The 72089-nt window shown below is 43.9% G+C and overlaps 1 protein-coding gene across 1 annotated transcript; it reads left to right on the top strand.

Moving 5' to 3' along the window:
• Positions 1-20669: 20669 nt before the first annotated feature.
• PPTC7 (protein phosphatase targeting COQ7) lies at positions 20670-68301 on the top strand. Its single transcript, XM_040416083.1, has 6 exons — positions 20670-21080; positions 54631-54810; positions 58036-58234; positions 60869-60992; positions 65904-66033; positions 67336-68301. The coding sequence occupies exons 1-6, from the start codon at positions 20879-20881 to the stop codon at positions 67392-67394; spliced, it is 894 nt and encodes a 297-aa protein (XP_040272017.1). The 5' UTR covers positions 20670-20878; the 3' UTR covers positions 67395-68301.
• Positions 68302-72089: the final 3788 nt, after the last annotated feature.

The raw sequence follows: 72089 nt of genomic DNA, 5'->3' as shown, positions 1-72089 counted from the left end.
TTAATGTTACAGGATATAATGAGGAGATGTCAACAACGGCTCAGCTAATGAAAGAAAGAGGAAAAGTTTCAGTTAGAAAGTTGAAAGCATTTTGTGATACTGTGTAAGAGTCCCCCCTAGAGGCTGCATATAGAAACTGCATAAGAAGGAAACTGCATAAGAAGGAAAGTGCAGTAGGAGGTAGATTAAATAAAAGTTTGTGGCTAAGTGTATTGAAGGAAAAGGAAAGTTGATTAAAGGGTAATAGGCTGGTGCAAGCTGAGTTATGGTGAAAAAATGTATATGAAAGTGATTGATGGAAGTTGATTTAAATTGGAGAAATTATCAGCATTTCTATTGCAAGATGGAGGATTTTGAATCCTATAGAGAACAAAGAAGTTGCCATGTGGCATCCCATCCCCCTTTCTCAAATCTGCTGTAACCCACACTGGTTATTCTGTATCTTTTAGTTCTACAATAACTTTTCCTGTTTTTTTTTTTTTCCTGGAATCTGCACCTCCAGAGGGAACCTCTCCCATCGCGTATTCTGCTGCTTTCCTTTCCATTCCCCTATTATGCTCTAGTGAAGTACCCCCCAGGAATTCAACCCCTCTTATGGTGGGGGCTGGTAACTGGTAATGCATCTGCAGACTGTGAAGATACTAACATGTGTGTTATCTATAGATCTTCCAGACAGGGTTCCATTCATGTGATAGGTCCCAGTATTGGATTAGATCCAATGATGTCTGCAAATAACCTTTCCTAATTGTATGTTCCACTAGTTTAAAATGTGCCTGCAGAGATTATTCCTATGATGCCAATTGGAAGTGTCCCTGACCAATCCAGTCAATCTAAGTTTGCACCCATTCTAAGTCCTTATTCAGATGTGTGAATTTCAGTCACAGGAAAATGTGAGATTTCTATTTTACCTGATGAGTAGAATTCCCAATTCAGAGGACTTACCTATGCTGTTTTGTAGAGAATTAGTTAAAAAAAAAAAAAAAGAGTTTTCTCATGTTGTTAGTGAGATTTAGAAGGTTTAGACCAATGTACAGTCGTGGCCAAAAGTTTTGAGAACGACACAAATATTAGTTTTCACAAAGTTTGCTGCTAAACTGCTTTTAGATCTTTTGTTTCAGTTGTTTCTGTGATGTAGTGAAATATAATTACACGCACTTCATACGTTTTAAAGGCTTTTATCGACAATTACATGACATTTATGCAAAGAGTCAGTATTTGCAGTGTTGGCCCTTCTTTTTCAGGACCACTGCAATTCGACTGGGCATGTTCTCAATCAACTTCTGGGCCAATTCCTGACTGATAGCAACCCATTCTTTCATAATCACTTCTTGGAGTTTGTCAGAATTAGTGGGTTTTTGTTTGTCCACCCGCCTCTTGAGGATTGACCACAAGTTCTCAATGGGATTAAGATCTGGGGAGTTTCCGGGCCATGGACCCAAAATGTCAATGTTTTGGTCCCCGAGCCACTTAGTTATCACTTTTGCCTTATGGCACGGTGCTCCATCATGCTGGAAAATGCATTGTTCTTCACCAAACTGTTGTTGGATTGTTGGAAGAAGTTGCTGTTGGAGGGTGTTTTGGTACCATTCTTTATTCATGGCTCTGTTTTTGGGCAAAATTGTGAGTGAGCCCACTCCCTTGGATGAGAAGCAACCCCACACATGAATGGTTTCAGGATGCTTAACTGTTGGCATGACACAGGACTGATGGTAGCGCTCACCTTTTCTTCTCCGGACAAGCCTTTTTCCAGATGCCCCAAACAATCGGAAAGAGGCTTCATTGGAGAATATGACTTTGCCCCAGTCCTCAGCAGTCCATTCACCATACTTTCTGCAGAAGATCAATCTGTCCCTGATGTTTTTTTTGGAGAGAAGTGGCTTCTTTGCTGGCCTTCTTGACACTAGGCCATCTTCCAAAAGTCTTCGCCTCACTGTGCGTGCAGATGCGCTCACACCTGCCTGCTGCCATTCCTGAGCAAGCTCTGCACTGGTGGCTCTCCGATCCCGCAGCTAAATCCTCTTTAGGAGACTATCCTGGCGCTTGCTGGACTTTCTTGGACGCCCTGAAGCCTTCTTAACAAGAATTGAACCGCTTTCCTTGAAGTTCTTGATGATCCTATAAATTGTTGATTGAGGTGCAATCTTAGTAGCCACAATATCCTTGCCTGTGAAGCCATTTTTATGCAACGCAATGATGGCTGCACGCGTTTCTTTGCAGGTCACCATGGTTAACAATGGAAGAACAATGATTTCAAGCATCACCCTCCTCTTTAACATGTCAAGTCTGCCATTTTAACCCAATCAGCCTGACATAATGATCTCCAGCCTTGTGCTCGTCAACATTCTCACCTGAGTTAACAAGACGATTACTGAAATGATCTCAGCAGGTCCTTTAATGACAGCAATGAAATGCAGTGGAAAGGTTTTTTTGGGATTAAGTTAATTTTCATGGCAAAGAAGGACTATGCAATTCATCTGATCACTCTTCATAACATTCTGGAGTATATGCAAATTGCTATTATAAAAACTTAAGCAGCAACTTTTCCAATTTCCAATATTTATCTAATTCTCAAAACTTTTGGCCACGACTGTAGAGCTGGGGATTCTTTCTCTCAAGGTTGTAGCTTCAACAGTGGGTGGGGGAGGAAGCATTTAGGTGATTATCCTGTCACATTGTCTGAAGATGCATCAGGACAGGGCAGAGAGTGTGGAGAAAGTTTTCACTGGACTCCAGAAAAGTTGGGTGGATTTGGCTTTCAGCGTACCTTAGATATGCATGAGAAAATCTTAAGTGCTGCCTTTGTAGATGGTCTTAAGGATCATCTGGAAAGGTCTAGTATTAGCTAGGCCTGAGTGAAGTTCACTATAGCCCTCCATTTTGTTGAAGTTGAATTGAACAAAAGCCTAAGGCAGCCACACCTGCCTTATCAGTCCCCCCCACAAGAAGGGGGAAGGAAGACTTTGTATGTACTTGCCCACTTCCTCGCCCGTGGAAGGAGCTACAAATGTTCAGCCCTTCAAGTGCAACGCCCATATGGAATTAACAATCCAGAATCAAATGCTGGATCCCTATTATCTATACTATCTTTAGGATCTGTTTCCATTGCCTTATAGCAAACATGTTCCATGATTTCTCATGGCTAAGGGTAGTATCACATGTGTAGGAATAGATAGTAATGCAGTTCCTACTCCTCTCACCAACTGTTTACCGCTTTAAAAGGTGCACAAATTTAGATCAGACTACTCTGCTGCTTCTGGAGGGGGGAGGGAGTAGTAGTGCCTTCCCACCTCTAAAAATAAAAATTCAAATTCACATGACTGTCTCCAAATAATAACCAAATTTTGAGTTTCTCGTAGATAATTTCAGGTTCTTGGAAGATGGATCATCTCGGACAGTATATGCTGTTCCTACTTAATCTGATGTTGTCAAGAAGGAACCACTCCCTCCAGCAATGTTAGTGCAGGAGACAGAGCTGAAGACACTCGCTGAGGTTTGTAAGATGGCTGAGGGTAAGACTGCCAGGTATGCCTTCGGTATCACTCATTATTATGGTCTAATCTGGTGAAGCAGAGATTTTGTTTGATCAATAATGAATGCTGAGTTTATTTTTTTTATAATCTTTATTATATATTTTCTTGCATCATACAAAACATCGTAACAACTTAAAAATTACAATTTCATGTATAACACCCCCCCCCCCCCATTTTTCTTTATTTGCTGCCTGAAAAATAAAAGTGTAATAGTACCTCCCTGCATTCTCTCCCTCCCCACCCCCCGGGGCCCCAGCGCACCGGAGAATAAAGTAACCAAAAACATCCAAGGAATATCTTCCATAGTTTTGCAAATCTATTTTTCTTTTGAATATTTACCAAATGGAATTCTTCTCTAGTTAGTGCATTTTTAGTGAGCCTCTCCCATTCTTTAATCGAGGGGGAAGCCCTACCTCCCCAATGTACCATAATACATTTCCTTGCCTGAAAGAGGAGTTTGGATGCAATTTCTTGATGTTGCATACTGTTTAGTATATAAAATTGGGTGATCCTATATGAAAAATTCTTTGAGACCCAATTTTTTTGCTGTATTGCTGTTACCCAAAACTCTTCTTGCTGGGGATTTATAACCTCTCTCCATTTATACATTAGGCTGGAAGTTGCTCTTCCCTTAGTCTTTTGATGTAGCAAACATTCATATATTTCCCCCCTGCCGTTAATCTAGATATATTAAGCAGCGGCTGCGGAAGGGTCTCTATTTGTGTAGTTTTTCCTACCAACCTTCGTACTGCACATTTTAACTGTAAGTAGAAGAATCCCACTTCTAAATTAACCAGTTTGTACTCCTTTTTAAGATCTTCGTATGTTATTATGTTGCCTCGCTTCCATATCTGGCCCAGTTTGTAGACTCCATGTTTCCACCACACTGCTCGATCAGCATCAGATCAGTAAGATGGATATTACCCCACAGTATGGTGTCCGCATGGAGTCCCATCTGGTTCCACAGTTTCCTTGCCTGTCTCCAAACCATATCCATCAGCTCAAAGAGCGGTATCTTGTTACTACTCTGTCTCAAAATCCCAGCTACAATTAATTGAAAGATATTACATTTCTCTAGTCTTTTATTTATTCCTACGATCATAAATTTATATCTTTGCGTATTACTCCACATTATTATGTTTTTTATTTGGCCGGAAATAAAATAGAGTTCCACATCTGGAACTGATAATCTGCCCTCCCTCTCGTGAGTACACAATATTTGTGCTTTTATCTTTCAGGGGACTACCTCTTGACGCTCATCAAGAGAATGCCAAGAGTGTGCAAAGCAGTAATCAAAGCAAAAGGTGGCTACTTTGAAGAACCTAGAATGACATATTTTCAGTTGTTTCACACTTGTTTGTTATGTATATAATTCCACATGTGTTAATTCATAGTTTTGATGCCTTCATAGTCATGAAAATAAAGAAATCTCTTTGAATGAGAAGGTGTGTCCAAACTTTTGGTCTGTACTGTATATTATCAGAATATTCTCAGTTCAATATCACTTTTGATGAAATTTCCGTATATAGCAGATTTACTCAGGATATAAAATTATCTCCGAGTCCCATCTTCTTCAATGTTGCCATCAAAAAAGGCCATTCTACAGTGTCAAACGCCTTTGAGGCATCCAATGTAACAATCAGTTGTTTACCGCTATTATCGGGCTCAAGCTGGGTGTTCACAAAATAGCGCATGACATTATCCGTTGTGGTTTTACCTGACATGAAGCCCGTCTGATCCTCATGTACCAGTCCCGATACCACACTTCTAAGCCTACTTGCCAAAATCTTTGCCAATATTTTATTGTCAGTGTTAATTAGTGAAATGGGACGATATGAGTCCGGAAGGGTTGGATCTTTCCCCGGTTTTAGAATCAATGTAATTAATGCCTCTCTCAATGAGTCTGGCAGTTTCCCTATCTTTCTCGAGTCGTCCCATATTGTCAATAGTTTTTCGAGATTAAAATTTCTTTATATTGAGCATAGACTTCAAACGGGATACCGTCTATGCCTGGGGATTTATTTTTCGTGATACTAGATAATATTTTGTCCACTTCCAGGGCATTCAAGGGGGCCTCCAATTTCTCACTTTGCTCTGATGTTAACGTAGAGATAGTTATTGTCTCCAGAAACTGTTGAATTTGTACCGGATTCTTATTTATCTTAGTATTGTATATGTCTTTAAAGTATTCTTGAAGCAATTCTATTTTCGCTGCGTGTTCAGTGATTTTATTTCCTGTTTCATCTAATAGGCAATGTATATAATTTATTTTTTTGGTCTGAGTCGCTGCTAGGGCCGCTAACTTTTGCGCGTAGATATAATTGTCCCTCACATAATTTTTCTTTCTGTTGCTCTGCCATTAAGAGTCGCTCATTTCCAGTTTTAAAGCTTTCTCTGTCCAGGCCTCATAATTTCTTTTTATAGGATTTTTGATATAATTATCCTCATACTTGTCCACCTCTTGTTGCAAATTGGTTATTTTCTCCCTTATCCCTTTCTTATATATTACCGTGTACTTTATAAAAATCCCTCTCAGATAGGCATTCACAGCCTCCCAAACTATATTAACTGCTGCTGAATCATCATTCATCACGAAAAACTCCCCTATCTCCTTTAACCCCTTAAGGACCGGGCTCATTTTCACCTTAAGGACCAGGCCATTTTTTGGAAATCTGACCAGTGTCACTTTAAGTGCTAATAACTTTAAAACGCTTTGACTTATCCAGGCCATTCTGAGATTGTTTTTTCGTCACATATTGTACTTCATGACACTGGTAAAATGAAGTCAAAAAAATTATTTTTTTTGCACAAAAAAAATACCTAATTTACCAAAAATTTGGAAAAATTTGCAAATTTCAAAGTTTCAGTTTCTCTACTTCTGTAATACATAGTAATACCCCAAAAAATTGTGATGACTTTACATTCCCCATATGTCTACTTCATGTGTGAATTGTTTTGGGAATGATATTTTATTTTTTGGGGATGTTATAAGGCTTAGAAGTTTAGAAGCAAATCTTGAAATTTTTCAGAAATTTACAAAAACTAAATTTTTAGGGACCAGTTCAGGTCTGAAGTCAATTTGCGAGGCTTACATAATAGAAACCACCCAAAAATGACCCCATCTAAGAAACTACACCCCTCAAGGTATTCAAAACTGATTTTGCATACATTATTAACCCTTTAGGTGTTGCACAAGAGTTATTGGCAAATGGGGAGGAAATTTGAGAATTTTATTTTTTGTCAAATTTTTCATTTTAACCCATTTTTTCCACTAACAAAGCAAGGGTTAACAGCCGAACAAGATTGTATCTTTATTGCCCTGACTCTGCCGTTTACAGAAACACCCAATATGTGGCCGTAAACTACTGTACGGCCACACAGCGGGGCGTAGAGGGAAAGGTGCGCCGTATGGTTTTTGGAAGGCTGATTTTTATGGACTGGTTTTTTGACACCATGTCCCATTTGAAGCCCCCTGATGCACCCCTAGAGGAGAAACTCCCTAAAAGTGACCCCATCTAAGAAACTACACCCCTCAAGGTATTCAAAACTGATTTTACATACGTCGTTAACCCTTTAGGTGTTGCACAAGAGTTATTGGCAAATGGGGATGAAATTTGAGAATTTCATTTTTTTGCCTAATTTTCAATTTTAACCCATTTTTTCCACTAACAAAGCAAGGGTTAACAGCCAAACAAGACTGTATCTTTATTGCCCTGACTCTGCTGTTTACAGAAACACCCCATATGTGGCCGTAAACTACTGTACAGGCACACAGTAGGGCGTAGAGGGAAAGGTGCGCCGTTTGGTTTTTGGAAGGCTGATTTTGCTGGACTGTTTTTTTGACACCATGTCCCATTTGAAGCCCCCCTGATGCACCCCTAGAGTAGAAACTCCATAAAAGTGACCCCATCTAAGAAACTACACCCTTCAAGGTATTCAAAACTGATTTTACAAACGTTGTTAACCCTTTAGGTGTTGCACAAGATTTAATGGAAAATAGAGACACAATTTCAAAATTTCAAATTTTTGGCAGATTTTCCATTTTAATATTTTTTTTCCAGCTACAAAGCAAGGGTTAACAGCCAAACAAAACTCATTATTTATGGCCCTGATTCTGTAGTTTACAGAAACACCCCATATGTGGTCGTAAACAGCTGTACAGGCACACGGCAGGGCGCAGAAGGAAAGGAATGCCATACGGTTTTTGGAAGGCAGATTTTGCTGGACTGGTTTTTTTGACACCATGTCCCATTTGAAGCCCCCCTGATGCACCCCTAGAGTGGAAACTCCAAAAAAGTGACTCCATTTTAGAAACTACGGGATAGGGTGGCAGTTTTGTTGGTACTAGTTTAGGGTACATATGATTTTTGGTTGCTCTATATTACACTTTTTGTGCAGCAAGGTAACAAGAAATAGCTTTTTTGGCACGTTTTTTTTTTTGTTATTTACAACATTCATCTGACAGGTTAGATCATGGGGTAATTTTATAGAGCAGGTTGTCACGGACGCGGCGATACCTAATATGTATACATTTTTTTTTATTTATGCAAGTTTTATACAATAACTTTATTTTTAAAACCAAAAAAATGTTTTAGTGTCTCCATAGTCTAAGAGCCATAGTTTTTTCAGTTTTTGGGCGATTATCTTGAGTAGGGTCTCATTTTTTGCGGGATGAGATGACTGTTTGATTGGCACTATTTTGGGGTGCATATGACTTTTTGATCGCTTGCTATTACACTTTTTGTGAAGTAAGATGGCAAAAAATGGCTTTTTTTACACTGTTTTTATTTTTATTTTTTTACGGTGGTCATCTGAGGGGTTAGGTCATGTGATATTTTTATAGAGCCGGTCGATACGGACGCGGCGATACCTAATATGTATACTTTTTTTTTTATTTATGTAAGTTTTACACAATGATTTCATTTTTGAAACAAAAAAAATCATGTTTTAGTGTTTCCATAGTCTAAGAGCCATAGTTTTTTCAGCTTTTGGGCGATTATCTCGAGTAGGGTCTCATTTTTTGCGGGATGAGATGACGGTTTGATTGGTACTATTTTGGCGTACATGCGACTTTTTTGATCACTTTTATTACCTTTTTTGGGAAGTAAGGTGGGCAAAATTTCAATTTTCTCATAGTTTTTATTTTTTTATTTTTATGGCGTTCACCGTGCAGGGAAAGTAACATGACTATTTTATAGATCAGGTCGTTACGGACGCGGCGATACCTAATATGTGTAGTTTATTTTATTTTTTTAATTTTTATTCAGTGATAAATGTTTTTTTTTTATCTTAACTTTTTTCACTTTTTTTTACATTTTTTTGACCCAGACCCGCTTGGTTCTTGAAGATCCAGTGGGTCTGATGTCTGTATAATACAGTACAGTACAATATATATTGTTCTGTACTGTATTTTACTTATACTGAACAGATCTATGCTTTCAGCATAGATCTGTTCAGCACCATGGACAGCAGGACGCCTGAGCAGACGTCCTGTTGCCATGGGAACCCTCCCCGTCTGCTCAGAACTTCGCAGACGGGGAAGGGTAAGCACGGGGCTGAGGGGGGCTCTCTCCCTCTCCATCGGGGGGCTGCAAAGGCACAGCAGCCCCCCGATGGAGAGGGAGGGAGCTCCCTGACTGATGACAGTTAACTTTTTCCATACAGCAGTCCGTACGGACCGCGGTATGGAAAGGGTTAAACGGCTGACATCTGCACAGATGTCAGCCGTTTATACCAGGGTGCCAGCAATGTGCTGGCACCCTGGTATAAACTCTAGAAGCCAACGATCATTCATGGGGAGGCGGGCGGGGGATCGCGATCCCGCCTGCCGCACCGCCTCCCGCAACGCCCCCACCGCATGCGACACCCCCCCCCGCATCAAATCATGCAGGGGTGCAGGGGGGGGGTGAAAAATATAGATTTTAGCCACTCTAAAGTTTCTGATCCCCGCGGTCAGGGACCGCGGGCATCAGAAACTGCAAAAAGCGCAGCAAACCGCAGGTCTGAATTGACCTGCGGTTTGCTGCGATCGCCGACACGGGGGGGGTCACATCACCCCCCCTGGCGTTGTCGCAGGATGCCGGCTGAAGGATTTCAGCCGAAATCCCGTTCCGTTTAACCCCTCGGGCGCCGGAATCCCGATTTAAAAGTTAGGACGTACCGGTACGTCCTTGGTCCTTAAGGACTCGGGAAATAGGGCGTACCGGTACGTCCTATGTCCTTAAGGGTTAAGATCTTATCATGTATCCCCATTATATTTATCCACCCTATATTTATGTGCATCCTTAATTTTTTTTTTGTGTTTTTTATATTTATAATAATTGGGTTATGGTCCGAGATCCCTCATTGACCATATTTAACCCCTTCACTATCCAACACGCCTGTGTTATTTGTGAAGACTAAGTCAATCCGTGATTAATTCTTTTGTGTCTTTGAAAAACATGAATATTTTTTTAGTTTGGGGTGTAGCACCCTCCAGATATCGATCCAGCCCATTTCCTCCATGATATTTTTTCATTTAGAACCCGTGCAGGCATTTTGAACCTTACCAACCCTACATCTATTTTACTATCCATAATATTATTAAAATCCCCCATAACTAAAAGTGGTTTATCCCCTACCTTGAGCACAAAATCATAAATTTTTAAAAGGACATCTATTTTGAAGGGTCGTAGTATATATACTTTAGCTATTTTTGCACGATCTTCCTTCCAACAAACAATCAATCAGAACATATCGGCCCTCCTGATCTTTTACTATTTCCCTTATTTTAATATCAATATCACGATGTATCAAGATACTTACACCCCTTGCATATGATGAATAAACTGAGTGAAAAGAGTGCTGCATCCATGGTCTAGACAACCCCTTTATCGTTTCACTTTTACATGCGTCTCTTGTAAGCAAATTATAGCAGGTAGAAATCTATGTATTGCATTGAAAACCGCCACCCTCTTTACTCCCATGCTCAACCCCCAAACATTCCAAGAGATTATTCTCATATAAACCTATATAGTTGTCCACCCAATCTTCCAACGTGCTTGATTCCCCAAAGGAAGGAAGGAGAGAAGGCAGGGAGAGCAAAAAAAAATAAAAAATATCCCACAGACAGCAAAATAACTACCTTGCCCACCCCTATCCCCTCTGAATGAGCCAGGTTAACTTCCCCATGGTTCGCTTTCCTAGCATTTCCACCTCCCCGCCAACCCCCAGCCCGATTTGCCCCTCAGCTCCTTATATTTTCTTTAATCCATCTTTGTACCGCATCTACTTTATTAAAAACCCAGTTTTTACTTTCCCATTCGATCCTCAATATAGCTGGGAACATCATTGAATATTTGACATTATTTGAGCGCAAAAATTTTTTCACTTCAAAAAAGCAACTTCTTTCCTTCATCGTCTCTTTTGCATAGTCCAAAAATAGCATTACTATTGCGCCCAAATATTCTAGTTTCCCTTTTTTTCTTGATCTGCGCAATATCTCATCCTTATCCCTGATTGATAACATAGTAAAAACTATGGGTCTCCGTCTCATTCCGGGTGCCGGTGGCTTAAATGGATTCCTATAGGCACCCTTCACAAAATTTGTATAATCTGAGATGCCCTGGCCCAGCTGTTCCATAAGCCATGATTGTAAAAAGGCGCAAATGTCGTCAGGGATTCCTAGACATCTCAGATTAGACCTTCTAGTCCTGTTTTCCAATTCAAATACCCTACTTTTTAATTCCCTGTTTTTCTCCTTTAGGGAGTTTTTTTCTTTAACCATTATCTGCAGGAGATCCTCAGAGTCAGATGCTCTTTTCTCAATTTCTATCAACCTTTCTTTATATTTATATTTTTGAACATCCACCCTGAGGAGCCCCACAGACTCCCTGATGTTTCCAGTCTGGAGAGAGAGATCCTGTATTGCCAAATTACATTTTTTTATTTCTTGAAATATATCTTGCAGGCTGGGAACCTGCATCTCCGTTATTGCACCCATTTCTTCAGTCGCTCCCTGTTTAATGACACTCTCCCCAGACTGGAAACTCACCTCTGACATTTTCAATCCAAAATTTCCCTCTATACTAGCCTCGCCCTCCTGTACTAGGGACTCATCTTCTTTCTTCTTTTTTGACGGACTGATTTGTCCCCGCATACTGGTCAGGAGTAGCTGCTTTGATTGTTCTGATTTTTTAATCGATGGGGAGGTTGAGGTGTTAAGTTCCACCTGTACCCTACCCTTTTTCCCAACCCCGTCTAGCTATCTCTGCTTTCTCACTGCCTACCCCTTGCGCACCAGGCTGCTCAATTATATACCAGCAGCCAATCAGATAGTAGCCTTAGTTATTAAACGTTAGTTAGCAGTTAGTTCATAACATCCGTGACGACCAGTAATTGATTAATCTTGTTAACCAGTATGTTAGTACCAGTCTGTATCCGGGGGGGGGGGGGGGGGGGGGAGGAAGAACAAACAAACAAAAAGAAACAGTAGCAGACCCTTAAATAGTAGGCATTGGTTAGCAGATTAGTTCATAACCTCCATGATGTCTGTAACTGGTTAATTCAATTAGTAAAGGTAGTTCATAGTATGACACAGTATCAGTCCTTGTTCCGCTTCAGGGTATAGGATAACGGGCTCCCAAACTGTTACCACCTCATATGTCTCCCGCTGGTCTCAATTTGTTATTAATATTTTGTTTTTCAGGGAAAGTTTTTTTCCTTTTTTTTCTCTTCCTTTTCTTCCCTCCCTCCTTCCACTTTCTTTCTTTTATCTTCTTTATTCCTTCCCAGTTTTTTTCCACCTTTCCACTTTTACACAGTCAGATAAACAGTCAGACAGGCAGTAACACTGTATTTGCGCTGTATTTTAGGCCATACGCCTCAGTGTCACATATTTCTCACTATTCTGCCACCCCCAGGCTAGCAGAGCTTGGTTTTTCATAAACTCTGACTTTCTACCTAACAGACAGTGTCTAAGGGACGCCTTCTCCTCTTTGCTGGAGAACTTTTTCTTAGCTTTCTGGCTTGCTCTTTTTCCAGATTTCTTCTTAGGTCCACGACCTCTAACTTCCGCAATCTTTACACCAGTGTTTTCCATGAGGAGCTCCCGCCTCCTCCTTTTGTTGGACATCCGGCTGGTCACTTTTATACCACCCTTTAGCCGCTCTGGTGTCACCTGGTGTTCACACTCGCTTTGTTTCTTTCTTCTATCAACAGATAACACTTCTCTTTTTTCTTTACTCCCGACAGGGTTTAGCTCAGGTTTGGCTTCAGTTTCAGAGTCCTCTGCTTCTTCAGTAGCTCTGCCCACTTCGGCAGACTCTTCTTCAGCCTTATCTTTGGTCTCTGGTACATCTGAGAATTTTTCCCACTCCAACTCATCGGCCTTAGCTTCTTCAGCCTTTGAGTCTCTTTTGGAGTCTTCATTCCCCTTGTTGGCCTTCTCATCTTTCTCGGACACGGCATATACTTGCATTCTTAACCCCTCCTCCTCTTTCTCATCAAGGTTGGAGGTACTGGAGACACCAGGGTCCTCATTAAACTCTTCATCTTCTGGCATTCCCTCCAGAGGGTCACCCAGGATACTGTTCTCTTTTTGGGCAGGCTCTAGGAGAGCCAACTCACAGTAGTAGACAACATCTGTATGCTGGCCGTCTGTCTCCTCATATTTCTTCCCCAGCAGACAGCTGGCTTTCTGGAAGGCATTGACGGCAGAGTGGACATCTTTCATGACCCGGTCCTGGATACTCACTGCCATGAGTGTCTTGACTTCTGCCTCCACATCAGCTTCATCAACTTGTTCAGAAGAAACTTCTTCCATCTTCTCTGCCTCACCAGGCAGTGCAGTACCACCATCTTTAGGCCCATTCCTAACAGGCTCTGACTTTTTGGCATCTTTCAGAGGATTCTCCTCTTTAGGTTTCTCATTTTTCTTTGATTGAGCCAACCTATCATCTCAAGAAGCTCTTGCCTCTAACTCTTCAAGCTTAGTCTTCTCCAACTTATAGACGTTCTTCCCGACGTCATACTTTGAGCTCATGAGATCCTCCATCTCTGCTCTGAGTTGCTTGTTCAGCCTCTCACATTCACCTCGCTCCTCAAGCGCTTCTTCAAGGGCTCTAACCAAGGAGAGGGCCTTGGTCTCCTTCTCCCGAGCATCAGCCTCAGCTCGGTCACGTTCTTCGGCATATCGGGTGAAGCCGTATTTCTCTATATGAGACCTAATTTGCCTCTGGTGGTCCAGGTCCACCATCAGATCATCCAATTCTCGCTGAAGTTTGTTTTTGGTTTTGCGCACAAATGTGATGGAAGTGCCCCGCTCTTTGGCCTCCTGTTCCAGCTGCTCGCCGCTTTGCTCTGCTGCAGCAGCAGATGTAGGAGTACCACCATTCTCTTTTGGACACCCTGTGGGGGTTCTACTCAGTCTCTTTAAGCACATTGTCCGTGTCTACCGCAGTTTTCTGTGCTTCTTTGGAGCCTTTACTCTTCACCTGGATATCAGGCAGTAGATCCTTCAGCGTACTCATCTCTTCCTGATTGCAGCTGTACTGACACGTCTGGTCATCTACCACTGCCTGGGTATAGGTCTCAGTCACTAGGCTGAGACCTATACCTATACCCGTCTCCCCACTTAACTCTCATCACGTCAGGTATAACTGTTGTCTGGTCGCTACTAGCAACTATTTTAATTTCGCAAGACCTTGACCTGGTAGCTTCTTTCTCTGAGTTGCTATCGGTCACAGCACATACATCATATATATACTGCTCGGGTCATTATCAATCCTGACCTCTAGGGGCACCGATGAGCCTACCCCCACCTGGGACACTTCCTTAGTAACCAAAAAAACTCTGTGGAGACTGCATATCCACCTCTGGTACGTGCGGAACACCCTCTAGCCCTATCATATTCTCTTGCACATTCAAACACTGAGTTGGAGCTGTGCTTTGCTCCACACTACTTATATGCATTTCTTCAAATCTTTTGATCAAGTCATATAGATCTTCCTGAAAAATAGCAGATGCAGAAGATAAAGCTTCATTAACATTTACATTTTTACCACCAGGGGGCGCTTCTCCCCTGACCACAACCTGCAACGGAAAAGGTATATCACTGTCACCACATATTTCATATGACATCATATTTTCAGTATGCATTTCCGCACTCTTGTCACCATCACTTTGCACTTTACCCGCACTATTGTTTTCAATGGTCAATATTCTTTCCCCATGGAGGTCAAAGTTCAGCTCCCTTAGATCTTCCCTTAAAGGGACAGGTACAGGTTCTGCAGGAGTTGTCACTATCTGCAGTAGTGTCTCCATTACTCCACAACTCCCAAAACAAGGGGAAATCACGGCCCAAAACTACATCATGCGCAAGCTTGTTTGCAACCCCAAACCCCCAACCCCACACTCAGTGAGAGCCACCAGATAGTCCTTACTATCCACATGATTGTTTCGCACATAGTCCCCAGCTACCAAGCTGGCATGTACCAGGCTCACCTGGCACCTTGCGTCCAACAACGCCTGGACTGAACTGCCATTCACCACAATGTTGCACATTTTCGGCGCAGTCTCTAGTCCCAGTGTCTCAACACCTCCTGGCCCAGCATATTGCAACTGCCGCCGGCTCACACCACAGTTCACAGTCTCTGAGGTACCAGGGCCCCGGTCAGTCACATGCCCAACCTCCAGAGCCGTGCTCACTGTCACGTGGTCTGCTACACCAGCAATTACAGGAACGATCTTACCCATTGTCGCCTCGGGTTCGTCCCTCTCACGTGCGATACGTCTATCTCCACAGTAGACATCATCCTTTTCCAGGATGTTGGGAACCTCCCATCTTTGATTCCTGGTCATAGGACAACCAGGTGCACACCTTCCCACTTGGCGAAATCTCCAGCAGCACTCTCTCTGTTGCAGGAAAGCTGCATGCTGTTGAGGTTGGTTGCTCTTAGCAACAGCATCTTCGCACATCCTCTCTAGGACTCTGTACACCTTGGCAGAAAACACTTGAACTCTTGAGAGCCGCACTGCTCTCCATCTCACTCTCTTCCCGTCGGTTGCCCTTGGCAATGGCATACCTCACCTTCTCTGGAACTCCAGGTAGATCACCGACATCTTGGACATTTTCAAAGTGTCCACTCTGCATTGAAGACTTTCTCTCTAGGGCTAACTGCCCTTGCGCCCTCAAAGTTTCCCCCTTTGCATCCAACCGCATCCTGAGAACCTGCAGTTCTTGGCTCCTGGTCACGAGGTCACTGCCCAGTTCCTCCGCACAGCGGTTACCATGGGAAACGCCTTGGGTTAGGACGTCTCTTTGTTTGTCTAACCTGCACATGAGCTTTTCCTGCTCCTGTTGCCACATCATTTGCCTTTGGCTAGCCTTCAGATTGGCCCGCATAAGCTGCTTGGTGAAATCCTCCATCCACCCTATAGCAACAGATAGTCCTCTATCAACACAGCAAAAGGGGGAAAAATATATATCTTTCTGGGCTTCTAGCCCTTTTAAGTCTCTGCACCACAGCAAAAAAAAGTCCACAATAGAACGAGCAGCCCCTGCTCCACCGAACAAACAGGCTTCCGGCCCTTTAAACTCCAGCACAGCAGGATTCAGCAGCATCTGCTCTTTCTTGTCATTGCCCCTAGCAACCGACCGTTGCCCTTCTCTCATGGACAACTTGCCCGCATCCGACACCATATGTAAGGGATAGTCTCTCTTTCAGAGGGTCACACTCACAGACATCTTCACAGACACCAGGATTTAAGAGCCAAAACTGTGTTTTATTGCGGCACATCCGCATAAACATAAACAGTTGTACAAAATAAACTCCTGCCCGTCTGGGCTCTACCTAAACACATAGGTTTCCCTGACTCACCTCTAAGTACCGCTTAGTGTCAGGGTCTCAGGCTCCAAGCCTTAGCAGGTTCCACTGATTAAATATCAGTCCACACAGGGGAGAGATCAGGCTTCGCATAGCCTTGTGGCCCCTCAGTCCTCCTGACTGAGACCACACACAGAGCCTCTGCTCCAGTATCACAGACACTTCTCCCTCCTCAGACTGACCTACTCTCAGGCACTTTATGCCAGCCTGATTATAGCAGGCTTCACCTGTGATCACCTCAGGTAGAAAGGAAAACCCGTACTGGAAGGGTGTGGACTAGCAACTCACTCTACCAAGCCTAGCCACCAGTCCAAGTAAAATCCAGTTCAGAAAATGTATACAAAAATGTCTCAGCAAACTATGCTTTGCTGAGACTACTGCCACTCTCTGGATTTTATCTGTCTCACCCATCTGAGGTACCTGAAGTGGGACAACACACCTTCCAGCACTGTTCACATTACCACAATAGTAATAACTCCAAAAATAGTTATTACTTTTCATTCCCCATATGTCTACTTCATGTTTGGATAATTTTGGGAATGATATTTTATTTTTTGGGGATGTTACAAGGCTTAGAAGTTTAGAAGCAAATCTTGAAATTTTTCAGAAATTTTCAAAAACCCAATTTTTAGGGACCAGTTCAGGTCTGAAGTCACTTTGCGAGGCTTACATAATAGAAACCACCCAAAAATGACCCCATTCTGTAAACTACACCCCTCAAGGTATTCAAAACTGATTTTACAAACTTTGTTAACCCTTTAGGTGTTCCACAAGAATTAATGTAAAATAGAGATACAATTTCAAAATTTCACATTTTTGGCAGATTTTCCATTTTAATAATTTTTTTCCAGTTACAAAGCAAGGGTTAACAGCCAAACCAAAGTCAATATTTATGGCCCTGATTCTGTAGTTTACAGAAACACCCCATATGTGGTCGTAAACCGCTGTGCGGGCACACGGCGGGGCGCAGAAGGAAAGGAATGCCATACGGTTTTTGGAAGGCAGGTTTTGCTGGACTGGTTTTTTTGACACCATGTCCCATTTGAAGCCCCCCTGATGCACCCCAAGAGTAGAAACTCTATAAAAGTGACCCCATCTAAGAAACTACATCCCTCAAGGTATTCAAAACAGATTTTACAAACGTCGTTAACCCTTTAGGTGTTCCACAAGAGTTATTGGCAAATGGAGATGAAATTTCTGAATTTCAATTTTTGGGCAAATTTTCCATTTTAATCCATTTTTCCCAGTAACAAAGCAAGGGTTAACAGCCAAACAAAACTCAATATTTATGGCCCTGATTCTGTAGTTTACGGCAGGGCGCAGAAGGAAAGGAATGCCATACGGTTTTTGAAAGGCAGATTTTGCTGGACTGTTTTTTTTTTACACCATGTCCCATTTGAAGCCCCCCTGATGCAACCCTAGAGTAGAAACTCCAAAAAAGTGACCCCATTTTAGAAACTACGGGATAGGGTGGCAGTATTGTTGGTACTAGTTTAGGGTACATATGATTTTTGGTTGCTCTATATTACACTTTTATGTGAGGCAAGGTAACAAGAAATAGCTGTTTTGGCACAGTTTTTATTTGTTATTTACAACATTCATCTGACAGGTTAGATAATGTGATATTTTTATAGACCAGGTTGTCACGGATGCGGCGATACCTAATATGTATACTTTTTTTTTATTTATGTAAGTTTTACACAATGATTTCTTTTTTGAAACAAAAAAAATCATGTTTTAGTGTTTCCATAGTCTGAGAGCCATAATTTTTTTCAGTTTTTGGGCAATTACCTTGGGTAGGGTATGATTTTTGCGGGATGAGATGACGGTTTTATTGGCAATATTTTGGGGTGCGTGTGACTTTTTGATCGCTTGCTATTACACTTTTTGTGATGTAAGGTGACAAAAAAATTATTATTGGCATTTAGCCAAGGTGCCTGCTCAACGAATTGAGCAGGCACCGGGTTCTGATCACCGCCCGCCGGGCGGCGGTGATCGGAAATACACATGACGTACCCATACGCCCTGTGTCACTAAGTACCAGGACATCAAGGCGTACCGGTACACCCTGTGTTCTGAAGAGGTTAATACATTCATGCCCACACTATGTATATGTGCTGTGCCTCTGTCAAAGATTATTCCAGCCTAAAGTAAGTAAATTAAAAAAAAAAACCTTGTTGATGGTTGCGGGGTAAATAGGACAAGGTGAAGGCAAACCCGAAAGGGAGTTGAGGGGACCTGGTGAAGCAATAAGGAAAGTCCAGCTCTTCGCTGTTTATGGCGTTGGGAGAGTACCTCACTTTGCCTGTTCACCTTTGGTCTATTTCCCGCAAAAGGAGGGATTTATGAGAGATAGGTTTTTATATATATTGTGAACATCCTATAGTATATATTTTTGTCCACAAGGTGGCAGCTAACCAGCTGTGTGAGCCTCTGTATATTTCTTTGTTTCTAAGACAACTGTAGGGAGAAGGTTGAATGTGATTTGCATTTTTAAAATCTACCTATCTACAAGTGCGGGGTGAATCCTTTCCCCAGGTGCTACACCTCTGCCCCCTAGCCCCCCTCTCTGCCGCTGGCCGGGTACATAATGAGCTCTCAGCAGTAATTACTCATGTACCCGGCCAGTGACCGCACATGTCCTCCTTCACCTGCTGTGGACGCATTTCCCCTCCTAAGTTCCCTGATCCCTATCCTAATAAGAGCCCACAGGAGGTACAGGAAATGGTCACCACATTGTGCTGCACTGTGGTATATGGTCCTGCTAGGACGGTTGTTTTCCCCATATTATTGCTATCTGGTATCTGCAGGGGGCCTTATTCATTTCAGTGGGTGCCATGTTTACATCGTTCCACCAGCAGTGTATCACAGCCAATCTGGATAAGGGTGCAATCCCACAACCGTATAAATGAATCCGCATTCATTTCAATGGTGCATAGTTGGTTTGGGCCTATCCCTATATATAGCCCTCTACTCAATGACCCTGCCTATAAACGGAATAGCCGCCCTGATAAGGGCGATCCCGTATTCTGGAACCTCCTGATAGGCCCTAGGCTGACCCTATGATGTTGGTAAGTCCCTAGGTGGTGGCCTAATCCAGGTACACAGAAAAAAAAAATATATATTTACAGTATAGAGAGCAATAAACCACTAGACCGTGGATACCATATCTGTAAGTGGAAAATTGCTCAGGATGTTTTTCGTCATAAGCAGTACAGGAATAACCACGTGCGTGATTATCTTTATATATATATATATATATATATATATATATATATATATATATATATAATCTCATGGAAATATCTATGTATAGTATTTTCACACCAAGATGCCAGACACATTTGTAAATGCAGATGTGTTCTCAAAATATACACGTTTGGCGCCAAAGATTGCCTCCTAGGTTGGTGGCCCACAGTCGGGCGCCAAAGTCCCTACGCGTTTCACCCTTATTGATAGCCGGGTTCCTCAGGGGACATTTAATTTAATGCTGGATTTGGCATCAATACTCAATAATTATGATGACATAGTTTAGCTACTTGTAGTCTGATAGATCCAATATATAAAAATAGCTTGTCGTCAGACATAAGGACCGCATACGGCACCAATGTATTAGTCACTCGCCATTGGGAGTACAGTGCATGGGAATACGACCGTAAATGGTCAGACTCGCGGACAAATTCCAAGGCACATGCAAATAAGTAGTCCCAATATATGCTGCTGAAGTGGGGACCTCTAGAGAAGATTACATATGTAATATTATACAAGTAACAAGATACTACTTGCGTATCCGGACCCAGCTTGGACGATCCCAAACTGTCCAAAGGATTTGCAGTGTTGCCCCTGCTCATCCATCAGTGGCCCGTGTGCAATAGTTAATGGTGCCTCACTGGTCCTGTGTGTGAGGTCAGGCATTATGCACTTTTATCACACAAAACGTGCAGTTGATGCCCTTATTATTTTCAGAATTCAGACTTTGAATTCATATTTGGAAAGTAGAATTGTTTGGAGACTGGTGGTGCTGGTCTTTTCCACCTTTCCCAGGATACAAGCTCACGAGTGCTCAGTTTGCCGCTCTCTCATGTGACATCCGTGTAGAAATAGCATATACTCTATAGAAACGTGACACGGATGGAGCGGCTCTGCAGACCCTTCTGACGTCGGCAGCAGCAGCACGCTGGACCTTCTGCGGGGAATCCTGGTGACGTACGACGACGTCACACAGTCACGTGTCTTACTGCAGTTGCCTCCCATCTCCGGCCTCCTGAGTGTCAGTGCGGTCCAAGATGGCGGCAAAGGTCGACTGGACTCTTGAAGACCGGCAGTGAGTGCGTCCTGCCACACACCGGCAGAGCCACCGGAGCGGGGAGAAGAGGTCGCGGTTGGAGGGTTGTGCCCAGCAGGGAAAGCACAGAGGAGCCGGGAAGAGAGAAGCCGGTGTGTCCTTGAGGAAGGAGCGGGCTGCACGGGGGACCGTCCGGGGCCATGTTCTCCGTTTTGTCGTACGGCAGGTTGGTGGCCAGAGCCGTACTAGGCGGTCTTTCGCAGACGGACTCCCGGGACTATAGCTTGGTGACTGCCAGTTGCGGATTTGGCAAAGATGCCAGGAAGGGCATTCTCAAGAAGGGAATGTGCTACGGGGACGACGCGTGCTTCATCGCCCGGCACCGGACGGCGGATGTCCTGGGTGAGTGAGGGGTGACGGACGGTGTCTCCGCTTTGTGTACTGACGTCATCTATAAGATGTTGATATACGTCCTGGCCAGTATGGGAGTCACGTGACCTGCTGCCCTAGCCGCTGTAACCTGATTCCGGTCTTAAAGGGACAGCGCATACTAGATGCTGTTATGGATCCTTGCTTCTGACGAGTTGTGCAGTGCTACAGTATTGGGGTCGAACACGCAGCATCCCCGCCATTCAACTGTTATCAAGTGCTGCTTCCACTTCAAGGTGACCTGTGCGCCCTCTCACGTGTAGAGGCGGTGCAGTGTAATTACAACTGCTGGTCCCATTCAAGTGAATAGAACAAGTATCTGGAAGGCGACGGCGCGTCTGACATTTTGAAGTGGAAGCAGCGCTTGCACGAGCTCCGTTACCTCTTCCAACAGCTCATCGGGAGTCGGACCCCCTCTAATCTCATATTGATCTACCCTGAGGATAAGTCATCAGTATTGTAGCACTTAACCACCCCTTTTAAAGGCCTTATCCGAGACTAAAAAATGTCCCCCGTATGCCCGGGCCCCTCACACTGAATCTACTTACCTGGCTCCCCGCACCGCAGCAGCTGCTTCTCCCTATGCGCGGATGAAACCATCCGGTGTCGGGGGGTGCAGCCGATGGAAGGCGGGGACGAGCCTCCCTAGTGACACTGCTGCCGATCAGAATCATGACTTACTAGTTTATAATGGGAGAGTCTGAAGAGCTTGTGGATCAGATCAGACCCTTCCATATACCCTAATAGGTCACCTTTTAGGGCCAATCTGCAGCTGTCGCACAACTACAGCTCCCAGCATGCCCTGATGGCTGTAGGCTGTCTGGGCATGTTGGAGGGCCGCAGGTCGGGCGTCCCTGCCTGCCGCTGTGTGTCTGTAATGCACCTGCTGCTAGACGTCCTTGAAATGTGCGCCACTAATTCTTGTCACCCGGCCGGATGACATTGACAGCCATATCCAGAGGACAAGTGCTTGTACTGACCTCTTCCTGCCAAGAAACCCAACCCATACCTTCTGGTGTAAACTGATCAGAACAGGATCTGGGCCTTTGCCTGTTTCTATAGTCAGTGCTCAGCTTTCTTATTGCTTCGCCTAGATTAGGCAGAGTGCAGCCTCTCCTTAAAGGGTTTATGTCGCCTGAAAAATTGGTAAAGCCTTTATTGAGAAAAACTAACTTTTGTAATATGCTAATTAGCCTCTAGGAGCAGGAAGGGGGGGGGGGGGGGGGGGGGGGGGGAAATTACACCAGAAGGTAAGGGTTGGGTTTTTTACCAGGAACCTGCTCCTAGAGGTTCTGTTTCCCCACCTCTTTTGACGCCCTTCTCTTGATTGACAGGGCCAGGGCAGCGCTGCTCTCCTCCCGCCGGCTGTGTCTACTAAGAAAATCTCAGCGCAGGCGCAGTGAGGGAAGGACGCTCGGCGGCTGCTGACTACCTCACTGCGCCCAATACTGGCGCGAGATTTTCTTTGTAGACACGGCCGGCGGGAGGAGAGCAGCGCTGCCCTGGTCCTGTCAATCAAGAGAAGAAGGGCGTGAAAAGAGGTGGGCAAACAGCCTCTAGGAGCAGGTGCAACGCCGCCCCCCCCCTGCTCCTAGAGGGTATTTCGCTTATTATAAAAGTTTAGTTTTTCTCAAAGGCTTCAGGCAGTGAGATGGCACTAATATAGCACATCGCTAATGTCTGCCAGCTTAATACCCATTTTTCAGGTGACAGAAACCCTTTAAAGAGACCGGCTCTATACGGAGACGTGTGGCAGTGCTCTGTGGTATAGAGACTTATTGAGGGGGGGGGGGGGGGGGGGGGTGTATGCAAAGATGCATCTCCCAGGGAGAGAGATCCACCTTCTGGAAGTGGCTCCGAAAGCCCCCCCCCCCCAAACGGAGCATTGCCAATAAGTCTCCATATACAGCTGGTCTCATGAAGGAGATTCAGCACCCTTCCTAAGCTGTGTTCAAGGCATCGCAGCCAGCCAGAATCCTACTCCGTACTGATGAGGGGCAAGCACTCCCAAAACAGAAGATGGATAGCTGGCATGGCCATTTTCCCTTGTTAGTTTCAAACGCTTGTTAAAAGGTCAGACCTTGCCCTGCTTGACCTTGGGAGCCACTTCCAGAAGGTGGCGCTAGCGAGATGGTTCTCGTTCCCTGGAACACACCTCTTTGCTTCTGCAAGAGGTGTTTGCACTTTGTTTTAAAGAGGAGAAAGTTGATCATATAAGTTTAGGAGCACTCCTGATGCCCCTCTTTGTGGCTGCCAATTGCAGCTGTCTGTATGGCACCAGCAGCGAACAGAGACTACATGCTGCATGAGTCCATGTTTGCTCCAGCAAAGAATACCCACTTCTGTTCAGAACATTAGTGGATCCTGGCACCGTGGACCTAGTACGATAAGGATATTGGTATAAGGCCTCATGCACACGAGCGATATGGATTGTGTTAGGATCTGTCCAGGGAAAAGCGGAGTGAACTTGTAATCGCATTCAGTGTGTATTCTTTTTCTGTCCGGATTGCATCAGATTTTCACGTGCATGAATTAAAATTGAAGAATAACAATCTACATCTCCTAGCAACCATCAGTGAAAAACGCACTGCATCCAGATATCTTCCGTTTTTCACACAAGCCCCATTCACTTCTATGGAGCCAGAGCTTTGTGAAAAATGCACAATATAGAACATGCTGCGATTTTTTTTTTTTTTTTTTTTTTTCCTGAGCACGAAGATGATGCGTGATAAACGATGCAGATGTACACAGACCCATTGAAATGAATGGATCAGGATGCTGCAGTATTTTCTCCGGCCAAAAAACGTAAGCGGGACTGAACTGATGCATCCTGAACGGATTGCTCTCCATTCAGAATGCATTAGGATTAAACTGATCGGGTTTTTTCCGGTATTGAGACCCTAGGATGGAACTTAATACCGGAAAAGAATAACGCAAGTGTGAGAGTACCCTAAGGCGTCACGGCTGTGTGTGTAATGAGGTCCATGAAGTATGCACAGCTTTCATGTGGAGTCTGTATTTTTCTCACTGCCATCAACAGAAAAGGTTGTTCTCTTCCACAAATATGGCCAAGAACAAGACCTGTACTGCGATTGGGGGATCGGGAATATGGATGTGGCATGGCGCCATAGAAATAAATGTGGGGGGGGGAAAGCGGATTGCGTCCTGAAGAAAATACCTGGTTGTGTACATGAGCCCATATACAGTAATAAAGCTATACAAGTGGGCACATGTTTTATCCCACAATGTGCCAAACAGGAGCATGATGAGTGGTCACATGATCCGGTATGACTCCTGTTTTAAAGGGTGTCAGAACATTGTGGGGGTCATCCACAGGATCCACACGCAAGTTAACGCTACCTGCCGAGCTGTACTTGCTATTTGAAACAATGTGAAGTACAGGGGCAGACCAGCAATTGGGGCCACAGCATGTACGGGTGCCCAAAGGAGTCATAAGGTGCATATCACTCAGTAGAGAGTTCATGCTTTGCTGAATGGGATCATGTGACTACACAGAACCAGGACGTGTTGACTCGCCGGTATGGCTGTATTTCGGCATCGCACTCTGATGCTCTAATTTAAAGGGACACCATTATAAAGATGTAACCTCTGCATGTGCAATTTTATTAAGGCTGGGTTCACACTTGAGCGTTTTACAGCGCGTTCAAACGCGCTGTAAAACGCTCAACACATGAAAACCAATGCTTCCCTATGGCCCTGGTTCTCACTTGAGCGTTTTACAGCGCGTTTGAACGCGCTGAAAAACGCCCTACGCTCAAAAAAGTTCTTGAGCTTCTTTGGGGCGTTTTGTCGCGCGTTTGTGGCCATAGGACACTGGTGTCAATCACACAAACGCGCGTAATTCGCGCGTTGCCTCTGGACAAAAACGCGCGTTAAATGCGCATATCAAAAACGCTCAAGTGTGAACCCAGCCTAAAGGGGTTGTCTGGTTTTGGGAAGAAATCAGCCAACACGTGCCTGAAAAAAAAAATTAGACCATTACTCACCTCACCTTCGGTTGTGGTTTTTTCCGGCCAGTGATTGGCTGCAGTGGTCATGTGTTGTCGACATGCCATTTTTGGTGTGGAAACGCACAGATATACGCACAAAAGGGGAACATTTCTGTTTTTGAAGCCCATAACTGTGTGCAGGTTGTAACTGCATTCAAGGTGACACCCCCTCAGTAGTGGATAAACCATGTGAACATGTTTGCAGCAGAACGCCTGTATGTCAGCGATCTTTACCTTTCTACGTGCCTTCCAGCAAAGCTGATAGGAGCCGCAGGTGCCCTTCTGTTTTATTAAGATTTTGTTATTATATTTAATCTAGTATTGCCTAGACATGTTGGGGGAGATTTATAATTGCCCCTAACAATTAATCAGATTCCACCTTTCATTTTTCACAGCTTCTTTGGAAAATGAAAGGTGGAATCTGATTGGTTGCTAGGGGCAACTAAGCCAGTTCTGCTTTACACCAGTTTGATAAATGACCCTGTTATGTCTGCTTGTTCTCTTGTAAGTGCTCCCAGCTTTCCTTCCGTCGGTGTAAGGCCTCATGCACACGACCGTTGTGTGCATCCGCAGCCGTTGTTCCGTTTTCCTTTTTTTTTTTTCGCAGACCCATTGACTTTCAATGGGTCTGTGGAAAATTCGTAAAATGCACCGTTTGGCTTCCGCGGCCGTGATCCGTTTTTCCAGTCCGTGAAAAAAACATGACCTGTCCTATTTTTTTCACGGACAACGGTTCACGGACCCATTCAAGTCAATGGGTCCGTGAAAAATCACGGATGCACACAACATAGTCATCCGCGTCCGTGATCCGTGTCCCTTTTTCCTATCATTTTCAATGCAAACTTGACTTAGTTTTTTTTTTTTTCACTTTTCATGTCCGTGGATCCTCCAAAAATCAAGGAAGACCCACGGAAGAAAAAACGGTCACAGATCACGGAACAATGGAAATTCGTTTTGCAGACCGCAAAAAAAAACGGTCGTGTGCATGAGGCCTAAGGGTTTATATTAGGGGTGCACCGAAATTCCGGCGGCCGAAAATATCGGCCGAAAATGGGCCTAATCCATTTCGGCCGATATTGGTACATATCGGCAGAAAATATGGGGTTTGGGATTTGTCACCCGCGCCGGGCGGGCGGTTTACTTTAAGTCACTGCATCTTTATTTTACCTTACAATCGTTACGCTCCAGTAACAACTCTGCAGGCAGAGCGGAGGGCAGCGTAACGTCACTTGCTCACGTGACGCGCCTGCTCCGCCTCCTTCATTCATAAAGTGGGCGGAGCAGGTGCGTCACGTGAGCAAGTGACGTTACGCTGCCCTCCGCTCTGCCTGCAGAGTTGTTACTGGAGCGTCACGATTGTAAGGTAAAATAAAGATGCAGTGAGTGATTAGTCTGCTGTGAGCAGCAGGGCCGGGGCTGTTATGGGTAGGGGGATCGGTCTATGGCACTGCTATGGGGAGGGGGGATCTGTGCACTGTTCTGGGGAAAGGGATCTGTGCACTGTTCTGGGGAAAGGGATCTGTGCACTGTTCTGGGGAAAGGGATCTGTGCACTGTTCTGGGGAAAGGGATCTGTGCACTGTTCTGGGGAAAGGGATCTGTGCACTGTTCTGGGGAAAGGGATCTGTGCACTGTTCTGGGGAAAGGGATCTGTGCACTGTTCTGGGGAAAGGGATCTGTGCACATATCCCCCCCCCTCCATAACAGCGCCACCCACAGATGAATTTCATTCATGAAAAAGAATTATTAATAAAATCATTTAAAAAAAAGTATTTTAAAAGTATTTGGGCAAAAAGGCAGTTTCGGTCAAGGGCATCCTGAATTTTCGGTTTCGGACCAGAATTTTCATTTCGGAGGCGGAGCAGGCGCGTCACGTGAGTAAGTGACGTTACGCCGCCCTCCGCTCTGCCTGCAGAGTTGTTACTGGAGCGTCACGATTGTAAGGTAAAATAAAGATGCAGTGACTTAAAGTAAACCGCCCGCCCGGCGCGGGTGACATATCCCAAACCCCATATTTTCTGCCGATATGTACCAATATCGGCCGAAATGGATTAGGCCCCCTAGTTTATATTCCTAATGTATCCGTATCCCAAAGAGTATCTGTGATATCTCACACAACCACTGACTTAGGACTTCATTATCCCAAACATATTGATAAAAATGGAGGTTTACCTTGGAGCCACTGAAAACATTGTTCTTGCTCCTAAGTGAAATTACATATAACAATCTGGGAAAGGCCATACACGGCCATATCTTTCTTCTGCGTCCACGTTTTTTGCGGATTGCACACATTTCTGCTATAAATTGTGATAAATGTGGCACGGACAGGAGGCTAATAGGCACGTGTCAGGAAAATGAGATCGCACACAACTGCCCTGCAGAGTCCTTGGGAGAACACAAGTGTGGTCTACAATGCCTGTAGACTCAGACGATCAAGTTCGGTGCGAGAAACATGCTGTGTGTGGCAGTGTAATTTCCCATTCTGACCTCGGCTCCTCTGACAGTACTGCACGGTATTATAATGACTTATAATGCTGTGTTCCTGCGAGACCTGTATCTACTGAATTACACTGGGGGCATTATGTCAGAACAATTCAGTAGATTCGTGGTCTGGCAGCATTATAAGTCATGATAACACAATGTGATCCTGACAGAGGTCAGAAAAGGAAATCGCGCTGCCACACTGTTTTTTGCATTGTACTCGCTCGTCAGTCTGTGTTAAAGCATAAGGGTTCTCTGACGCAGAATTTACACACACGGGCTACGCAGCAAGTCGGCTGGACGTTTTAGATCAGTCCGAGAACTGACATTTGTGGCACATCCTTGCGCCACGCTATAAATGTTGAGATGGGCAAACCTCTTTAATGGTGTTCCTTTACAAACTGCCATTCTGTCAGGCAGCTGGCAGTGGTAGTATTTCCTATGTCTGCTCTCAAGTTGGTTGAGATAATGCTGCTCCGTCGTCGCCACTAGCTCGAGTGTCAGTATAGTTGCAAGTGGAACTCTACTCTTCACCTGGAGCTGAACGTCAATGATTTTACTGTTCTTGGTGTCAATTACAGCAGCTTTATGGATACGCAGTCTGGTGAGATTCAGAAAGATGTACATTGTACTGCTCAGACCGGTGGACTGTCATCCGTGCAGTCCAGTTAATAAGTGGAGTTCTGGTGTCGCCTTCAGGCAGGTCGTTTGTAATCTGATTTCCTGAAGTCACTTTCAATCCTGTGTCCTGAGCAAACGTATTGACCTTATTTATACAGTAGGACAGCAAAGCTTGGAGCCAGTTCACATGTGCGTGATCTATTTAGGACAAAAAGAATGTTTTTGTGAGGAATGGGGTGTGGAGCCGTAGATACAGATGAAATGAGTCACTGCAGAGTGGAAATGTTCTGTTCGGTGGATTTTCCATACTGAACGCTTTAATCGGTGACTCACGCAGGAAAATAATTCCCTTATGGCAGTTTTGCCGTATAAGGGATCAGCGTGCTTTTTTAGGCGCTTACGAGGCCAGTTCTCAGGGCTTCAGTCCTTCTCTTCAGCTACATTTGGTTATCATTGTATGTGGGTGTTCACGGTGTGGAAGTATGACACTGTTAGGCTCCATTCACACGTCCGCAAAATGAGTCTACATCCGTTCCGCAATTTTGCGCAACGGGTGCGGACCCATTCATTCTCTATGGGGACGGAATGGATGCGGACAGCACACAGTGTGCTGTCCGCATTTGCGGTGCGCGGCCCCGATCTTTGGGTCCGCAGCTCCGCAAAAAGATAGAGCATGTCCAAGAATAGGCATTTCTATGGGGGTGCCGGGCTGGTGTGTTGCGGACCCGCAATTTGCGGGTCCGCAACACACCACGGATGTGTGAATGCAGCCTTAGGCCTCTTTGACACTATTGTTTTTTTTTTTTTTTTTTCGTTTTGTGGGCCGTTTTTTGCGGTCCGTATACGGAACCATTCATTTCAATGGTTCCGCCCAAAAAAACGGAATGTACTCCGTATGCATTCCATTTCCGTTCCGTTGAAAGATAGAACATGTCCTATATTTGGCCGCAAATCACGTTCCGTGGCTCCATTAGTCAATGGGTCCGCAAAAAAACCAGAATGCATACGGAAATGCATCCGTATGTCTTCCGTATCCGTTCCGTTCCGTTTTTTGCGGAACCATCTATTGAAAATGTTATGCCCAGCCCAATTTTCTCTATGTAATTACTGTATACTGTATATGCCATACGGAAAAACTAAACTGAAACAAAAAAAAACGGAACGGATCCGTGAAAAACAGAACGCAAAACACTGAAATCGACATACTGTAGTGTGAAAGAGGCCTTAGGGTATGTTCACATATAAGTGCTTAAAAAAGCTGATGCGGAAGCCTCATCAGTTGTTTTTTGGGGATTTTTTTTTAACGCGGTTTGTGATGCGGATTTGGCGTGAATTTTCATTCATGTCCATTTTCAATGAGAATTCTAGATGTAGATGTTGTAAGCTAGGGATCGAACGATATAGATTTTTTAGGGCCGATACTGATAATCTGTGAACTTTCCGGCTGATAGCCGATAATTTATACCGATATTCTGTGAATTTTCATTAAAAAAAAAAATGAAATTCCTACACATCTGCTAAAAATGAAGGTTTATTGTTAACATGTAGTTTTTTTTTTTTTGTTTTTTTTTGTAAATCTTTATTTTTCATTTAAAATTAATATTTTGGTGTGTTTACTTTTTTTTTTTAACTAACTATTAGCCCCCTTAGGGACTAGAACCCTTGTCCTATTCACCCTGATAGATCTCTATCAGGGTGAATAGGACCTCACACTGTCCCTGCCGGCTATGTGATTCTGCAGCCAGCTCCCGCCTCCTGTTGAATTTGAATGAATGAGAGAGTTATCTTCATTGGTGGCGCAGTGGCCACAGCCCCTCCCCTCCTCTTGTCCTCCCTCCTCTCATTGGTGGCAGCAGCAGCAGGACACTGCTTCCTTCTCCCCTGTGCTGCTGAGGAAACACGGAGAGCGCTGTCAGCAGCGCGATCCTGGTTCCCAATACGTTATCGGTATATTGGCAAAATAGATGCCGATAACGTTCAAAATCCTGAATATCGGCCGATAATATCGGTAAAACTGATAATCGGTCAATCCCTACTGTAAAGAGTCCGAAAATGAACATGACACTTTTTTCCATGGTGCGGTTTTTAAAACCACAAGTATGTGTGGGGAGCGCTGTATGGGTTAGGGCTCATGCACATGAGCGTATTTTCTTTCCGTGTCCGTTACGTGTTTTTTTTTTTTTTTTCAGACCATATGCGGAACCATTCATTTCTATGGGTCTGCAAAAAAAAACCATGGAAGTTACTCCGTGTGCATTTTGTTTCCGTATGTCCATATTTCCGTTCAGCAAAAAAAATACATGTCCTATTATTGTCCGCATTACGGACAAGGATAGTACTGGTCTATGAAGGGCCAGCTGTTCCGTTCCGCAAAATACAGAATGCAAACGGACGTCATCCGTATTTTTTGCAGACCGCAAAATACATACGGTTGTGTAGGGTTGTTGCGGGTATCGATACTTTTGTCCCGGTATCGATACGATACCAGGATTTCAATTTTTTTTCGATACTGGCCTGCGCTTATGCGTCATCCACAGACCACCATTAGTTCAAAACCCCTCCAAAAGCACACCTTTTTGGTTAAAAAATTTTTTTTTCTTATTTTCCTCCTCAAAAATCTAGGTGCGTCTTATCATCAGGTGCGTCTTATAAAGCGAAAAATACGGTAACTCACTTTATCTCCAGTGGCTGGTTTCTCAGATTTCACTGAGGGTCACATGACCTGTGATGTCAGCTTCTCTCCCTGCTCTGATGTTGTTTACAAGCCTGTAAACAGTCACTGTGCTGGCCACGCCCCCTTCACTGCCTCTCTCCTAGGATTCTTAACCCCTTCAACTGCACACACTGGGTAGCCACTAGCTGCAGCAGTGACAATTCTGGGCACAGGAGCTGAAGGACTAGAGATAGCATTGCACAAGAAGGTAGGGGGAAGATCCTGTGTGTATTAGCAGTGTCATTATACAGCTGGTACTTTTAGTTCTACACATACAACATGCTGCTGAGTCTCCCAGCAGGCAGACATGTCACTCAGGACAGCTCTTGTAGCCACTCCCTTAGCAGAGCAGGGGGAGGGGCAGAGATTGTTTGTTTGTTTTTATTGCATGTAAACAAAGGGCCAGAAAAGAACCAGGGAAATGAGGAAATAGATATATATATATTTTTTTTTTTGCATAAAACTTGCTTTGCTTAGTTATATATTGCTGCCCATCAGATTTTCAGTGCTATATATATATTTTTTTTTCATAACTCTGACAACCCCTTTTAAGAATAGAGGTTTCAGATGTTTTGGCATCCGTATTGCATCTTTTTTTTTTTTTTTCGGATCCATTGTTACAATGCCTATCATTGTCCCCAAAACAGCTAAGAATAGGACATGCTCTATCTTTTTTGCGGGGCTACAGAACGGACATACAGATGTGGATAGCACACTGTGTGCTATCTGCATTTTTTGCGGACCCGTTGAAATGAATGGGTCCGCATACTATCCGCAAAAAAAAAATGGAACGGGCATGGAAACCAAATACGGTCGTGTGAATGTAGCCTAAGTATGGAAGTCAAAGTATGGAAAGACCTCTGTTTTCCTTTTCTATGTATTTCTGTGTTTGACTAATGAAAACTGCATGCTTGGAGCCTGAGGGCACATTCACTCACGTGTTTTTTCCAGTGGTTCACATGAGGCGGTTTTATTTTGTGTGCTTATGTTAAACATGCATATTTTGTGGCATCCTATAAAGAAATCTATGGGAGCTTTGCCAAAAAAGTGCCTTACCCTCAGCATACCACAAGACCCCAAAACAGTTAAAATTCCCAAACCCGGTGTCTATGGACTTTTTTAGCATTTTGCTACAGACTTCAGATGTGGCCAGGACAGGATACACAGGGGCTGTGAACCCCTCCACTGATGGTTGTTTCACGTCCAGACACCTCCTGAGGACAGGGGGTAAGTTCTTCATGTGGGAGATCCCCTTTAATAGTTACTTATGAAATCTATGACCCCACTGAAAATAGCCAGGTGTAGGATTTCACAGTCCTGTATTATGGTCAGATAAAATCTGATATTTGCTATCACTGTCCTTTTTAGTTTACTACCTCTTGGCAATGTATAATTTTAAGTAATTTTTAACTCTTGGCAAATAACTTTTACTTTTATATTATGAACGTCACCTCAAGGTTATTTAAGGTGGAAAATTCCAACTACTAATAAACCTAAAGAGCCTGTACAGGTTCATAAAATACGACAGATTCAAAATGGAGACAATAAGATCCACAATAAATCTGTTAAAAGAAGCGGATTTTTAGAATCAATAGATCTAAAAAATGCTTATTACCATGTTCCGGTATGCGAGAAATCTCAGAAATTTCTCCGCATAGCAGTTTTCTTTGGGAAAAAACCCATCATTTCCAGTTCCAAGTATTTCCCTTTGGAATCACCTCCGCTCCGAGAGTGTTTACCAAAGTAATGCTAGAGGTAGTGGCAGAGGTCGCAATAACGCCTGTACAAGCGTCATAGACCATTTTACTCCCTGGAAAAAGTCGAAGGCGTACCGATACGCCTTAGACTTTTCCCTGCCATTCATCAGCGCTGTGAACGGCACAGGCAGCGCACCGATGCTGCTGCTGCCTGAGACAACCAATAACAAGGCTCCTTACAGTGAGGAGCTTTGTTATTGGTCAGTTTGAGCGGCTGCCGGAGCTTATGGCACACCGCTCTGAAGTGAGGAAGGAGGCGCGTGATCCTCACTGACTGGGTAAGTGACCTTGCTGGGAAATTTAGTGGTGGTCTGAGCACCTTGTTTTTACCCTATAGTGGTGAGTCTGAAGCGCTCAGCCGAGCGCAGTCTCTCCTCCCTGCTGAGTGCAGTACTGAAGATGGCCTCAATAGAAGGTCTAGGGGACCGTCTTCACTACCGCGCTCAGCAGTGAGAAAAAGTGGCTGAGCGCTTCAGACTCCTGCTAATAGAAGTCAGCGGGGGTCTCAGCGCTGGACACGCCAACAAGAGACCTCCATAACGGACCGACCTGTCACCCGTAGACCCCTACCTAGGTCACCTGTCAGCTTTCCTATGAATCCATCAAGGATAATTAATTGTAGCATGTTCCATCAGAAGCTGAACTAGGGATATTGTGTGCTATAAGGATCTCTTCTGTAATGTGGCACATGGTGCTACAAGGACTGCATGTGGCCATTTACAGCCTCCAGGACATACAGTCCCTCTGTATAATCCAATAACTACAGCGGTGGTGGCAATTTTGTGGCATTATCTGGTGGCATGAGATGCAATGGGTCATGGAAGACGAACTCCTCTTTATAGCAAGATCAAGCACAACACAAAATGACAGCCTCTAGATCAGGGATCAGCAACCTCCGCCACTCCAGCTGTGCTGAAACTACAACTCCCAGTATCCTCCTTTCACTTCTTTAGGAGTTACAAGAACAACTGAGCAAGTGTGCATGCTGGGTGTTGTAGTTTCACAGCAGCTGGAGTGCCGAAGGTTGCTGCTCCCTAGATCTACAGGCAAGCCTGGTGGTATCACTGGCACTGCGTGATGTCATCATCCAGATCCACAACATCTGACTGTGGCGGTGCGAGCACCTGGCACCAGAGGTATGTGCCCGGGTCTTTCCCTTGTGCCCTTGGCACCAGCATGCACCACCATCCATTGTGCTTGTGTCCTGCTCTGCCAGTGCCTCAGGTCTCTTCAGAGTCTACCAACAGCCCCGGTGGCACCGACATACCCACCTGAGCTCCTCTACAAGGACGTAACTTTGGTGGGCAGCAATGGCCACGTGATGGATGGCAAACCCCAGTGACCAGCGGCACAAACAGCAGCAAATATTTAAGACAGTGTTTCCCAACCAGTGTGCCTCCAGCTGTTGCAAAACTACAACTCCCAGCATGCCCGCACAGCCAAAGGCTGTCCAGGCATTCTGGGAGTTGTAGTTTTGCAACAGCTGGAGGCACACTGGTTGGGAAACACTGATTTAAGGGATTGTCCCAAGATCAACACTATTTACTTATCCATACTTAACCCAGAGAACACTAGAACATGGTAACCAAGGTGGGGCCCCCAGCGATCATGTACTTGAAGGGGACATGTCTGTTTTAGTAACGACTTGCATTTCCCATGCAATAACAATTCTGGGGAATCAATTCTTGTGACTCTATATTGTACCATTCCTCTATTATTCCTACTAGAACTTATGAACAAATTGCGAGTAGTCTGCAATAAAGGTCCAGCGGGGGGTTACCAGTTGACAGCACTGATTGAATATCAGGCTGTGCAGTGACACCCCCATCTGGACCTTCACTGCAAACTGCTAGCAAGTCATTCATAACTAATAGCAGAAATAAGAGGAATGGTGCAACATAAAGTCATAAGAATAGATGCTCCAGGATTGTTATTACATGGGGGGTGCAAGTAGTTTCCAAAACAGAGAAATCCGGAGAGGTGCGGGGTCCTCTTTAAATATCGATCTTAGGACAAACCCTTTAAACCTCATAAAATCACTGCAACAGTGACCTCAGTGGTGCCGACCCCCTCAGAGCAACAGTGACCTCAGTGGTGCCGACCCCCTCAGAGCAACAGTGACCTCAGTGGTGCCGACCCCCTCAGAGCAACAGTGACCTCAGTGCTGCCGACCCCCTCAGAGCAACAGTGACCTCAGTGGTGCCGACCCCCCTCAGCCCAACAGTGACCTCAGTGGTGCCGACCCCCTCAGCCCAACAGTGACCTCAGTGGTGCCGACCCCCTCAGCCCAACAGTGACCTCAGTGGTGCCGACCCCCTCAGCCCAACAGTGACCTCAGTGGTGCCGACCCCCTCAGCCCAACAGTGACCTCAGTGGTGCCGACCCCCTCAGCCCAACAGTGACCTCAGTGGTGCCGACCCCCTCAGCCCAACAGTGACCTCAGTGGTGCCGACCCCCTCAGCCCAACAGTGACCTCAGTGGTGCCGACCCCCTCAGCCCAACAGTGACCTCAGTGGTGCCGACCCCCTCAGCCCAACAGTGACCTCAGTGGTGCCGACCCCCTCAGCCCAACAGTGACCTCAGTGGTGCCGACCCCCTCAGCCCAACAGTGACCTCAGTGGTGCCGACCCCCTCAGCCCAACAGTGACCTCAGTGGTGCCGACCCCCTCAGCCCAACAGTGACCTCAGTGGTGCCGACCCCCTCAGCCCAACAGTGACCTCAGTGGTGCCGACCCCCTCAGCCCAACAGTGACCTCAGTGGTGCCGACCCCCTCAGCCCAACAGTGACCTCAGTGGTGCCGACCCCCTCAGCCCAACAGTGACCTCAGTGGTGCCGACCCCCTCAGCCCAACAGTGACCTCAGTGGTGCCGACCCCCTCAGCCCAACAGTGACCTCAGTGGTGCCGACCCCCTCAGCCCAACAGTGACCTCAGTGGTGCCGACCCCCTCAGCCCAACAGTGACCTCAGTGGTGCCGACCCCCTCAGCCCAACAGTGACCTCAGTGGTGCCGACCCCCTCAGCCCAACAGTGACCTCAGTGGTGCCGACCCCCTCAGCCCAACAGTGACCTCAGTGGTGCCGACCCCCTCAGCCCAACAGTGACCTCAGTGGTGCCGACCCCCTCAGCCCAACAGTGACCTCAGTGGTGCCGACCCCCTCAGCCCAACAGTGACCTCAGTGGTGCCGACCCCCTCAGCCCAACAGTGACCTCAGTGGTGCCGACCCCCTCAGCCCAACAGTGACCTCAGTGGTGCCGACCCCCTCAGCCCAACAGTGACCTCAGTGGTGCCGACCCCCTCAGCCCAACAGTGACCTCAGTGGTGCCGACCCCCTCAGCCCAACAGTGACCTCAGCTAAATAAAAAATTGTCTAAATTTGCTATTTATGCATGGAAGACAGTTCTAGAGTACTAGTAATGGTTTCCCTGCATAAATAGCAACCCCTTAATGTTATACAGGCCTTCGTATTAACTATTTGAATTACTGTAACTTTCGTACTCCTCATCGGCTGAAAATACTCCTCAAAAATGGTATTTTTACTCTTCCAGAAAAAATGTAGTGCGACCTCTGGGTAGTGGCTCATTTAAGGAGGCGAAACATCCTAATTATTCCCTACTTGGACGATCTGTTAATCGTAGGAAACTCAGAACAGGCACTTGTAAACAATCTGTTCATAACTTGTCAAACCCTTTATCAGACAGGTTGGTTAATAAACTGGAATAAATAAAATCCTTGCCCATCGCAGAATTTAACATTTTTAGGGGTCCTTCTAGATTCTACTCGTCAAGAGACATTTCTTACAACCCAGAAGGTGATGGGGATAAGCGGAAAGGTCACAAGATTCCAAAATCAATCGGTATGTACAATCAGGGAGGCAATGAAGCTACTGGGTTCTTTAACTTCCCGCATCCCGGCTGTAAGATGGGCACAGGTCCATGCTCTGATTCTACAACAGTGGATATTAGAGTGTTGGGACAAAAGTCAGGAATCATTAGAGTGGAAAGTTTAAATACCCTTACTAGTAAATCCGTCCTTGCAGTGGTGGAAACATTCAGAACATCTGTTGAGAGGAGTTCCATGGAATCCCGAACATCTGATTATCACGACAGATGCAAGCCTTTGGGGATGGGGAGCGCACTGCTCTCATCTCTCTTTCCAAGGGAAATGGTCAGAGATCCCTCTCTTCAAATCAGAAGGAGTTGACAGCTGTCTGGGAAGCAATAAAGGCGTTTTCCCATTACATAAAAGGAAAAGACGTTCAAGTAAGAACAGACAATACAACAGTAGTTGCTTGCCTAAATCATCAAGGTGGAACAAGAAGTCTAGCTGTGAGCCAGTTAACCGAAAAAATATTTTCCTGGGCGGATGTTTACTTAAGATCCCTGTCAGCTATACATCTAAAAGGGTCCCTAAACATAAAGGCGGATTTCTTAAGCAGAACTTCTTTAAAATCAACAGAATAGAGCCTGGAGAACAGGTTTTTCTCCAAATCACAGAATTATGGGGGACTTGACAAGTGGATCGAATTGCCTCAGAAGCAAATGAAAAATGAAAGTTATTTTCCCTGAACCCCTTAAACGGGAATATAGGTGTGGACGCGCTGTCACAAAAGTGGGATTTTTCAACTGGTGTATGCCTTTCCCCCTCCAACTAATTCCCAGGGTTCTAAAAAAGATCCGGCTATACAGGGCCATGTTATTCTGATAGCTCCTCTGTGGCCAAAAAAAAACAGGGTTCCCCTTGCTGAAGACCTTGTCAGTTCAGAGCCCATGGATTCTTCCTTGGAAGCAAGATCTATTGTCAAAGGGTCCTATCTGTCATCCCAAAGTAGAAAGGTTGCATCTGGCAGCCTGGAACCTGAAAGGGTGATATTGAGGTCTAGGGGTCCATCAGATGCCATTATCGACACCATGACGGCAAGCAGAAAAGAAGTGACTTCTAAAATTGACGCTAAAGTTTGGAGAAGTTTCTGCAGTTGGTGTTTAATAATTTTATTTATGAGGGCTTGATTTTTGCAGGATAACTTGTAGTTTTCATTGGTACCATTTTAGAGATCATAACTTTTTTTTTATTTATTTTTTATCGCTTTTTATTCAAAAAAATTTTTTCTTTGTGGCAAAAAAAATAAACTCCAGCAATTCTTGTGTTTTGGGGTAATTTTTGATGCTGAATTTTTTTTTGATAATTATGTAGTGTGGGTCATTAGGCTACTTTCACACTAGCGTTCGGGTGTCCTCTCGTGAGCTCCTTTTGAAGGGGCTCACAAGCGGCCCCGAACGCAACCGTCCAGCCCTAATGCATTCTCAGTGGACGCGGATCCGCTGAGAATGCATCAGTCTGGCGGCGTTCAGCCTCCGCTCAGCGAGCGGACACCTGAACGCTGCTTGCAGCGTTCGGATGTCCGCCTGGCCGTGCGGAGGCAAGCGGATCCGTCCAGAATTACAATGTAAGTCAATGGGGGCGGATCCGTTTGAAGATGACACCATATGGCTCAATCTTCAAACGGATCCGTCCCCCATTGACTTTCAATGTAAAGTCTGGACGGATCCGTTCAGGCTACTTTTTTCAAACTATAATGCAGACGGATCCGTTCTGAACGAATACAAACGTCTGCATTATAGGAGCGGATCCGTCTGAGCAGACATCAGACGGACCCGCTCTGAACGGTAGTGTGAAAGTAGCCTTACAGAAGTGATGATACCAAATATGTTGTATTTTATTTTTACAATTTTTTTTTTTTCCCCATTGAAAACTCTTTTTTTCAGTGGGAAGGGGGGGGGGGGGGAAACTTTTTAAACTTGCCATTTTATTTTTATTTTTTTTTAACCAACTAGTCGCACAATGGGACTTTACGATCAATGCAGTCCTGACGGGCACAATCGGGCTGTCCCAGAAAGCCACAGCCTACATTAGGCCATGGCTGCCATGTTATGACATAGGCATTGGCACCCCCGTTAATGAGAGTGCCAGACAGAGGGAGCTCCCTCCCCCTAAACTGCTTAGATGTCGTGGCTGCTATTTGTCACTGCATCTGCTGGTTTGGGCCATGAGAGTAGAAGCTTGGGTTTCGAATGAAAGGTGACAGCCTAGCCTAAGGCCTGTTACCACAGTAAAAGGGCGTATTGGGGGTCAATAATGGGTCAACTTCCTAGATGCCGCAGTAAATAGTGACAGCAGAGTCTCCTTATCACTATTGGTCCCCAAGAACACAGGCCTGCCATTCCTGTATGGGTATTAGGCTGTCACAGACAGCCTAATAGGCTGCCTGTCACTGTAGCAGTGATTGTATTCAGTGCAGTGATGTACAAGGTACAAAAAATACAAATAATGAAAGCTTAATAAAGTGCATTTACTGTATATAATTAAAAACCATTTGTTTCCATAATTCCATTTATTGTGTATTGCAGTTTGCCACAATGCATATAATAAAGATAACAACATGTTGTTATGTACACCAACCCGTGAACAACTTAAAAAAATAAAAAACACAGAAGGAACAAAATTGTTCCTATTCTCCCTAAAAAAAAAAAAAAAAACATTTTAAAATGTATGTGTGTGTGTAAATATATAGATATCTATCCATCTATCCAGAAGAAAGAGCGGCACTCCGCTCTTTTTTCTGGATACATTAATTGGGGTTTCAAGTCCATTCCCTTTGAGACGTGCACCCGTACCTCTCCTCTGGAGCCAGTGCCGCCATTTTTCTTAAAAAAAAAAAATATATATATATATATATATATATATATATATGTCCCATGTACTCCAAAATGGTACCAATGAAACCACATCTTGTCCCACAAAAATGGCTGTCATCGGAAAAATAAATAAGTTCTGACCCTTGGAACGCGACAACATAAACAATTTATTTTTTGCATAAAACATACAAAAATGGTAAACAAATAAAATGACACATTTGGTATCACAATCGTCATACGGACTACAATTAAAAGTAACATGCTAATTATGTCGCATGGTGAACATTATAAGTTTAATTTGGCAAAAAGATTATGAAAGGTAATAAATTATTTAAACGCCAAAACTACGGTTCCACAAAAAAATGCCAGGAAAAAACGTTAATTATCCTTAAAATGAAAATAATTAAGGTTTGTTTTTTTTTTTTTTTTTCCCAAAATTGCCCAGCCCTAGTGGGTACCCACCCTTTATTAGAATTTAGGAAAAAGGTAAGATGAGAAGATATTTTAGTATAGCGAGTGTAATAACTAATCCATGAAAGCAATGAAAATTATAGTAGTCAGTCTCCCACTAGCATAGTGCATTTCTATGCCGGATTAAAGTTGCAAATCCTGGCCCCACCACGGGTGTTATCACACAGCCTAACATCATCATGGATCATGCTGTCAGGCCGGAATTTCTGGCTGTAATACAGTGCACCCTTATATCCTCGTGCGGCCGGCCCATGTTCTGACTTGGAGAACAGCTTTTTATTTGGGGTTAATGTAGTTACTCACTGTGTGCTGCGACAACGTGTTTTATACTGTAATTTGTTAGTTGTCCCTGACCCGGTCCTTGGGACTGGGTGTTAGCTAGTTTTGAAATCTGTCTCGCTGTACTGAGCTCACATTTATTGCATCGCTGGTATTGGTTTATGAGGGCCTTTTTACGTTGCTGCTAAATAACATACTGGTACTCTATTTTTAATTGTACTTTTAATTGGAACTGCTAGGCTACATTCATACGGGAAATAAAATATGAAAACAGTCCATTTTTAACAGCCGTTTTTTTTTTTACAGATGCCTTTCTGAAAAATGGCCCCTTTCAATTGTGTAGGGCAGGGATGGCCAACCTGTGGGCTCTCCAGCTGTTGCAAAACTACAACCCACAGGATGCCCAGATAACTACAGCAGGGCATGGTGGGAATTGTAGTTTTACAACAGCTGGAGAGCCGCAGGGTGGCCATCCCTGCTGTGTCAGGCCTTCCTCTGTAGCCAATATTTGAAGTGAAGAGTAGCACAGTATTGGGCCCAGCACATGTAAGTTTAAACCATGGCTTCTTCAACCTTTTCTACTCCGGCCTCGCCAGCCAATAAGTGGTGATGCTGGGGTCTCACCAATGAACAAACATCACTGGACAATGCACATGATATCCCCAGCAGCACTGAATACTACCGTGCAGCACAACATTTCTCCCCAGTATCTCCAAAAAACTCACAATGCAGCTCATACCTCCCCAGAAGCACCAACCAAATTCCACAGGGCAGTAGAATACTCCTCTCCAGCGGTTCCAAACAAGCACCATGGGGCAGCATGAGAAAATCTCCAGCAGTGACAAATATGGCCGACGTAGCACCAAATATCTCCCCAGCAGTGTCAAACATACCACAGTGCAGCACAGAATATCTCCCTAGAAACTCCATGTATTACAGTTCAATACAAAATGCCTCCCTAGAACTGCCAAATGTCACAATGCAGCACCATTTGCCAAGAAATGTCCCTCTTACCACCAATCCCCCACTGCTCTTAGCTTTGTCACCCTTTTCCAGCTCTCTCAGCTGGCAGCAGCATTGTCCCATTTGCTATCGCTTCCCCACTGGAAGCAGCATTGTCCCCATAACCAACAATTCCAGTGGCAGCTACATTCTCCCCCTTCCCTTCCCTCTACTGAAACAAAAAAAAAAAACACCATTTGTAGTGCCTTTTTATATTTCTCTGTTTACTGACACCACACATACCTGTTTTGATTTTGCTTTAAAAAAAAAAACCAAAAATAAAAAACAGGTATGTGTGAATTCACACTTAGTGAAGTTATCCAGGGTTTTAGGCCATTAATATGTGATCAGCATAGGTCCAACACCCCACACAACTGTGCCATTGTGCAGTGGACAGAGCTGGTAAGCGCAGCGTTGCTGCCTTTGAAGTGAATGGTAGCAGCTTTGCAGTTGCAAGCTCTGTTGGTTGCACACTGTATAGAGCTGTGTAGTTCTGGTGCTAAATTCTGAAACTGATTGGTGGAGGTGCAGGGTGTCGGACCCCCTCTGATCAGATATTGATGGCCTATTGTGCCTAACCAAAAGCAAATATGGAAGAAAGACAACTCAGAGCGCCATATGGAACAAGAGCAGAGGAGTCTGCTACAGCAGAAAAAGCAGTAACCAAGGCCCGTGGTTTGGTGTCGAGATGTTCAGCTAGTGTGTTTGGGTGTTCACATACTTTTTGGCTATTGTTCTGGTGTGTTGCGGGCACTGTACGCATGTAATCACACTCTGTGATAATCTTCACTAACCGCTAATCCCTGGCGTTCTGCATCAGATTTACATACCTATAAATAAGTTATGACCTGCACATACTACGTGGTGTGGAGAGTGAACCATTTTTCGGTATGTACAGCATTTGTGATACTGGTATCGGGCTTCTTGCATAGGAAAATCTAATTGTTCTACCTCCTGAAAGTGACTTCGAGGGGCAGACACACCTGACAGAATACAGCACATTTTCTTGCATTCCTAAAGTATACAAATATCTGCACAAACTATACAGTGTCAGTGTGGGGATGACTGGTATATTACATTTGCTCCTTTTTCTGGATGAGCAGTTGGTTGAAAGGTTGACCTCTATTTTTTGGTAGAATCTGATTAATCTGTCCAGGCGTTAGTCTGGCAGCATGTTTCTTATAGATTACAGGGTTCATAGCAGGGTCAAAGCAAAAATCCCATTCTCGGGCTCAGAGTTAGGGCACCTTTTGAAGGACAGGAAAATGCATGTTGCTTATTGTAATTACCTTTCCCATCTGTTGCTTGGTATTATAGATTGTAACTGATGCTGGCTTTATACAATAATCTCCATTTTAAAGTATATTAAAGGGTTTTCCTGGATTTTACTTCTGATGGCCTATCCTCTGTATAGGTCATTAGTATCTGATCGGTGGGGGTCTGACACCCGGGACCTCCACTAATCAACTGTTTGAGAAGGCACCGGTGTTCCTGTGAGCACCACGGCCTTCTCCAGGCTCATAAAGCACAGTACCGTTGTTAAAGGAAATATTAATTATGATTATTTATATTAACACAAAATATTATTAAATAGGCAGAGTAATCAACAGACTCACGCCTATTTATACCTTAAAATAAACTACCTCTGTTGCCTTACCTAATTCCCTGAACTACGTGCACTATGTTACTACTGCGGCGACTACTACAATAAATGTCTATCTGCTGCATTTTGAATAATAAAAGGAATTTATTAAAACAATTACACGTCTACAGTCTAATTATTGCTATAACTATACACAATCCCAATTCCACCCCACAATCTAACTAAAAATACACTTACACACACGTGTTACTTAGCAGACCACCCTCCTGGCTCTATACTGTCCCTATGGGGAAACACAATTGTGGCACTGCAAGGGTTAATATACGATGCAGGCCAGGGATATACTACAGGGAACACAGTGCAGGCCAGGGGTGAATGGGGTAAATCAGGGAAAGGGTTAATTGCAGACACAGGGTATGTGGCACTGCAATGCAGGAGGGAAAGGGTTACTCAGCCATCTGCAGGGCCACGTGGGGCTGCTCTGCCTCTCTTCATGGCCTCTCTTCCTTCATGGAGCTGCTCAGTTAATCTTTCTCTCCCATGTGTGACTCTGTTTGTGGTCCAGTCCCAAGAAAGAGAGCCACCCTTTGTCCTGGCTTAGCCTAATAGAAGTCCAAAAGCAGCCCACCTTTCCCCTACTCAACCTAAGGTGCACGGATATGACGACATTGAGTGCGTGTGACAGAATGCATGCACTCAATCTGTAACAGATAACTGCCAATTGGCCCACTGAGGCTCGGGATCTGTACAGACAAAGGAATTCCTGCCCAAGATGTAAATGAGAGCATCCCCCCAGATACACCATGGCACCAAACACACACCCATGTCAAAATGCCCCTGCGTCTTATGGGGCGAATGCTGGCAGTTTTACATCGCTGGCTGCGATGTATGCGAGAGCGGGGGGAGGGACTGGGAGGAGGAGCTGGGGTCCGGCAATAGCGGCGGGGCGGTGCAGTCACTGTACTATAGCCCCGCCCTGCCGCTCCGGTATACTAATATAAAATGTCTTATTCAATTAATACGGTAGTTATTAAACATGCCCACTCACTCCTAATAGTACCTTACATCGTAACCGCTTCAGTAGAATGCAGGCAGGCCGGGCGGGCGGCAGCGTAACTCCCTGATGTCACGTGCCTGCGCCACCTACTTTATGAATGAAGTAGGCGGCGCAGGCAAGTGACGTCAGTGAGGGTCTGTGGATGGCACATATATAACAGTGCCACCCACAGATCCCCCCCCCCCCCCGTAACAGTGTCCGTCATCCACAGATCCCCCCCCCCCCCCCGTAACAGTGTCCGTCATCCACAGATCCCCCCCCCCCCCCCCCCCGTAACAGTGTCCGTCATCCACAGATCCCCCCCCGTAACAGTGTCCGTCATCCACAGATCCCCCCCCCCCCATAACAGTGTCCGTCATCCACAGATCCCCCCCCCCCCCCGTAACAGTGTCCGTCAACCACAGATCCCCCCCCCCCGTAACAGTGTCCGTCATCTACAGATCCCCAGTAATAGTGCCAAACCCACCAAAAGCACACCTTTTGGTTAAAAATATTTTTTTTCTTATTTTTCCTCCCCAAAAACCTAGGTGCGTCTTATGGGCCGGTGCGTCTTATAGGGCGAAAAATACGGTATATATTTATATATTAGAAATCACAGCAGTAGAGAAGATTCCTTAAATGCGATTTTATTTTGTGATAGTGAAATGCGGCAATAACGTGTTAACGTGTTTTCAGCTACATTAGCCTTCATCAGACACAGTGCCGCTTGTTGGTATAATCTTTAGGTAGAAAGACACACATAAAGGTAAGGTGCTGTCAGCACCAGTGGTTCTGTGTGTGCGCTGACAGCGCCTTACCTTTGTGTGTCTTTCTACCTAAAGATTTTACCAACAAGCAGCACTGTGTCTGAAGGCTAATGTAGCTGAAAACGCATTAACACGTTTTTGCCGCATTTCACTGTATCACAAAATAAAGCGCATTTAAGGAATCTTCTCTACTACTGTGATTTCTATTATAATACGACTGGGGTGGGAACCCTATACACAGCAGACACCCGATGTGAACAAATTTGATAATTAATGTGTGTGTGTGTATATATGTGTGTGTGTGTATATATATATATATATATATATATATATATATATATATATATATATATATATATATATATATATATATATATATATATATAAATATATATTTTTATTTCTCATTAATTTGTTGGGCTACTTCTTGCCTGTACGTTGTAGAATGCAGAATTATGGAGCATGCTGGGAGTTGTAGTTTCACCACAGCTGTAGTGCCTGAGGGTTGCCATCACTGGTCTAAGGGCATGTTCACATCTACATTGGAGGCTCTGTTTGGTACCTTTATCACAGATTTCTTCAAAAACGGCAGCGAGAGAAGTGCTACATGCGGAACAGATCCCATTAGAATATATATATATATTTTTTTTTTTTGTGGACCGTATGTGGAACCATTCACTTCAATGGGTCCGCAAAAAAAAACGGAAGTTGCTCCGCATGCATTCTGCTTTCGTATGTCCGTATTTCCGTTCCGCCAAAAAAATAAAACGTGTCCTATTATTGTCCGCATTACGAACAAGGATAGTACTGTTCTATGAAGGGCCAGCTGTTCCGTTCCACAAAATACGGAATGCACACGGATGTCATCCGTATTTTTTTACGGATCCGTTTTTTGGGGACTGCAAAATACATACGGTCGTGTGCATGAGCCCTCAATCTCAGCCCACGGAAGAGTCTGCTTGTGCCTAAAGCCTCCTGCACTCCATTATCAGTTTTTAGTCTGGAAGACACGGATCCACAAAATAGGGAGACTGGCACATATCCTGCACTTTTCTCAGCCCCTATTGTAGAAATGCCTATTCCTGTCCACGAAACAAACAAGGATAAGACGCATAATTTGCAGCACAGCCATACGAATGCGGACAACACACGGTTGAGATCCATGTGCTGTCCGCATTTTTTTGTGGCCCCAAAATTAATGGGTCCTTCTGCGATCCGAAAAATGTGGACGCAGACCAAAAATATGGCAGCGAGCTTGAGGCGTAACCCTGCAAAATCTGGAATCTAAATCTCATCACACTCTTCCTCTTCGATTCTAAGTTTTAAATGGGGGAGGTAAAGTATATTATGTGCAGTTTTTGGTACGCAAGAGTAGTGGAGCATGACCAGTATAAGGGAGAGCTACAGAAATAAACTAGAAGCATGTCCTACCAATAAAATAGGGCCAGAAATAGAGAAGTGGGTAGGTTGGGCTATTTACATATACCCTTAATGCCTCATTCACACGTTCGGTCAGTGATTTTGAGCTCTAAAACAGAACAGGTGCAGATCTTCCCCATATGCCTTGTTCACATTTCCGTTTTTCACTGACGTTTGCTGTCCGCATTTTCTGTGGACAGCACGTGTACCCATTGATTTAAATGTGTCTGTTCACATTTCAGCATTTTTTTTTTTTTTTTTTTACTGACCCAAAAGTTTCGGGGACATGCACTACTTTGATCCGTGATGCGGACCAGGCACGCCCATTGAAGTCTATAGGTCCGTGAAAATCACTGACACACATCCGTGTTGTGTCTGTGTTGCGTCCGTTTTTCACTGAAGACCAATAGGAGATTCTTTGGAAATTAATTTTCAGCTGAGCAACGTCTGTGAATTGCAGATGACACACGGGTGATAAAAACGAACACACTGACCAACCACGGATCCTTCACAGACAGCTTCACGGATGAAACGCGTACGATTTTGTTTTCAGACGTGACACGGAAATGTGAACGAGGCCTTATACCTTATACCACTCCTAGTTTTGGCTCACAATCACTACAGAAATCACTAACCAAACACTGATGTGTGAATGAGGCTTAAAAGCTATGTACACCTTTTTTGGCGTCCATTTTCTTTTATGATTGCATTTAACTTATTTTTGGCTAAAAATAATATTTTCAATTGGCCTTTATTAAAAGTATTGAGTCGGTCAGTCACAGTGTTAACTATTTGTCTAGCTATGTGACTGGTTCTTTCACTTTGTGCAGGTCATCTAATAACCCTTCTCTCTAAACTACTGAGAGGTTATAAAGACTTATGGTATTTAAGCCACATTCTTATCAGTAAGATGAGGATTGAGCTTGACGCTGCGTTCAGACCTGAGCGTACGGGATGGAGCGCTCTGTATGCGCGATTTTATGCGCGTTTACAGACGCGGCTCCGGAACAAGCGAGCGCCCATTGTCGCGCGTTCCCGGAAGTCTATGTACCAAAGAAGCTCCTGTACTTCTTGGGGAGTCGGGCGTTTTACAGCGCGATCGTACGCGCTGTGAAACGCTCAGGTGAGAACCATTCCCATAGGGAAACATTGGTTCTTGCCTGTTGAGTTTTTTACAGCGCGTAGGAACGCGCTGTAAAACGCTCAGGTGTGAACCCAGCCTCAATGAGTGCTTAGGAGGTCAGAGAGCAGAGATAAGGAGTCCATCTGCTCCTCAGATGATGGAAAAGACAAAAAAGCCACAGGCAGCTAATAGAGCATGGCAGCTCTGTATAGAAAAAAAATTTCATATGGTTTAGGCTACTTTCACACCTGCGTTCGGGTGTCCGTTTGTGAGCTCACAAGTGGCCCCGAACGCATCCGTCCTGCCCTAATGCATTCTGAGTGGACGCGGATCCGCTCAGAATGCATCAGTCTGCCAGCGTTCAGCCTCCGCTCCGCTCAGCGAGCGGACACCTGAACGCTGCTTGCAGCGTTCGGGTCTCCGCCTGGCCGTGCGGAGGCAAGCGGATCCGTCCAGACTTACAATGTAAGTCAATGGGACGGATCCGTTTGAAGATGACACAATATGGCTCAATCTTCAAACGGATCCGTCCCCCATTGACTTTCAATGTAAAGTCTGAACGGATCCGCTCAGGCTACTTTCATACTTAGAAATTTTTTTCAACTATAATGCAGACGGATCCGTTCTGAACGGATCCAAACGTCTGCATTATAGGAGCGGATCCGTCTGAGCAGTCTGAGATTTTTAGCTCAAAATAAGTATAATGCAATAATAAAAAATAATTAAAAATTGCCCACAAAGGTGTACATAGCCTTTTAACCCCTTAAGGACCGGGCTCATTTTCACCTTAAGGACCAGGCCATTTTTTGGAAATCTGACCAGTGTCACTTTAAGTGCTAATAACTTTAAAACGCTTTGACTTATCCAGGCCATTCTGAGATTGTTTTTTCGTTACATATTGTACTTCATGACACTGGTAAAATGAAGTCAAAAAAAATTTTTTTTTTGCACAAAAAAATAACTAATTTACCAAAAATTTGGAAAAATTTGCAAATTTCAAAGTTTCAGTTTCTCTACTTCTGTAATACATAGTAATACCCCAAGAAATTGTGATGACTTTACATTCCCCATATGTCTACTTCATGTGTGAATTGTTTTGGGAATGATATTTTATTTTTTGGGGATGTTATAAGGCTTAGAAGTTTAGAAGCAATCTTGAAATTTTTCAGAAATTTACAAAAACTAAATTTTTAGGGACCAGTTCAGGTCTGAAGTCTATTTGCGAGGCTTACATAATAGAAACCACCCAAAAATGACCCCATCTAAGAAACTACACCCCTCAAGGTATTCAAAACTGATTTTGCATACATTATTAACCCTTTAGGTGTTGCACAAGAGTTATTGGCAAATGGGGAGGAAATTTGAGAATTTAATTTTTTTGTCTAATTTTTCATTTTAACACATTTTTTCCACTAACAAAGCAAGGGTTAACAGCCAAACAAGATTGTATCTTTATTGCCCTGACTCTGCCGTTTACAGAAACACCCAATATGTGGCCGTAAACTACTGTACGGCCACACAGCGGGGCGTAGAGGGAAAGGTGCGCCGTATGGTTTTTGGAAGGCTGATTTTTATGGACTGGTTTTTTGACACCATGTCCCATTTGAAGCCCCCTGATGCACCCCTAGAGGAGAAACTCCCTAAAAGTGACCCCATCTAAGAAACTACACCCCTCAAGGTATTCAAAACTGATTTTACATACGTCGTTAACCCTTTAGGTGTTGCACAAGAGTTATTGGCAAATGGGGATGACATTTGAGAATTTCATTTTTTTGCCTAATTTTCAATTTTAACCCATTTTTTCCACTAACAAAGCAAGGGTTAACAGCCAAACAAGACTGTATCTTTATTGCCCTGACTTTGCTGTTTACAGAAACACCCCATATGTGGCCGTAAACGACTGTACGGGCACACAGTAGGGCGTAGAGTGAAAGGTGCGCCGTTTGGTTTTTGGAAGGCTGATTTTGCTGGACTGTTTTTTTGACACCATGTCCCATTTGAAGCCCCCCTGATGCACCCCTAGAGTAGAAACTCCATAAAAGTGACCCCATCTAAGAAACTACACCCCTCAAGGTATTCAAAACTGATTTTACAAACGTTGTTAACCCTTTAGGTGTTGCACAAGATTTAATGGAAAATAGAGACACAATTTCAAAATTTCAAATTTTTGGCAGATTTTCCATTTTAATATTTTTTTTTCCAGTTACAAAGCAAGGGTTAACAGCCAAACAAAACTCATTATTTATGGCCCTGATTCTGTAGTTTACAGAAACACCCCATATGTGGTCGTAAACAGCTGTACAGGCAAACGGCAGGGCGCAGAAGGAAAGGAATGCCATAGGGTTTTTGGAAGGCAGATTTTGCTGGACTGGTTTTTTTGACACCATGTCCCATTTGAAGCCCCCCTGATGCACCCCTAGAGTAGAAACTCCAAAAAAGTGACTCCATTTTAGAAACTACGGGATAGGGTGTCAGTTTTGTTGGTACTAGTTTAGGGTACATATGATTTTTGGTTGCTCTATATTACACTTTTTGTGCAGCAAGGTAACAAGAAATAGCTTTTTTGGCACTTTTTTTTTTTTTTTGTTATTTACAACATTCATCTGACAGGTTAGATCATGGGGTAATTTTATAGAGCAGGTTGTCACGGACGCGGCGATACCTAATATGTATACATTTTTTTTTATTTATGTAAGTTTTATACAATAACTTCATTTTTAAAACCAAAAAAATGTTTTAGTGTCTCCATAGTCTAAGAGCCATAGTTTTTTCAGTTTTTGGGCGATTATCTTGTGTAGGGTCTCATTTTTTGCGGGATGAGATGACGGTTTGATTGGCACTATTTTGGGGTGCATATGACTTTTTGATCGCTTGCTATTACACTTTTTGTGACGTAAGATGGCAAAAAATGGCTTTTTTTACACTGTTTTTATTTTTATTTTTTTACGGTGGTCATCTGAGGGGTTAGGTCATGTGATATGTTTATATAGCCGGTCGATACGGACGCGGCGATTTCTAATATGTATACTTTTTTTTTATTTATGTAAGTTTTACACAATGATTTCATTTTTGAAACAAAAAAAAATCATGTTTTAGTATTTCCATAGTCTAAGAGCCATAGTTTTTTCAGCTTTTGGGCGATTATCTTGAGTAGGGTCTCATTTTTTGCGGGATGAGATGACTGTTTGATTGGTACTATTTTGGCGTACATGCGACTTTTTTGATCACTTTTATTACCTTTTTTGGGAAGTAAGGTTGGCAAAATTTCAATTTTCTCATAGTTTTTATTTTTTTATTTTTATGGCGTTCACCGTGCGGGGAAAGTAACATGACCATTTTATAGATCAGGTCGTTACGGACGCGGCGATACCTAATATGTGTAGTTTATTTTATTTTTTTAATTTTTATTCAGTGATAAATGTTTTTTTTTTATCTTAACTTTTTTCACTTTTTTTAAAAAAAATTTTGACCCAGACCCACTTGGTTCTTGAAGATCCAGTGGGTCTGATGTCTGTATAATACAGTACAGTACAATATATATTGTTCTGTACTGTATTTTACTTACACTGAACAGATCTATGCTTTCAGCATAGATCTGTTCAGCACCATGGACAGCAGGACGCCTGAGCAGGCGTCCTGTTGCCATGGGAACCCTCCCCGTCTGCTCAGAACTTCGCAGACGGGGAAGGGTAAGCACGGGGCTAAGGGGGGCTCTTTGGGGGCTCTCTCCCTCTCCATCGGGGGGCTGCAAAGGCACAGCAGCCCCCCGATGGAGAGGGAGGGAGCTCCCTGACCGATGACAGATAACTTTTTCCATACAGCGGTCCGTACGGACCGCGGTATGGAAAGGGTTAAACGGCTGACATCTGCACAGATGTCAGCCGTTTATACCAGGGTGCCAGCAATGTGCTGGCACCCTGGTATAACCACTAGAAGCCAACGATCATTCATGGGGAGGCGGGCGGGGGATCGCGATCCCGCCTGCCGCACCGCCCGCCTCCCGCAACGCCCCCACCGCATGCGACACCCCCCCCCCGCACCACCCGCCGGCATCAAATCATGCAGGGGGGGGTGAAAAATATAGATTATAGGCACTCAAAAGTTTCTGATCCCCGCGGTCAGGGACCGCGGGCATCAGAAACTGCAAAAAGCGCAGCAAACCGCAGGTCTGAATTGACCTGCGGTTTGCTGCGATCGCCGACACGGGGGGGTCACATCACCCCCCCTGGCGTTGTCACAGGATGCCGGCTGAAGGATTTCAGCCGAAATCCCGTTCCGTTTAACCCCTCGGGCGCCGGAATCCCGATTTAAAAGTTAGGACGTACCGGTACGTCCTTGGTCCTTAAGGACTCGGGAAATAGGGCGTACCGGTACGTCCTATGTCCTTAAGGGGTTAACAGCTGCTTTTCTGGCAGTTTGTCCAGCAGGTTTGCTCATGCTTAGAACAAGGCTTTATCTTAAATAAAAAATTTGTCCAACCACGTAATTTAATATGTTTGGGGAGATTTATCAAAACTGGTTCAAAGGAAAACCAGCTTAATTGTCTATTGCAAACAATCAGATCAATCCTTTAATTTTCCAAAGGAGCTCTGAAAAATAAAAGGTGGAACATGATTGGCTGCTAAGGGCAACTAAGCCAGTTTTCCGTTGCGCTAGTTTTTAATAAATTTCCCCCAATACGTCCTGGTAGTTGAATAATATTTACATCCATCCGGTTGTGTAAAATGATCTACTGCAGGGTTGCAAAACCTGCGGCCCAGGGGCCACATGTGGCCCTCAATGCCATTCTGTGCTGGCCCCAACCATCTGGTAACAGACATGTCTGTCTGTCTTTTGGCTGCTCAAATGTATCTTTCATGTATTCTCCCATAAGATAGAAGTACTAGAAGTGTAACCAGACATTAATTATATATACTGTATGTTCTTTATGCCATAAATATAGTATTTCAGTTGGTAATACCCCTTTAAGTTTTATTTTCGGCCCTTGAAATTGGTTCAGGTTGACAATGTGGCCCCCAACCAGAAAACGGTTGTGCACAATGAACTGTCTAATATACCTGGTTTTATCCTCCTGTGCCGAAGAGCAATACAGTAATATGGCCCAGCAACATTTCATTCTTCTGCCACTATCTTCCAAATTTCCTCTAATGGGGCAGCTTGCTGACAAAAAAAATTCATAATGCAGGGGGAAATGGGAAATGATAAGAATCTTACTAATTGATCCTTTTAGCAGCAAAAATCAGAAGGACTGGTGTCTGCCAGAGACTGGTATCTGGAGATGTATTTCTCAATAAATGATGTCCTGTGAGAAGGTTTATGTCGGTATTTCTTTCTTATGACATTGCTTCTAGGGATGAGCGAATCAACTTCGGATGCAACATCCGAAGTCGATTTGCATATAACTTTATTCCAATACTGTACGGAGCAGGAGCTCCGTACAGTATTAGAATGTATTGGCTCTGATGAGCCGAAGTTCCAAGTGGTACCTTGGAACCGAACCAGAGTTTGGGAAATGTTTTTTTTTTTTTTACGGTACAAATAGTTATTGCCCAGAGCCAATATAGTCTAATACTGTACGAAGCTCCTGCTCCGTACAGTATTGGAACGAACTTTTATGCGAATCGACTTCGGATGTTTCATCCAAAGTCGATTCGCTCATCCCTAATTGCTAAAATAAACCATAACTTTATGGAGGGGTCCAACCTCAGATCCTGGCGGTGAAGGGTCTTGGGTGCTTTCATATCCAAATATACAGGGTGGGCCATTTATATGGATACACCTTAATAAAATGGGATTGGTTGGTGATATTGACTTCCGGTTTGTGGCACATTAGTATATGTGAGGGGGGAAACTTTTCAAGATGGGTGGTGACCATGGCGACCATTTTGAAGTCGGCCATTTTGAATCCAACTTTTGTTTTTTTCAATAGGAAGAGGGTCATGTGACACATCAAACTTATTGGGAATTTCACAGGAAAAACAATTTTGTGCTTGGTTTTAACGTAACTTTATTCTTTCATGAGTTATTTACAAGTTTCTGACCACTTATAAAATGTGTTCAATGTGCTGCCCATTGTGTTGCATTGTCAATGCAACCCTCTTCTCCCACTCTTCACACACTGATAGCAACACCGCAGGAGAAATGCTAGCACAGGCTTCCAGTATCCGTAGTTTCAGGTGCTGCACATCTCGTATCTTCACAGCATAGACAATTGCCTTCAGATGACCCCAAAGAAAAGTCTAAGGGGGTCAGATCGGGAGACCTTGGGGGCCATTCAACTGGCCTACGACGACCAATCCACTTTCCAGGAAACTAGGAATGCTCGGACCTGACACCCATAATGTGGTGGTGCACCATCTTGCTGGAAAAACTCAGGGAACGTGCCAGCTTCAGTGCATAAAGAGGGAAACACATCATCATGTAGCAATTTCACATATCCAGTGGCCTTGAGGTTTCCATTGATGAAGAAGGGCCCCACTATCTTTGTACCCCATATACCACACCATACCATCAATTTTTTTGTTCCAACAGTCTTGGAGGGATCTATCCAATGTGGGTTAGTGTCAGACCAATAGCGGTGGTTTATATTTTAAGTTAACTTCACCATTCACATAAAAGTTTGCCTCATCACTGAACAAAATCTTCTGCGTAAACTGAGGGTCTTGTTCCAATTTTTGTTTTGCCCATTCTGCAAATTCACTGCGCCGATCTGGGTCATCCTCGTTGAGATGCTGCAGTAGCTGGAGTTTGTAAGGGTGCCATTTGTGAGTAGCTAATATCCGCCGAAGGGATGTTCGACTAATGCCACTCTCCAGTGACATGCGGCGAGTGCTACGCTGTGGGCTCTTGCTGAATGAAGCTAGGACAGCCACTGATGTTTCTTCATTAGAGACAGATTTCATGCGTCCACATTTTGGCAAATCCAACACTGAACCAGTTTCACGAAACTTAGCAAGTAGTTTACTAACTGTAGCATGGGAGATGGGTGGTCTCTTAGGGTGTCTTGCATTGAAATCTGCTGCAATGACCCAGTTACTGCGTTCACTAGACATCAACACAATTTCTATCCGCTCCTCACGTGTTAACCTCGGCGACATGTCAATGGCTGTAAACAAAGAAACTTGTAAATAACTCATGAAAGAATTAAGTTACGTTAAAACCAAGCACACCATTGTTTTTCTTGTGAAATTCCCAATAAGTTTGATGTGTCGCATGACCCTCTTCCTATTGAAAAAACTAAAGTTGGATTCAAAATGGCCGACTTCAAAATGGCCGCCATGGTCACCACCCATCTTGAAAAGTTTCCCCCCTCACATATACTAATGTGCCACAAACAGGAAGTTAATATCACCAACCATTCCCATTTTATTAAGGTGTATCCATATAAATGGCCCACCCTGTATAATAGAACGTGAATGGAATCTGAGGTATAATATCTGAAATGTGTGTTCATTTTGAGACTATAATTCATGATAAATGTGCACATTGAAATTGATACTTGTCTCTTAACTGTGCGTATTTGAGACAGTAACTTATCTCTGTTTCCAGGTGTGGCTGATGGAGTGGGTGGATGGAGGGACTATGGAGTTGACCCTTCTCAGTTTTCTGAGACCCTAATGCGCACATGTGAACGTTTGGTTAAAGAAGGACGGTTTGTGCCAACGAACCCTGTTGGGATCCTGACCTCAAGTTACTGTGAGCTGCTCCAGAACAAAGTACCTTTGCTAGGTAAGTAGTATGACCATCTCCTGGTATAAAAGGCTGGCTAAAAAATGGTTTGACAGTGTTATAAATTGGAGAATTTTAGCCTTAATTTTCAAAATATTCTTAGTTCAGAACTTCACCAGATAGGAGACAACAAAAATATACTGTACAGCTGGGTCCACACAGCCTGGTTGAGGCTCACACTGCAGTTGTGGAAGGCCATGTGGTTGTGCAGCGATTTATATTGATAGGTCATCCAGATCCGATCGGCAGGGGTTTGACACCCCTGCTGATCAGCTGTTTGAAGAGGGGGGGCTCTCCATGCGAGCACTGCCTCCTCTTTATTACACTGCACTTCTTCTCGGAAATGCGGTGTAATGTCAAGTGCTCACTCCACTCACTTGAATGGAGCGAGTGCTTCTGCTCCACAGGAAGCGGCGTTTGCATGGAGCATCACCTCCTCGTCAAACAGCTAATACCCGGGACGCCCACCCATGAGATACTGATGACCTATCCTGAGGATAGGTTGTCATATAAATCTCTGCACAATCTCTTTAAGGTTTAGTACACCCCCCACCCCCGAACACTTCAGTGTACAGAACTGGTGGTTCACTTCCCCGGCATACACAATAGCGGTATAGTACTAGTCACTGAGCTCCAGCACCTGACTGCCTAATGCAAGAAATGCAGGGACCAAGAACAAATGCAGTTTTTAGTCACCCTGCCGACCAGGGTTGGTACACAATATGTGTGGGTATAGGTAACAAAGTAGTACATGACCATTGCTTACATATTTTAGGGGGGATGTGTCATTAGAAACAGCTCTTGTACAGATCACTTTACTGCAGTTATCTGTCATTCTAATCCTATCTGTAAGGCCACCTTCACACGAACGTGTGCTGCCCGTTGCCGCATTGCGGATCGCAATACACGGGCGCTATTCCGTGGGCATTCCGCATCACGGATGCGGACCCATTCACTTCAATGGGTCTGCAAATCTGGAGATGTGGAACGGAAACCCACGGAAGCACTACGGAGTGCTTCCATGGGGTTTCGTCCCATACTTCCGTTCCGCAAAATGATAGAACATGTTCTACCTTTTTTGCAGAACGGCCGGATCGCGGATCCTTTAAGTGAATAGGTCCACGATCCGCTGCTGCTGCCCCACAGTCGGTGTTCGTGCATTGCGACCCGCAGCACGGCCACGGGGCCCACACGTTCGTGTGCAGGAGGCCTAATGGTATCACCTCTGTGTATAGATAAGACGGGATCCTCCATTCACAATAGGTGATTGTCAGAGCTTACCTATTCTTTCCTTGTACAATACCTCTGCACAGGTCACAGAGCGTGCCTAGAAAACTCTCCCATAGAAGTCAGAGGTCCCCTCCTAACCATTGTCTATGGCTCATGTGGCTGCCATAAAGCAATTCTCTAAATGCTGTTAAGAACAGCTCAGACAAGATGGCCGTCCCCATAATTATGTTCATGAAATGGAATAAAAAATCGACAATCAGAAAACCAAAACAGATTATAAAAAAGGACGTGTCACTATCTGCTTTTAACTAGCAGAAAAACCCTTTAAAGGACAACGCTGAATTTGTTGGCACAGATATGTTTAGAGCAATACTCTCAGCTGTGCTGGCGTTCTTCCCTGGAGCGATTAAACTTTATATGCCAAGTTCGTAGTAATGTCCCACCGCACTGGAATTACACTCATTCTAGGAAAATGGTTAATATCTAAAATGCATATATTAACATATTAGGAGTTTTATAGTCCGTTATAGTATGTTCTCAAGGGGAGCGTCAATAAGTGATGTCTGCTCAAGAAGTGAGTCTGTTCAACTTTAAAAGGGTCTCGTTTAAGGCCTCATGCACACGGCCGTTGTGCGGCCCACAAACAGCGGGTCTGCAATGCAGGGAGCACAAGGCCGGTGCCCTTGTATCATGGATGCGGACCCATTCACTTGAATGGGTCCACAATCTAGAAGGTTGGTGCAGAACCGAGACACGGAAGCACCACGGAGTGCTTACGTGGGGTTTCTGTCTGTGCCAACGCACTGCAAAAAAGTAGTGCCTGCACTACTTTTTTGCGGTGCAGATCGCATACCCCATTCAAGTTAATTGGTTCTGCATCTGAATGGGGCGGCGCTACGGTCAGTGCCCATGCATTGCGGACCGCAGCACGGGCTGGTTTGTGTGCATGAGGCCTAAAATGGCACTCTGAGTGTTTTTTGGACCTGAAATGATAACTGACGAGTAAAATTCTAGCAATTTGATATGTTTCATTCCAACTCTGGTAAATCCATGCATTTTAACCCTTTCATTGTGGGCTCCAGTGTTTTAGGACCACCAGTTCAGAACTTGGCTTTCCTGTGACACAGGATTGCAGTCTCTCCAGTGTGGAGGACTTACAGAATTTTATCATCACCTATCAGAGGGATAAGCAACCCTCGGCACTCCAACTGTTCAGAAACTACAACTCCCAGAATGCTCTATTCACTTCTATGGGAGTTAGAAGAGCAGCCGAGCATGTTTGCATGCTGGGGGTTGTAGTTTCACAGCAGCTGGAGTGCCCAATATAGTTATTTTTGTCATCTTGAAGAGCATTAAGCAGAAATGTATCTTGTGGGCTCCTGGGGTCTCGTGATGGAGCATATGTTCCTCTTAATCTATGTCAGACAGGAGCAGCATGTCATGCTGTAGAATGTGAACCTATTTTACGACTTTCCAAGTATAGGAGATCATATTAATAACTCGCAAGTCAAGACGGATAGGTTGTTAGTGCAGATAGGGACTGGTGGAATGATTTTAACGGACCTCCTGGCTAGCAACAATTTGTGACTTTTGCACAATAGTAATATTTAATCGTGGGGCAGACAACCCCTTTATTATCGCCATGGCTTGCTGTCACTGATGTGTATTACCGTCTTGGCAAATAGCAATTCCCTAAGATATGGTAGTAGGTGCAGTAAAGGAAGCGACACTACGTGTATGTTCTTTTCACTTTACAAAGACCTTGTGCTGTGCAGTCCTTGAGGGAACGGCCTAGCTATGTGGATGCAGTTCTTTGTAGCTGTGCCAAATCTCGTATGAGGACAGGGTCGTATAAAACAAGCTTGCTGTAATGGTTTACTCCATGTGCATATTACAAGCTTGCTGAAAGCTTTAATACATGGTATTACTTCACCTGCTGCATTATCCCATGTAAAGATATGACACTGTTCACATTCTTTCTCTCTTTCCTTCAAGGAAGTAGCACTGCCTGTTTAGTCGTTCTGGATAGAAGAAGTCATCGTTTACACACGGCAAACTTAGGAGATTCTGGATTCTTAGTGGTACGAGCAGGGGAAGTAGTGCATCGGTCAGATGAGCAGCAGCATTACTTTAACACTCCATTCCAGCTCTCAATAGCACCTCCTGAAGCAGAAGGCGTGGTACTCAGTGACAGGTGGGTCCCCAATGACGTGCACCAGGTGATGACTAAATATTAATGGACCTGTCACCACTTGGAACTGAACCAGAGTTCAGGAAATGTTTTTTTACAGTACAAATTAATTTATGAAGTTATTGCATCGGAACCAATACATTCTAAGGCCTCATGCACACGACCGTTCCGCAAATTGCGGATGCGCAAAACACGGAAGCCGTGTGCCTTCCGCAATTTGCGGAACAGGCGGCCCATTGTAGAAATGCCTATTCTTGTCCGCAAAACGGACAAGAATAGGACACGTTATATTTTTTTTGCGGGCTACGAAACGGAGCAACGGATGCTGACATCTTTTGCAGCCCCATTGAAGTGAATGGGTCCACATCCGAGCCGCCAAAACTGCGGCTCTGATGCGGACCAAAACAACGGCCGTGTGCATGAGGCCTAATACTGTATGGAGCCCCTGCTCCGTACAGTTTTGGAAACTACGTTTTATGCGAATCGACTTCAGATATTTCATCCGAAGTCTATTCGTTCATCCCTAGTTATTACATCTGATCTGCAAGGATGCTAAAGGGGAGCATCCTCCATCCATGCAGCTTGTGGCCATGCATTTCTTTGTGTGTGTATATATTATTATACGGGTGTGTGAGAAATGTGTCCAGTGTGTTGTATGTCTGATTATGTGGTGAGTGTGTATAATTACGTCCATGTATATGGCGATTTGTGTGCAGTAGGGCGGCCGTGGCTGTAGTGAACATGCACAGTACACTGCCTCCTTCCACCCCACTTGGTGGACTTTATGAATACACTCTCTCAAACTGGTGGCCACTGTTTTCTAGTAAACGACATCATATTTTTAACTTGCCAAACATGAATGTAGATTTGCCTCATTTATTAAAACTGTCTAAAAGAATGTTTTTGTCCATGGCAACCAATCTGGAGTCTGCTTTCTTTTCTAAAACTGCTCTTTTAAAATTAAAGTTGTGCTGAGATTGTTTGTGTTGGACGTCCAATGCAGTTACATCTGCCCCAGTATGTCTATCAATGGATGAAACGGGGCTTAACAAGATTCGCCCCTTTACCAAGCCCGTATTAGGATGATTTATTCCAAATATATATATATAATATTAAAAACACCCCACGACGGTGGCCTTGGTTCTGATCAAGGAGCTTGGTTCTGGTATTGTATCTATGTAGTAAGCCTGGATCTGTTACTGTATCTATGTAGTAATCTTGGTTCTGGTGCTGTATCTATGCACTGTGCCTGGACAGGCCTAGCTATGTGGATGCAGTTCTTTGTAGCTGTGCCAAAACTCGTATGAGGACAGGGTTGTATAAAACAAGCTTGCTGTAATGGTTTACTCCATGTGCATATTACAAGCTGATGAAGGCTAATGTAGCCGAAAACACGTTAACACGTTGTTGCCGCATTTCACTATCACAAAATAAAGCGCATTTAAGGAATCTTCTCTACTGCTGTGATTTCTATTATGCGGTTATCTGATATTGTATCTGTAAACTGAGCTTTGATCTGTTACTACATCTATGTGCAAGAATTGGCTGTGCCTGTGACACAGTTACCTTAATCTGCCTTTGGTCAGAAGAGCTGACGGGTCCACGTACTTAACCCAGTAGTTCAGTGGTTGGCCCTGATGTCTTGCAGCACCGAGCTCTGGTGGAGATATTATGTGGAACACTTAAAGATTAGATGATTTGCTACATAGGTGCTCAGTGCAAGAACTACAAGAGTCAACACTGTGCACCCTTCAAGATTTGGTCCGTGTTCCACCTAATAATGCTGTAGGTATTTGGATGTGCCAAAGGCACAAATGTCGGCTAGCTTGTGGTAAGCGGTTCCTAGTAAAAGGCCATTGATATCACGGTTCCTACTGCTTTATTTCATTGGGTGCCGTGTAATGCTTTGTTTTATTTTTTTAGGAATTTATATTGGGGTTTTACACACAACAGCAATTGATCTTAGAGAATCGCTCAGTGGGAACCCCTATTTAACCAGCCGTTCTGGTTGGGGCCTAAAGTTTAAAAGAATTGTCAAAATGCATTATATTGTGTGATCTCTTGAGATTCTATCAAATGAGGTGACCAACTAATAAGTCTTAAAACGGGATTGTTATTTAGAATGCAGAATTCTCCAGCCACGTGTGCGTTAAAGGTGCTGAAATCGTTCTTTAGTATAGTCTGGATGGGATTCCTTATTTCCTTTCAGCAGATCCGTAGGCATGTGAGCAGTGCGGTCTCGTGTTGCTTTCACATCAGTATGGAAAAATTTCCAGCAGCACGCGGTGTTCTTGCAAGTGAAAGCAATAGTGCACTTGGCAACGAGCTGTGTTTTTAGATGGGAGTGTTCAAAAGCCGGACTGTTCATAGGATGTGTGCAGGCTCTTTCCCCCAGCCCCTCAGACGGCACACCATGCACATTCAGCAGGAGCCCGACCATTGAACTGAACCTTGATATGTCAATGAAAATGTTCCAGCTCACACAAAAAATATTATAGTAGCGCAATAATAACCACTATCAATAATAGCTCTAGTATACTGACAACAAGAAAGAGTCATAGTGGCCGGAGACCAGCGAGTACCTCTTGTATTTATTGCCGATTTTAATGTTAATTTTCGGTCTTGTTCTTGTTACAGTCCGGATGCAGCAGACAGTAGCTCATTTGATGTTCAGCTCGGAGACATTATTCTAACAGCAACTGATGGACTGTTTGACAATATGCCTGATTATATGATTCTTCAGGAGTTAAAAAAGTTGAAGGTATGTAACCATTGAAAGGGATCACTCACAGGGGATAGGCAATGACAGACTTCTCATCAAACAAGGGGTTTCCAAGCCCAAATCGTGCTTTATTGTATCACTTTAAGCAGTACATATGATCTTTCCAGTTATAACGTCACTGGGTGAGGTTCCAGCATCAGAAAGCATAACTACAAAATAAACACTTGCCCGTCTGGGCTCTAACTAACACATAGGTCTCTATCTCACCTCTAAGTCCCTGTTCACACCAGGGGATAGATCTGGCTTCGCTCAGCCTCATGGTCTGCCAGTTTCCCAGCCTTTAATCATGTAGGTCTGTTCTCTGGGGCATATCTCCCCAGAATTCCCCCACACTGAGGATTGCTGCTGACTTTTAAATGAGAACCGTTGACATGGGCTACCTGTGAAAACCCGGAGTGGATCGTGGGGAATAAGCACCCACCCAGCGTTATGCTTATTTCCAATAAAGCCAGGCCCTAATTAGCTGATACCAGCTATGCTAAGTAACAACTGCATCCACTATCTATCCTAGTGGACACACTAGCTACTGGCTTTTACTCCACAAAAGCCGGGCACTTTGACACGTCTCGGGTGAAACACCGCAAACCATGATATGCATCTCCTGTAATAGGTTTCCTGCACCATTCTAGGAGACACATACCTTCCCTCATATATGAGGCCCGTCTGTCACACAGTGGGGGGAGGGGAGGAACACCAGAATGACAACAGAAGGAAAATGACCCGGAACTAGGCCTCAAGGCTAGGGAAAATCGGGTCACCACCTAGGAAACCCTAAACCTAGCCCTGACTCCTGTCAGTATGAATAGACCCTGAAGGTGGGAATATTCATACACCGTAAACCTAGGCCCTAGTAACCCTGAATATCCCTAGGAGTAGTGACAGGGTCTGAGACTACTGGTACCTTCCAGATGAACGAACCAGCGTCTCCCTGAGGCCTAGTAAACAACGAGCAAAAGGGAGCAACAAAATACAAAGAGAAGTACACTTATCTTCAATAGAAAATGGATGAGCAGGAACTCAGATGAGAACCACATACCAGCTCTTTCAACTTCAGGCAGATAATATCAACCGCATGGTAAGAAGTGTGAGTCCAGACTAAATAGAGGAGCAGTAATGACCACAAGCTGCACCTGAGACAAGAGATGTGGTCATTACCAACAACACTGCAACAAGTGAAAACAGACTGTCAGATAACCTCACATGCAGCCAGTCTCTCAGATCTTCTAACCTTTGTCATGGGAGGGACCGTGAAAGTCACTGCCTCACACTATATTCATGCAAGTTAGTATATTTTTCTCCATATAGATTATAATTTAATGATGCTGTGTGCAACCCAACAAGAATCACAGTTTCTAATGCCTTCTGGCAGTCTAGTGCCATACCATCCCCTGTTCATTGATTCTATTTAGGCGTGATTTAGGGTTTTCCAGGCTTTACATATTGATCAGGATGGGTCATCAATATCAGAGTGGCGAGAGTCCAACTCCTGGTATGCACTCCAGGAGCACTTTATCCTCTTCTTAGGCCATGTGACTTCACTGTACATGAAGAGAATGGGACCAAACTGCAATACCAAACACAACCACTATCAAATGGATGGCACTGTGCTTGGTAAGCTGTGAGGAGGCAGCGGCGTTCACCGGAGCTCAGGTGAGTACGATGGCTTCCTCAAACAGCTGATCGACGGGGGTGCCCGGAGAATAGGTCATCAATATGTAAATCCTGGAGAAGCCCTTTAAAGGGAATGTGTTATCAGAAAATAACCTATTGTTCAAATCACATTTTAATCAGATTTTGTTATTTTTGATTTAATTTTCCATGTTAACATCTTTACTAAAAAATTGGCCACTAGGCCTAAGAGGTCATGATTTCCTGTTCTTTACAGGTAGCTTTTCAGTGGCCATCATTTTATAATCAGAAGCACAATTGCAATGACAGGTATCACCTTTGTATAGATGGCACAGAATCCGCCATTAACAATAGGTGATATCGCAGCTTATCAGCTCCCCCCTGACCCTCTGCACAAGTCACAGAGGATGCCTAGAAAACTGTCCCATATAAAGCCTCATTCACACGTCAGTGTTTTAGGGCTCTTTCACACTTGCGTTGTCCGGATCCGTCGTGTACTCCATTTGCCGGAATTACACGCCGAATTCGGAAAAACGCGTAAGAACGCATACTTTTTTCTTTCCGGATGCGTCTTTACGGCTTTTTTGGTAAGATACTGATCCGGAAATCCTGAAGCCAACATCAAGTGCTTTTTCGATGGCTCAGTCGTACAGATCCATCGAAACAGCGGATCCGTCGTGTACTGATGAGCGGATCCGGTATGTAAATTATTTCTTATCCGAAAATTTCTAGTTTGTTTTACAACTAATAAAATATGCAAGGGACAAACACACACAATACTCGCCTCCAGGAGCTTCTTTCACGCCCTGTCTTCTCACGCGCGGGCTGTCTAATGGAAGTTTTCGCGCCAGCCAAGCCCCTCCTACTTCCTGGCGCAGACGCAACTTCCGGATCCATCGTTGCGTCGTAACCACTGAAGATGTTAGGACGGATCCGGAATAATACATTTCAATGGGCTATTATTCCGGATCTGTCGATGCGGAAAGCGCAGCATGCTGCGGTATTTTCTCCGGCCAAAAAACGTTACGGTCCTGAACTGAAGACATCCTGATGCATCCTGAACGGATTTCTCTCCATTCAGAATGCATGGGGATAATCCTGATCAGGATTTTTCCGGCATAGAGCCCCGACGACGGAACTCTATGCCGGAAAAGAAAAGCGCAAGTGTGAAAGAGCCCTTAGTCTGTGATTTCAATTAGGGATTGTGAGCCAAAACCAGGATTGGAGCCTCCACAGACATAAGGTATAAGGGAAAGATCTGTACCTTTTCTGTGATTAGAGCCGCACCTGGTTTTTGCTCAAAATCGCTGTTGTAAATCACTGACCAAACACTAACTTGTGAATGAGACTTAACTCATTGGGGTCTCCTCTTGTCCATTATGTTCCTGGCTCATGTGAGTACTGAGTACTCTCAAAAGACCGGAAGTCTTGGCACATTTTAGGCCTAGTGGCCAGTATTTTAATATTTTTTTTTTATTTTATAATTTTTTTTGTAATCTATATAGGGACTTGGAAAGTCATTTTCTAATGGCACTTTCCCTTTAATCCCTTCGCTACCAGTGCCGTACATTTACGGCGCTGGAGCGATGGGCAAACAGCAGAGACCCGCGGCTAATGACTGCGACCGGCAATAATGCCGATCACGGTCATTAAAGCCTTTTAGATGCTGTGATCAAGTGAGATCACAGCATCTAAAGGGTGAAAAACCCAGAAGCTCGCACATCCGGGCTTCTTACCGACATCCTCATGCCAGTAATTGAATTCAATACTCACTGAAGAGACCAAGGGTATTGAAGCTGCAATTCTTATTTTGGCCAACAGGTGGCAGGCCAACATAAGAAATGAGCAATTCTGAACTATAAATGGATGTAAAAAAGCCATGATTGTTCAGAATAAATAAAAAATAAATTGGACTTTGTAGGCTCAAATACGAGCTTAAAAATCATAACAAAAAAGTTAATTCATTTTTTTAATGTCTTTTTAACAAAATAAAAAAATGTTTAAATCGCCCCCCTTTGCATAGAATAAAAAAATAAATACATAAATAACATAAAATATAAACATCATGAGTATCACCGCGACCGAAAACACCCAAACTATTAAAATATTTTTTCAATACAGCGAATGGCGTAACGGGAAAAAAATGTCAAAATGGCCAATTTGCTATTTTTTTTCATTGCTTCTCTTACCCCAAAAAATGTAATAAAATGTGATCAATAAAAACTACAGATTGTCCCGCAAAAAATGAGCCCCCACACAGCTCCGTATATATAACTATAAAAAAGTTATGGGGGTCAGAATATGGTGATGTAAAAAAAAAATTTTTTTCTTAAAGTTTAAAGGCGTTATCCAATTTCAAGTACAATTAAGATACCCCATATGTATAGGTTTTTATGTCTAAATAGGGTAAAAATAAATTTAAAAGGGGATATCCAATTTCAACAACACATGGCTCCTCACCAGTAATATACTTACCCCGCTCCCCGCACCGCCACTGCTGCGTCTCCCTGCACACGAATGAAAACATCTGGTGTCGGGGGGAGCAGCCAATGGCAGACAGGGATGAGCCTCCCTAGTGTCACCTGTGATGCTAGGGAGGCTCGTCCCTGCCTGCCATTTGCTGCTGCTCCCCCCGACACTGGATGTTTTCATCCGTGTGCAGGGAGAGGTGGCGGGGTTGTTGAAATTGATTATCCCTTTCTAAATTTATTTTTACACTATTTAGACATAAAAACCTATACATATGGGGTATCGTTGTAATTGTACTGACCCAGAGAATGAAGGGCACAGGTCAGTTTGCCGTAAACAGAACGCCATAGGAACAAAACCTGTAAAACGGTGGAGGAATTGATATTTTTTTTTTTTTCAGTTCCACCCCATTTTGAATTTTTTTCCCGCTTCCCACTTCATTGTATGCCATATTAACTGGTGGCATTAGAAAGTACTTGTCCTGCAAAAAAAAAAAAAGGCCTCATACAGCTTTGTGAAAAAAAAAAAAAAAAAAAAAGTTATGGCTCAAGGAATATGAGGAAGAAAAATGAAGACGCAAAAAACGAAACAATCTCCGGTATCCTAAGGGTTAAGAAGGAATTATGGTAGAGGAGGTTTTTTAGATTGGAGGACCAGAAGATGGCTGTCGCTCCTTTTTATATTGCAATTCAACACTACTCAGACCTGTTATTGGACTCCAGTATCCATGATATTGTAGTATGTATCTTAGGTTGTGACCTTTCTGCTAATGATTTTTCTCCTTCTCTTCAGAATGCAAACTATGAAAGTATACAACAGACTGCACGCAGCATTGCAGAGCAAGCCCATGACCTGGCATATGATCCCAATTACATGTCGCCATTCGCACAGTTTGCATGTGACTATGGACTGAATGTCAGAGGTGAGATTGAACATATATAATACAGAGGAAACCGTCTGGAATTTGACTTGTGTGCATACAGTGCATACTCACCTAGAGGATAACTGGACTTGGTGGCGTGCCTTCAATGGAGGAACTCCATGCAACTGATACAGGAATGGAGGGGCTCAGCACTGAACTCCTTTTCCTGACAAGAAAGCGCTGCATTTTCATGGACCTCAATGCAAAGATTATTTCCTCTTCCTTTCCAGTAAACTAAAACTACAGGGTGGGCCATTTATATGGATACACCTTAATAAAATAGGAATGGTTGGTGATATTACCTTCCTGTTTGTGGCACATTAGTATATGTGAGGGGGGAAACTTTTCAAGATGGGTGGTGACCATGGCAGCCATTTTGAAGTGGGCCATTTTGAATCCAACTTTTGTTTTTTTTCAATAGGAAGAGGGTCATGTGACACATGAAACTTATTGGGAATTTCACACGAAAAACAATGGTGTGCTTGGTTTTAATGTAACTTTATTCTTTCATGAGTTATTTACAAGTTTATGACCACTTATAAAATGTGTTCAATGTGCTGCCCATTGTGTTGGATTGTCAATGCAACCCTCTTCTCCCACTCTTCACACACTGATAGCAACACCGCAGGAGAAATGCTAGCACAGGCTTCCAGTATCCGTAGTTTCAGGTGCTGCACATCTCGTATCTTCACAGCATAGACGATTGCCTTCAGATGATACGAGATGTGCAGCACCTGAAACTACGCATACTGGGGTTTAAACGAATCCTCGATGCAGGGAAATTGCATCGAGGATTTTTTTGCCTCGATTAAATCGATGAATCATTTCAGCCCTACTAGTAGCGCAGTATCATGTAAACGTCTTCTCATGGTTGGTGTAGACACTGTTTGCCATCCTAGGTTTGGAATTGGGATTCTGCGCCTCTGTCGGTGACAAGTGGTGATAGCTGGCCATCGACGAACAGCATGCATTGCGCAACCGTCCCACACAACTTGATCTGATTTTTGAGGTTTCATGTGGTTAAAAAAAACTTTTATTTTAATCTTTTATGCCCCTCTCACATGCCACAGATTGGAGCTAGGTGCTTGAAAATTTGATCAACTGCATATCTTAGCGACACCTGCTACTTCCCGGACTTGCATAACTTTAGGGCTTGTCCTTCTGGGTGGTGCAGTTTCAATATTGAGGAGTAGAGATTACAGATTCTAGTAGATATGATTGAAATAGTCTAATATCATCATGTATTTTTTTGCTGTTCACAACTAAATAAATGGGCTTTTTCTTTGTTTTTTACCTTCTTAGGAGGAAAACCGGATGACATCACTGTTCTGCTGTCAATTGTAGCTGAATATGCAGACTAAATGCTTGGAACATCTGCTAAAAGTTTCGATTTTTTTTTTTTTTTTTTTTTTTTTTTTTTTTTTTTTCTCTACAACCTATGAACTTGTAATGTATCCTGCTGGCAGGACTGCAATTTTTCAACAGATTTTGTCGGTCAGTTGTGAAAGAATGCTGTCCACATATGACAACGTAGGACGTTATTAAAACCACTACTGTTTAATGGTTGAAATCAAATATTTACTGCATTGCCCAACCAGGAGCATCATAAGGACATGTTTCTGTAGAAAGCGGTGCTTTTATCAGAACCGTGGATTTTGTTTCTGGTTACTCATTTTGCCAAAACGCACATATGGAATCCTTTAAAAATTGAAATTGGTTAAAATGGGGGAAAAACTGATTTTGTAATCCACCGATTACCTGTTCTGAAGTTAGTAAATGTGGAATTCTCCGTCATTATTTTGCATCAGCGAACCTTGACTTAGAAGCCTTTTATATTCTGAACTGCTGTACTATACAACACAAGGAGTTCCCTCAAATGTCTGTTATTTTTAAAGCTACTTAACTTAAAGCCATGTTTATATGTGTTATATACAGATCTGTATATAATATATATTTTGGGTAACATTTTGTGACTATGCAGTGAAATTCTGCCTGTCGCTAATGTTTTGGGTGTAACTTTCTTAAGTTGGTCAATTTAAGGACTTGCTCTGTAAAGATTGCAACTCAAAAAAATTATGTGACTGTGATTTCATTGTATTTTATACGCCTGTTGTGTGTAATGTTACCTCAGATTGTATATTGAAGGGGTTCTGTCATCAGAAACATCGTGATAAAACCTTCTAAGGGTACTTTCACACTAGCGTTATTCTTTTCCGGCATTAAGTTCCGTCCTAGGGGCTCAATACCGGAAAAGAACTGATTAGTTTTATCCTAATGCATTCTGAATGGAGAGTAATCCGTTCAGGATGTCTCCAGTTCAGTCTTTTTGACATTTCAGGACGGAGATAATACCTCAGCATGCTACGATTTTATCTCCGTCCATAATTCCGGAACACTTGCCGGAATGCCGGATCTGGCATTTTTCCCCATTGAAATGCATTAATGCCGGATCCGGCCCCGGCAAAACGGATCCGGCATTGCAGTCTGCGCATGCTCAGACCGCAAAAAAATGTGGAAATAAAAAATGCTGGATCCATTTTTATAGATGACACCCGGAGAGACGGATCCGGCATTTCAATGCATTTGTCATAGGGATCAGGATCCTGATTTGTCTGACAAATGCCATCAGTTTGCATATGTTTTGACGTATCCGGCAGGCAGTTCTGGCGACGAAACTGCCTGCCGGGATCCTCTGCCACAAGTGTGAAAGTACCCTTACCTAAGACATGTGCGCTGGACAGTTGAACATCAAGGTCTTGGTCCCATCTTCCAAGGGCCCGAATTTTTGAGAGAATTGATTATATTATAATATGCAAATGAGCCTCTAGGAGCAACAAGGACAGTGCCCTTGCTTTGTTGCTCCCAGAGGCTCTGTGCGCTGCCCTTCATGTCACACCCCGACCTCTGACTGCCAGGGGCAGGCAGTGAAGACTTGATCACTACTGGCTGTGAAGTCTTGTGGCATCTCATTCAGCGCAGGCGCTGTACAGGGATGGCGCGCTCCATCTAGTACTGCTTCTGCGCTGAATGAGCTCCTGTCCTGTGAGAGTTCAGGGCTTGGCTTGAGTACATCTTACTGCCTGGCCCTGTCAGTCGGTGGTGGGGGCATGACATGAAGGGAAGTGCATAGAGCCTCAAGGGCACTGTCTAGGCTCATGTGCATATCATAAAATATTAAGTTTCTCAAAAATGTGAGACAAGACCATGATGTTCACCTGTCAAGTGCACGTCTCAGGTGAGACTGTTTTTATTGTGACGTATCTGATGACTAAACCCCTTTTTAACTTTTTTTTTTTTTTTCATTTTTGTGAAACTGTATATTTGCATACAATGTTAAGTTTTTATTTAAATGTTAACATGTACCATGTACATGTCATAATGATAGCACATCATGCTTGTAACAGGCATTAAATTCTCAATGAGTTACTCATATTTACACAGTTATGAAAAGTATGTTCTCTTGCTAACTTGTCGTGTTGTCTACACAAGGTCACGTTGAATGAATTCTGATATTGCCTTAACTGCCCAAAACTTGACAAAGCAGGGAAACCAGCATATGTACTAACAAAAAACATGAATTTACAATGGAAATTTGATATTCATTGCAGCTTGCCTTATTCATTCACATCATTTGCCCATCACAAGCCAGTTATCCTGTCATCTGGGCTTGCCATGTACTTTTTTTAAATTCCTTTTTCAGTTACTCTAATATAGATAGATAGATAGATCGTACATCTGGTGGCAAATGAGTGAGGAAACCTGGAAGTTGACAAGTGAGAATGGCTGGCTGTTAGCCTGAAGCACATCATGGGTAACAGGGTAAAGTGAAGGTCCAGTTTTCAGTATGCAAATGCAGTACAGTTACATTGCCCTCCTCTGAATCTTCAGGGGCCACATGCTCTGAAGAATGCTGCTGGCTCCTTTCTTCTATCTTCATAGGCTCTGTGTGACCATGCCTTCTGCTGACATGCCAGAACATGGCTAAAACATGAGGTTTTAGTTTTTTTTAATTAGTCACAAAAGCTTTATCAGCTGGGGTCCTGCAGCTGTGGTCACAATTTGTCCCAAGGGGATCCTTGACAGAAACCTCCTAAGGGCCCTCAACAGCTGGAACTGATGATGTAAAGGTTTTCTCCTCAATTACCGTACTCAGTTACAGGTACAATCAGTTCCCCCCCCACCCCCTTTTGGATACGTTTTGGTTTTTTTCGCATCAACCCACAATGAAATCCTCAGCTTCCCACTGCATAAGGCCCTGTGCACACGACCATATCCGTTTTGCAGCCTGCAAATTGCGTATCCACAAAATAAGGATGCAGTCTGTGTACCTCTGCATTTTATTTGCAGACCCTTTGTTTTCAAAAGGTCTGTGGTCTGAATTTTGTGGACAAGTTCTATCTTTTTGCAGAACAAATGGATGCAGAAAGCACATGGATGATCCATGTGCTCTCTGTATATCTGTTCTGCAAAAAGATAGAACTTGTCCAGGCCCATTGAATTCAGTGGGTCTCCACAAAATGCGGATAGCGCATCAGTATTTTGTGGATCTACAATTTGTGGACTGCAAAACGGATACGGTTGTGTGCATGAGGCCTAAATGCTATGATCGTACACTACCGGAAAATGAAAAAAGAACCTCAAAAACATTGCAATTGAGTTGAGATTGACAGAGAATAAACTGCTGTTGTGGTCATCAATGACAAACAATAGTGTTCAATGACTAAAGCAGTATCTGCCAGTGATGGCCGCATCAGAGCTCACAGGACAAACACCAGGTGTCGTGGTGTGGGGAGCCATTAGCTACCATGGCTGTTTCCACCTGGTATTCATGGAGGGAACACTGACCAGCCCTCAGTATGTCCAGGACATTCTGGAACATGTCCTACTGCCTTTTTTTTTTACTCTGTTAGGAGACGTGGTGCTCCGACAAGATAATGCCCACCCACACATGGTTTGTCCTACACAACGTGCTCTTTAAGCTATCCAGTTGCTCCCCTGGCCAGCTTGAGCGCCAGATCTCTCCCCCATTGAGAATGGCCTCTTTCACACGGTCAGGATTTGGTCAGTACTTTTGCAAGCCAAGACCAGGAGTATATTTCTATTATACCTTTTCTCTGTAGGTTACATTCCTGGTTTTGGCATTCAGATACTGATGCAAAAATACTTATCCAATACTGACTGTGTGAAATAGGCCGATGGCTGGGACTGGAAGGGGCAATGAATCGCTCATGCACAGCAGCTAACAACCTACTTGGCTGAACTATGGGTCTAAGTTGAAAGAGCTTGAAATGACATACCCAGGAGGAGATCCATCATCTGTATGACTGTTGCCATGCCAAAAAGGAAGTCTGTATTTTTTATTTATTTTTTGCGGCCTGTATGCGGAACGAGTGGGGTCACAAAAAAAACATAAATGACTCCTTGTGCATTCCATGTTCGATCTGCCCAAAAAATAGAACATGTCCTATTGCCCGCATTACGGACAAGGATAGGAATGTTCTGTTGGGGGCCTTTCCGTTCCACAAAGTACAGAATGCACACGGCCTGCATCTGTGTTCTGCGGACCACAAAACCACAACTGTCGTGTGCAAGAGCCCGAAGGGGAGATACCGCCCAGTATTAATATGACCCTCCCTCACCATAACCCTGCTGCAGAACCCAAAATAAAGGGTGCACCACCTTGGTTGTGTGATCATTCACTAAGCACCACTTGCAGTTTATACTGTGTCGGTCTCAATCGCATTAAGTTTTCCAGGTGTTTTTTATTTTTTCATTTTCCAGTAATGTATGAACACACAAGTTTTAAATCGTGTCAAAGGATGACATAAACTTCACTTAGAAGAGAACATTTTGTTACCATAAATAGAAGATTGACAACCAGTTATTTTTTATAATAGTCAAGCAATTTTTGTCGCTTGCTTTCTTTTTGAACGCAGCCACCAGGCATAATTATGTTTAACGTTGGAAGTGGTATGAAACTAGAAAACCAAAATGTGTAATTAGTCAATGGCTGGTCTCTGTACATAGACAAGTTAATATGGTTTTGTGTATGTATG

This window comes from Bufo bufo, chromosome 2 (assembly GCF_905171765.1).
Source record: "Bufo bufo chromosome 2, aBufBuf1.1, whole genome shotgun sequence".
NCBI classification, from domain to species: Eukaryota; Metazoa; Chordata; class Amphibia; order Anura; family Bufonidae; genus Bufo; species Bufo bufo.
Note: the sequence above shows the minus strand (reverse complement) of the source record. Positions and strands in the feature narration are given on the sequence as shown.

Coding starts and splice junctions, on each gene's coding strand:
- PPTC7 (XM_040416083.1), top strand. CDS start 20,879: ATGTTCTCCGTTTTGTCGTACGGCAGGTTGGTGGCCAGAGCCGTACTA. Junction 60,993..65,903: donor AGGAGTTAAAAAAGTTGAAG/GTATGTAACCAT, acceptor CCTTCTCTTCAG/AATGCAAACTATGAAAGTAT. Junction 66,034..67,335: donor CTATGGACTGAATGTCAGAG/GTGAGATTGAAC, acceptor TTACCTTCTTAG/GAGGAAAACCGGATGACATC.